Source organism: Ochotona curzoniae, unplaced genomic scaffold, assembly GCF_017591425.1.
Source record: "Ochotona curzoniae isolate NIBS_2020 unplaced genomic scaffold, NIBS_Ocur_1.0 scaffold_1037, whole genome shotgun sequence".
NCBI lineage: Eukaryota > Metazoa > Chordata > Mammalia > Lagomorpha > Ochotonidae > Ochotona > Ochotona curzoniae.
Window position 1 is genome coordinate 24,339,570 of NW_024467083.1, and position 72,089 is coordinate 24,411,658.

Consider the following 72,089-nt stretch of genomic DNA (forward strand, 5'->3'; position numbering starts at 1 on the left):
ATGGGGCAAGGCTGCCAGCAAAGGCAGTGGAGGGAGAGCTGGTGCTTGGTAGGCAGGTGAGGGGGACGTTGATGGCCTCTGTGTATGTGGCAGGTGGCAAAGATGACACTGGGGTCTCAGGAGGAAGCAGACAGTGTTCTGGTGTGAGGCTGGAGGCTGTGGATGAGGTGTGACCAGGCGGGGCAGGTGCACTCCAGAGCCTCCCTCAAAGGTGGGGAGAAGACTCGATCCCTGGTCCAAGTTCTCTGTTAAAATGCCACAGTCCAAGCAGTTCGGTTTGATGTGGACTGCAGACACGGCCGCTCTGACTACAGTGTTGGTGGGATCTGAGCTGTGTCACTGCTTGCCTTGGACATCGGAGAGGAAAGTAGGGATCTGGATGGGGGCTCTGGCGAGTCCGAGAACTCACTCAGCAGCCAGACCTGGGAGAAAGTTTCTGTCTTCTGTTCTTCGCTTCTTGCCATCTGCTCTCTTGTGTCTGTGCCCAGGAACATTCGTCTGGGTAAGAAAAGTGACCAGTGGGGTTGGCGCGATGCCTTAAATTGGTTAATCCTCTGTCCTGTGGTGCTAGCATCCCATATGAGCGCCTCGCCATGTCCTGGCTGCTCTACTTCTGATCCAGTTCCTTGCTTATGACCTGAGGAAGCAGTGGAGATGGCCCAAAGCCTTGGGATCCTGTACCCATGTGGGAGACCCGGAAGAGGCTTCTGGCTCCTGGCTTTGGATTGGCTCAGCTCTGGCCTTCTGACCATTTGGAAATTGAACTAGCTATTGGAAGATTTCTCTCTCTGTTTTTCCTCAATACAAATCTGCCTTTCAAATAAAAATAAATATATCTTAAAAAAAAAAAGAAAAAGAAACATGAACTACAAGCTATGAAATATGGCCCATGGAACTCTTAAAAAATGGAAAGTGCTTAATGACCACGAAGCCAGGGACAAGCCCACATTGAGTCACCCCCCCGTGTACCCTGAAACCTACAGCTCAAAGGCAGCAACTGCACTCCTGTCAGGGTTTGGAGTGCTTACAAAGTGGGAGGCCCCCTTGGAAGTAAGAGAAACCCACTGAAAGGTGGCACGATGCACCCTGGAGACGCTAGGCTGGCGACAGCAGCTAAGGCGGCAGCGCGAGAGGCATGGCCCATCGCATGATGGCAAGACCCAGGTGGACACCCTCGTGGCGACACACACTGTTCACCGAGAAGGTTCTCTGCATAGGTCACCCCTAAATACGCCACTTTGGAATCCAAACTGTTCTGAGCCAAAGGCCGTGAGAAAAACTCTTCAAAACAAAGCCCTGCATTTCTTTGAGTAAGGAAAGTCTGGGTCTGTCAGGGAAAGGGTGTCCCAGGAACAGGTGCAAGGGCTACTAGCAGCTCTTTGAGCTGTAGAACAAACCTCACTGGACAAACCCTGCCCTGCCACGCTTGGTCATCCCATAACCGGCCTCCCCTGCCTACAAGCCCGCTTTGTTTCTGCTTAGTTCAAGACGCGATCTAAGCTCAAATCCTAACCACCCCTTGGGGTTGCTCACCAGAGAGTGGTGTGTGTGTGTGTGTGTGTGTGCACGCGCGTGTGAGCAAGGGCGGGTATGAAAAGCAATTTGCTAATCTCCTTTGTTGGCCTCAGCTATGGGGCCTCCCACACCAACCTAACACAGGTCCAGGAGAAAGACCCTCCCCCCACACCCACTCCGCTCTCCAACAATTGTGACTTTTTCTTATTTCACAGCTTGTCTGTGTCATGATTTAGCTAGCCAATTTCCTTCTCTTAGACATTTAAATTGTTTCTACTTTTGATTTAATACAGCAGTGTATCCAATTAGAACCAAGACTTAGTGCAGACTCTTCATTCATTTCCCCAAGAAAAACTCATCTTTGTGGGCCGAGTAGATCAAAATAAAAATATTTTGATGCTTCCAATTCACACTGGCAAATTGCCCACCAGAAAATCCTACTTAGCTTCATTTCTGTGGGCCATGAATAATGGCACCCTATTTCTACCACCGCCAATCCTGTATGCTTTCATTTTAAAAATGAAACAGGAAAAATGTATCTGTATTGGAATGAACATTTCTTGATGGGATAGTTGGGCCTGTGTCCACAGGTGGCCCTCAGAGGTGTTTCTTCTCTGTGAATTGTGCCTTTTAGGATCCTGGACCATGTTGATGTTAAAGTGCCTTCCTTTTCTGCTTATAAGAAACAATTTCATTTTAAGGACATTGCTCTTTGTCATACATCATGAGAATAATTCATCTCTTTGAGTATTTGCTTTTTTTATATTTTTAAGGTTCAAAATTTTTTAAAAGATTTATTTTATTTTTCTTGCAAAAGGCAAATATACAGAGAGGAGGAGAGACAGTGAGGAAGGTCTGTCCGCTGATTCACTCCCCAAGTGACTGCTACAGCTGGTGCTGCGCTGATCTGAAGCCAGGAGCCAGGAACTCCAGGTCTCCCACGCAGGTGCAGGGTCCCAAGGCTTTGGGCCATCTTCTACTGCTTTCCCAGGCCACAGGCAGTGAGCTGGATGGGAAGCGGGGACACTGGGATTAGAACTGCTGGTCATACGGGATCCTGGCTCATTCAAGGCAAGGACTTGAGCTTCTAGGCCACCGCACCAGACCCCAGGTTCAAACTTTTAAAGTTCACAGTGTTAGATTATGGATCCTGTGCTTGTTCATGCTTGCTGCCGTGGAATCATGGTTCTACAGGTATGAAGAGCAGAGTTAATGCGTCCAAAAAGAAACCCATGAACTGCTCTATGAGCTCAGAGACAGAAAACAAGACAGTGAGCATGTAGGTTCGACCAAGGCCGATGCAGGTTCAAATCTGGCCTTGGTCATGGCTGCAGGTAGCCTGCAGGGGAGCCACTTAGAACAAAGAAGCTACGTGCTAACTACTTCTCTGGGACAATATGTTCTTATCCAAAAAGACATGTGTCTCGTAAGCATCCGTTATCCCTTTAAAACAATTCTGTTTCAAAAAGCTGAATTTACCAATGTTTCATTCTTTACGAAGTTGTTAAAATAGAATGTGAACGAACCCTTCCTCACTCTGACAAGTACTATAAAAAGTTCAGTATGAATCCTCCCTTTTTCCATGCACGTATTAGTAATGATGTAACAGCATGATACAGTACGACAGCTCTGCAACACAGAATAATGCATGCCTCTATAAGAAAAGTTACAGCATGCCCAGATGTATTGTGTTGCAAATTACTCTTTTAAAAAAATGTCAGAGGGAGAGGGAAGATGAGAGAGAGAGAGAGCAAGAGAGGGATCTTGCTGGTTCACTCTCCAAGGGCTGTAACAGCCCCGGCCGGGCCAGGCTGAAACAAGGAGCCTGACACTCTGGCGGGGTCCCCTGAGTGACAGGTCCCTCAGCCCTTGGTCCCTTTGCTGCTGCCTTCTCAGGTGCATTAGCAGGAAGCTGGATCAGAAGTGGGGCAGCAGAAATTCAAACCAGCTTATATGGGATGCAGGTGTCACGGGCAGTGGGTTTAATCACGGGCCCTTTTCGATATGATTTGTCAAAAGTAACTTTTCATGTCCTATGGTTAGACTGACATTATTGTATTTTAATCATTATACAATATTTCTTAATATGAATGTCTTATAATTGTTTTCTGGCTGGACTATATCTTTATCTACATATCTATATGACTTATAAATTTGGTATTTCTTCCATAAAATGTTTCTTCAATAAACTGAAAAATTTATGTCATTTATAAATTCTAAAGATTTATTTATTTTATTATTATTTTTATTTTTTTTTTTATTGGAAAGGCGGATATACAGAGAGGAAAGACAGAGAGGAAGATCTTCCATCCGATGATTCACTCCCCAAGTGAGCGCAACGGCCGATGCTATGCCAATCCGAAGCCAGGAGCCTCTTCCGGGTCTCCCATGCAGGTGCAGGGTCCCAAAGCTTTGGGCCGTCCTCGACTGCTTTCCCAGGCCACAGGCAGGGAGCTGGAAGGGAAGCGGGGCTGCCGGGATTAGAACCGGCGCCCATATGGGATCCCGGGCGTGCAAGGCGAGGACCTTAACCACTGCGCCACTGCGCTGGGCCCCATCATTTATAAATTCTAAAAACATTTTAAAATTGAAGTTAGTTATATGTCCTGGGTATTAATAATTTGCATATATTATAGATATGTAATGTCTATATTTAAGTGTTTACTTAGTGTTACTCATTATCTCTTTGCCTATAAAGTTTACATTTTTACTTAGTTGTGTCCAAATTCTCCATACTATTTTAAGTGTTTACAGATTATTCATGCTATCTTGAACTATGTATAAATTTTACATGTTTTTACTTAGTCGTGTCCACATTTTCTGTATTACGTATTCTGGGTTGTGGTATATGTAACCAGATGTTTCATATAGAAAGATATGTATCTTCTATGTAGTCTCCTTCACATTGTTACAGTTTTTAAAATATTTATTTATTTTTATTGGAAAAGCAAATATATAGAGAGAAGGAGAAATAGAAAGATCTTCAGTGTGGTAATTCACTCCCCAAGTGGCCACAATGGCCAGAACTCAGCCAATCCAAAGCTAGGAGCCAGGAGCTTCTTTTGGGTCTCCCAGCGGGTACAGGACCATCCTCTACTGCTTTCCCAGGCCATGAGCAGGGAGCTGGGTGGGAAGTGGAGCAGCTGGGACATGAACTGACGCCTTTATGGGGTCCTAGCTCGTGCAAGGTGAGGATTTTAGCCACTGAGCCATCATGCTGAACCCTCACATTATTACAGTTCTTAACATTCAAAGTTTTAATCCAAATTTTGATGTTTTCTGTGGAAGATGTGAATTAGGGACTTAGTACACAACTGTGAAGTAAGTATTGTGCGTAGGCTTCCTTCTATCTAGTGATCATTATCCGTTGGTTTGATTTAACTGCATTTCCTGGGCAGCTTTCTGAGAGATCTAGCCGTATTTGTATCTAAAATTGAAAAAAAAAAAGCAATATACAGAACATTTATGATTTTTTCTTTCTATGTCCTAAGGAATCACAAAATTGAAAGTTCACTCCGGAAGCTATCACTGGTATTTCTGTTTCTCCTGTCGGGGTATTGCCGAGCTGCTGTTTTTGGGGTGTCCCCATCTCTGCATGCTTCTTCTTGATAAATCACCAGTTTTTTTTCTTTTCTTCTCTCAGTTCTTTTCTGTCTTATCACTTTTTTTTCCTGAACTGTCTATAATGTTCAACATCTTCAATGTTCCTGAATATTTTCCAATTGTTGCATAGTATTTCATTGTCTCTGTGCACCTCTGTTTTTAAATAGGTTTTTTAAACCGATGATTTCCCATAGAGTTATGAAATGTAAGTTAATCATAAGTTTGGAAGATTTCAGTATCTGCAGCTGAGATGTGATGTGTATGTCTTTCTCTTGCACAAGCAGTTTAGAGCATTAAAAACATCTTTTGGACAAAATCCATTTCCCGATATTTCCTGCGTGTGCATTTTCTGATATTTGTAATACAATAACCGACAGACATTTGTATTCTGTTACTCTCTTTGAACAACTATCCATCCTTAAAGGCAACGTAGTTGAGTACATGAAAGTTGGGCTGTGTGCTTGAACCGACCTCTCATTTGCAGACGGATGGGCCTCAGTGATTAGTTAGCCTCTCTTTGCTGGAAACAAAATCAATTTCTATATTCTCTTTTTTGGTTAAGATTAAATTGTAATTAGAAAACTCACAGTTATAAAAGCACCTGCATTGGCAAGGGAGAGCCTCAGAAGTGTTGGTTTGTTGAGTGTGCGTGCCTGTTTCGTGCTACGGTATAGGAGGAGACAAAGGGGCACGTGGTTAAGCTGGCAGGGTGGAGTCCGTCAGCCTGACTTCAGTCCCTTCTGCGAGAAGAGCTGAGCATCACAAGGTAACTGACTTCCAAGATGAGACTCCCATGTGAAACACTTGCTGGCTTTCTTCTGATGTTCAGCTTTGCTACTGAAGGTAAGCTGGTATGTGGGGTTTCGCTGCCAAGCTGGCTTCTCTGGAAACCCTGAAGTGATGTGGGGAGTGAAGTGTCACAGCCCAGCTTTGCATGGCAGGGGATCTCAAGGTCTCAGACACGGTCTTGCTTTTTTGTAGGTACCATCCCTAAGGATACCATCTGGGGTACCCTGGGTCACGACATCTACTTGAACATTTCGGAGTTCACAGGAAATAAGGCTATTGAGGAAATACAGTGGGCCACAAAAGAAGGCAGCATTATTGCACGACTCCGGGATAATAAGCGGGAGTACTTCCAGTTGAATGGAACTTATGAGATCTTTGAAAATGGAACTCTGAAAATCAAACGACTAATGAGAAATTTCAGCAATACCTACAAGGTGACTGTCTACAATACAGCTGGAGCACTTGAGTTGGAAAAATATTTTTATTTGGAGGTTCTAGGTAAGTCTTCATCCCTTAAATTTCTTCATTTCAGTCTGAATGCTATAGAGCATGTTGGAAAAGAATATCTATGAGATGTCCCCATCTGTGACAGCCAGCCTAAGGAGCCTTCAGGGACATCAATGCATCTGCCTCTGTCTTCCACAAGCAGACAGGTGTGTGTGTGTGTGTGTGTGTGTGTGTGTGTGTGTGTGTGTGGGTGTGTGTGGGTGTGTGCGTGTGTGTGCGTGTATGTATAGATTAGCAGATAGGGGTGAAATGCATGCATGTAGAAATGAACAACTGGTAGACCCACAAGTGCATCTGCCTACAGTTTTCTCTTTGGCTGACTATGGTGATCTGGAACTGGGTGACCAACCTGAACATGGAAGTACTACTCAGGTTGGGGAACAGGTGGGCAGAGAAGAAAGGTGACTGTGTCAGGTGGGAGTGGGGTGTGCGTGACTGGAGCCAGGGTGTCCGAGGGAGGCATGGCTGGAAAGACTTGGGCATCCTGAAACTCAGGATGAACAACCTTTGTGTCACATCTTCTCTACCTCGGAGGGTTCAGGTGGAAAAATACATGAGGCAGGGTTTGATGGCTCCCCATGGTCTGGAGGAGAGGAGTGGATGTTGAAGATGGAGTCAGGGAGAGTAATCAGAGGCTGCTGCTCTCCTCCAATGACAGGCAAGGGGCTTCTGGGAAACGCTTAGTTCTGAGGTGGGACAGTTGCATGCTGGAACCAACAGGGATAACTCGCATTTTAGATTCATTCAGGTTAGAATTTAGGACACGGGGCCTGGACCTTGGTAGGGTTTGATGCTCCTCTGGTGATTCAAGGGAGCAGGCCAAGTTGGCATCCAAGAGCCTAGACTGATGGGTGCCCATGAATAAGTGTGAACTGCCCATAGGGAAAGCATAGATAGGGTGGGTTTGGGCAGAGAAATAGGGAATAGGCAGTGGACCTGAAATGACAATGAAGTTGAAAGGTCAGGGGACACTGGGCAGAAGTCAGAGGCAGAAACGGCACCTGGCTTACACACAGAAAGGCAGGAAGCCCTGCCTGAGCCTAGGCAGCAACTTCATGTACACGCAAATATTTCCGTACTTCACACAGGATATGTCACTGGGGTAGAGCCCCTCCCCCCTCTTAGGGCCTATTTCAAACCCATTCTCAGCCCCCAGATCCAGCAGGAGCTCCACACTCCCACATGTTGCCAACTCCCCTGTTGGCGACCCCTTTCCCCACCCCAGGACTGTGACATTAGGTGCAGAACACCTTCCAGAAGTAAGATGGGGCCAGGAATGGTTCCTGAAGGGGGCTGCTCATCATGGACTCGGGAAACAGTGGAAGCCACGAGTCCAGCCAGCGAGGTTTATGTAGTTTCTCAGAACCTGGTACCCATGCTGAATTTCCCGGGTCCTGTGACATTTGGTCCCATGGTGGTGATAACGGCTGCTGGCTACGTGTTAGGTACTTGTACAGTGATCTCATCTAAAGCTTTCAGCAGTCTTGAGAGTAAGTTGTTGCTATTTTCCAATTGTGTGTTAGGCAACAGAGACCCAGCCAGAAGGTTTCATTATTTGTCAGGAGCAAAGTTCAAACCCAGGGAGCCCTGGGCAGGGGTAGTGACCTCCCCAGTTTCTTGGAGAAACAATTCATATGCCATATAGTTTGCTCTCTCAAAGTGTACAGTTCTGGATGAGTATTTGTCACGGTGGTTATGACACTGCTTTGGGTGCCAGCATTCCATGCCACAGCACCTGGGTTTGAGTTTAAGCTCCGCTTCAGATTCCAACATCTTGCTAATGCAGACTCCAGGAGGTAACAGATGATGGCTCTCATACTTGGGTCCTTGCCACCTGAATTGAAGACTTGAATCCCAGCTTCCTAGCTTGGACCTAGAAGAAATAAACAAGATGAAATTCAAATCTTCCCGCTCCCTTTAAAGTATGTTCAGAGTTGTAAGACCATTATCACCACCAGTTTAAGGTTGCGAAATCCACCATTATGAAACACTATTGTAATCAACATCTTAATTTCCTCCAAAAGTAACTCTACACCTCTTAGCCAAAGACAGTAGCCTCCCTGTTGTGAGAATATGTCATTGTCACACAGCATCTTCACTCACTATCACCACATGACGCTGGGACAATGCCTTGCCCGTTCTGAGTATGATACACTTCCTAATAACCTCAAGGGTTATCCAGTGAGACAACATATGCACAGGAGCCTGGCAGTACCTGGGATACAATACCTGCTCGCTCAGCATGCATGCCCTTTCTGTGTCGTTTCCCACACATCTGTGTTGCAGCTTGGGTCCCGGGACTCCCATGAGAGAGCCACTGAGGCGCAGGTGTTAGGGAAGGGACTAATTCCAGGCCCCCAGAGCCCAGGGCATCTCTCCTCCATGAGGTGACCATAACAATGTGACCCTGTTGATCAGGACCTCTTGCTTTTAGGAAGGCATCTTCCTGGGAAAAAGGTACAGACACTACTCCATGAAGTTGTTTGTGGCTATTTATTTATGTGAGTCTGGAATGGATTTAAAAGTCTTCTGCAGTTAGAAACGTACTAGCGTTTAGGATACATCTTTCAAAAGATGGCAGAGAGAGGCATTTACTGATGTCCATCATCAGAGAATTCCATAATTTTACAGTGAGGGGGAATAGGCAGGCTACAAAATCGTATCATCTAGCTTGCATTTTTAAAATATCATATGTTGATAGGTATATTCATGCACTGAAAAAGCCTGGCTAAAGACACACATCAAAATGCAGATGAGTGACTCTAAGTAATGGAAGTCCAGGGCATTGTTTTCTATTTTAAACTACTTTTAACATTCCATCAATTTTCTCATAATTGGATATTACTGCTGTAAAGAGATAAAAGAACATTTCCATGCTGTGGAGATAGGTGGCCACTACGAACCAACTGTTGGACTAAAGACAGCCACTGCTGCGGGTTGTTAATGGTTCTGCGTGTTCTTAATTGTGGGTCACTCAGAATCTCAGGACGGGAGGAAAATGGAATCCCTTCTGAATGGTGAGACAGGCATGAAGGTGGCTAAGAGAGAGAGAGGAGCAGTCCGGGAAAGATGAACTTCCCATCTCATGGACATCGAAGTAAAGGGTGGGTGGCCAGCAGCAAGGATGAGAAACAAAAGAAAAGGGAGACAGGCACACAGGGTCGGGGTGAGAGTAGGAGTCTCCCCACCAAGGCCAGGCTGTTTTCTTCCATGAAGGGGCTTTGAAATGTCATCATGTCAGACAAGGACAGGCAGAAGTGCACTACCATGAACAGAACAAGCAATGCCAGACCTGCTGTTTTCCTGGGGTATTGTCAGGTGTTATTCCTTTAGTGTCAGGGGGGGACATTTTCTTTATCTCCTCACTGCAGATGAGGGTCAGGGAGGCACAGTGAGTCGCCAAACAGCTCTGGGCCAGGGAAGGACAAAACCAGGCCTGTGGTTTCCAGGTTGCTGTCCTGGTTCTCCAGAATCTTAAACTCCTGAAGAGCCACCCACCAAATGCACCTGCTGGCCCTCAGCTCCCAGGACCCCAGCAGGACTGGGGGTGGCCAAGGTCTCAGCCCCAACGATTCCTCCAGGGAAGGTTTGCTCTCTGCCCCTGAAGTGCTGCCCCTCTCAAGTTTCTGAGGCAAGTGGACATCAGGACATGGTAACCCTCTTACTTTTCCCACCCATCTCTTGAACCTGGACCCAGAAGAGTGAGCTCCCGTTCTAATCTGTCATTTTATAATGGGTGTTGTAAGACCACACACCAAACCTCCCAGAGCCTTAGCATTTCATCTTAAACGCCAAGAAAAACAACTTGTTTGTGAGGATCAAATGATAGGTTGTCTGCTATGAGAGTAGAAACTAGGAAGAAGTTGTTCTTTTCAGACTCAGATAAAATTCAAGCCAGGAAATAACGAAGAGGGAGGGTCCGGGTTTACTTGAGATAAATAGTTTCAAGCACCTGTTAACGGCCCTAAGAGTCTTGCCGGTTGTGTGCATACACTACATGTTTTTGCACACCTGCACTAGGCACAGGTTTCTGTATCAAAGTTTGTCTTTAACATTTCTCAGATTCATTTATCTGAAAGACCATGTTACAGATAGGGACCTCTCTCATCTGTTGATTCATTCCCCCAAACAGCTGCAACTCTCCCGGCTCTGCCAGGCTGAAGTCAGGAACCTGGAGCTCTGTTTCAGTCTCCCATGTGGGTGGCCCGAGTCCAAGCACTTGGGCGTCCTTTGCTGCCTTCCTGGGTGCATCAGCTTGGAACTAGATCAAAACTGGAGTGGCTGGGATTCACACCTGCTGCCTTAAAAAAAAAAAACTTTTTAGTAAGATGACAACAACCTATGTAAGATGCTCCTGGAAGATGAACATTTGTTCAGCAGAGACACCTGCCCCACGAACTGAGACCAGTTTCTGCCTACTGTCTGCAGACCCACGAACTTTGTATTCCAGTGGCTCATGTAAATTTCTCCCTTTTTGCCTTTCAAACTTCCCTCCACCTTCTTGCAGCTGCTTGATGCTTACTACAGCACACATTTTCCCATTGCAGTGCTCTGCTTTTCCAAAGTACAAGTCCTTGTTCCTGGAGACTCTCTGATTGCTATTTAAGCTGACAACATGAAAACATTTTCAGATGCAAAATGTAACATTGGGTAGGACATGCTTTCGACTGGTATAACTCTGAAAATAACAGAAACACATTTGTTCTGTACAACCAAAGTAAAATAAAAGTCATCTTCAAAATTGGCTGCCTAGGGTCTTTGAAATTGTTCCTATGTCCTAGGCTACCTCTATTTTGCCTTCTGTGTCTATTAAAGCCGGAAAGCTGCCCCATGTGAATCGGATTTTTGTGTTCTTTTTAGAGGTGGTCTCCAAACCAAATCTCTTCTGGGACTGTAGCAATACAACATTGACCTGCGAGGTGGTGAGAGGAACTGACCCTCAGTTAATGTTGTATCTAAATGGAAAATATGTCACGAAACATGAGAAAATCATCACACACAAGTGGACCACTGATTCGAGTATTATGACGTTCAAGTGCAAGGCAACGAACCACGTCAGCGAGAAATACATTGAGGCTGTTGTCAACTGTGCAGGTACATGGCAGGATGCCTGTAGTTTACTCCTTAAGCACAACCTGCCAGACTTGCGGGAATGATGGCAGGTGGCACACCTGCTCCTGGCACAGGTGCCTGGGCTGGGAGGAGGCCGTGGCTCAGTGTGAGAGGTGGTGGTGACCCCTTTCTCCTGGAAACCTTCAGTGGACGAGGTAGTGCTCGTGGCTCCCCACACTGTCCCTAGTACGAATTGAAATGTCCGAGAAGGCAAGATGTACAGATGGTCTCATCCGGGTTACTAGTCCCCAGAGAAGGAGGCAGACTTTGCCCAAGGAGCCTCAGCTAGGGAGTGTCCCTGATTCCAGTTCTATCCTGAAAGATCCCTCTTTTGGAGGGGAGCTGGTCAGGGGCCAGTATCTTCTTTGAGGATGAGGGGTGGGAAGGTTGAAGGAACTTTATGAGGCAGGGGCTTAGGAAATGGAAAGACTTCGAGACCTGAAAGGCCCATGGACACAGCAAGGCAACACGCCCTGCTCCACAGCCCAGCAGCCGTACATCTCCTTTACCCTCCATGGCCTAGCTGGACATGAGCCCCAGAAGTAGTCATCGAGGGGAACCCCTTTCCTGCCTGGGGTCTGTCCTGGAAGCTGGAGGCCTGGACCTGAAGTTTGGGTGTGTCCACACAATGACCTGGACTGAGGGGCTTTCCCTTCTTTGGGCTTCATCTGCCTGGTTCATTGAAAAAGTAAACTGCAGGAGCTCAGAGGAGGAGGAGGAGGCCCTGGCATCCACTGCCAGCCTCCCTCATGTGGGCTTTTGGGCTGACTCACGGTGTAGCAATGAGCTTTCTAGAGAGGCACAGAACATATGTGTCTGAGCCGGAAGTGGTGGTCTTTTTATAGCTCAATCTTAAATGCCATGGCCTATGGCTTCTACTGTTCTTCTGTTTGTTGAAGCAAGTCAGAAAGCCCAGCCCCGTCTCAGAGCGAATGACACCCAGGCAGGAGCTCCAGGAGGTGAGGATAAGTGGGGGCCGCCTCTGGGTCTGCCAACCACAACCTTCCACCAGCTTTACCGCACCTGCTAGGCTTGCCTGCCACCCTCCCATGGCCTCTGGCTGCTAAGGCATCATGAGGGAGGCTGCCCCTCCCCCTCAGCCTCTGCCTTCCCTCTTTCCTTTTGAGGGGTTCCTTAACTAGAGTGTCCAGCCTTAGCACACACAAATACAGTCTGAGGTCATGGCAAAGACTGTATGCTAATGCTCGAGTGAGCATTGCTTAATTCAAATTCTTGTAGCTTCTCTGGCAACCCTACCTTGCTTAGGTCCATCCCACTAGATTACAGATGTGCTTGTGTTTGGGAGGGAAGGAGGACCGCAGGAAAAGGCCAAGTCTCTGGAGGCTGACATGGGACATGTCCCTCGGTCTGTGAGTTGGTCCAGCCACCAGCCACGGAGGAGGTGGGAAGGATGCCTGGGAGGAGGTTGGGAAGGATGAAATGTTCTTAAAGGCCCTCAAGGGCTTTGGAGGGTTCATTCTAAAAGGTCAAGACAGGGAGGGGCAATGGTCAGATTCTGACCCCTTGGTGCAGATATAAGGAGTGCACGTTGACCATGTGTCTCAGAGCAGGTGTGGGAAGAAGTGTGGCTGGATGGAGGCACACTGGGGACACATTTGTAAAAGATGTGGAACATCCCCCACCATGTGTACCATCAGGAGCTGCACTAGACAAACACCTCTATGCCCACATTCCTAAGTGTGCCCAATGGCAAGGATGTAGCTGCCCAGTCCCAAGATTTAGGCAATAGACAAGCCACAGGAGGCCCACCCCGGGCACCTGCTCTCCATCCTTGGCAGACCTGCCCTGCGCTGCCCTGCCTGGACTCAAATCTGGCAAGTCCACAGCTCAGCAGGAAATGGACCTGAGAAGCCCTGACCTGCTTCAAGCCAGTTGCAGCAGATTGTGGTTAAGCCAGCTTCCCTAAGCATCCCAGCCCTTCCTCTGCCTACCATGGAGGACTCGTGTAACCTACAGGCAGGCAGGCAGAGGGTGGGTCAGTGAGACGCTGCAGGAGCAGACCCTCATGGGTGGGCAGTCTGTTCAGGTAGGCTGTTGAGCCTCTGCAATTCTTGGCTGGGCTTTGAGCACTGCAGTCTTTTTCTAGGATGGCTGGCTTGGCTGCAGACATGTTTTTGTGATGCTGGGCAGAGCTCCAGCTTTGTTCCCCGGATGTACCCGTCCCCTGACCCTCGGCCAGCCACAGCTGCTGCCTCTCTAACTGCTATTGACTCACAAAGAGCAGATGGCCCAGGAGTCCTCGTGGGAAGCTGCTTCCAACAGCACGGGTGCCAAGTGGACCAGCAAGAACGAGATCTCGTGTGTGTGTGTGTGTAGCTTCACAGTTCACAAAGCACTGCTCACCATCCATTATCTGATTGTCTTCCAACAGCCGCCTTGTGATGTAGGTTCCGTTATCTCCATTGCACGAGGAAGGAAATAGGCTCAGAGAGGTGGAGTAACTTGCCAAAGGTTACACAGCGGTTGTTTGGCGGAGCCTGGACCCAAACCCACATTCCATTGACACTGAACTTATTGTTTTCCTTGTTGCATTGGCAGCAGCTGAAGTTCTGGGTACAGATAGCCCTGGCCATCGCTCTTGCTAATTCACTGTATGTCTGGGCTTCCCTCGTGGGTCCCTAGAAAATCTGGAAGGGGGCTGCTGTAGGCTGTGGCGTGCCTGGCCTCAGGTAGCTCATCTTGCACTCGAACTTTTCTCTAGATTGTCTCCAAACTCCTTCTCAGATCCCGAATCCCAAGCTGTTTCCCCGCTAGGGGTAGTAGTCAGGCTTCAGTGAATGCACAGACAAGCATTTCCTTCTAAGAAGGTATTTTCCCAGGTAGCCTTAAGAGGGGACTTTCCCTGGATCCTAGACTTTTCTGGAGATGGATGCCACTCCTTCACTGCCCCCTATAGGCATGAACTTGAGATTGCAAAGTCTCATCAAGCTCTTCCAGCTGCTTGCTGGGGAGGCAGGGGTCCTTGGCCTCTGTCCAGACTCCTGCCTCCAGCCCGTCTTCTCTTCTTGCAGGAAAGGGGCTGGGCATCTTCCTCATCGTGGGCATCTGCGTAGGAGGCCTCGTCTTGATAGTCTTTGTGGTGCTGCTCATTTGCTACATCAGCAAGAGGAAAAAACGGAACAGCAGGAGAAGTGGTGAGCCTCTCCCACACCTTTGGTCCCCCGTGGGCCCTGTGGAATCCCCGTGGAAACATCTCCTAAAGACGGTGCCTTGTGTGTGTAGGGACGGTGATGGAGATGGGTAGTTTCGGGAAGCCGGCACTGGGACCAGTGGTTGCAGCTTGTTCCATTTTGTGGTTAGCTTGATCTGTGAAAAAAACACATTGGTGACAATGTGGGTGTTTTGAGAAGTGTGATCCCAGTCTGGCTACTTGAGAAGCCACCACTTGAGTCTGGTGGTGAAAGGCAAGTATGGAGGCTTTTAAAAAAATGATTAGTTATTTATTTTTTGAGAGGCAGAGTTACAGAGAAAGAGAGATCTTCCATCTGCTGGTTCTCTCTTCAACTGGCTGCAATAGATGGTCTGAAGCTGGGAGCCAGGAACTCCTTCTGGGTCTCCCACGTGAGTGTAGGAGCCCAAAGCCTTCTACCATCACTCTGTTGCTTTTCCTGGCCATTAGCAGGTAACTGGATGGGAAGTGTTGCAGCTAGGATTTGAACCAATGTTCTTAAGGGATGCTGGCACCTCAGGCAGAAGCTTAGCTAGTTATGACACAGTACTGGCCCCAGGTGTGGAGACTTTAATGATGGTCTATGCGCATGGTGGCTATGGACAAGTGTCCTGTCTTTAGGTGACCCTGGGTGTGTTCAGTATCAAGCTCCTGGCAACACAGGTACAACCATGTCAGGAGTTCCCAGGAAATGGTTGTTCTAAAGCATCATGACTGTGCCCCTTTCCTACCCCCATTGTGTGGGAGGGATGTGAAAGGGCGAGGCATGGGCTTTCCACCAGTTGGGCCTGCCCAGCAACCCACCAAAACCAAAAGGAAAAGGTTAGGCTCCAAAATGGGGGGTGTTGGCTCAGGGAGCATCTGCGACACCTGAGGCAAAATACATCCAAGAAGGACACATCAGGTGTGGGCGTGGGTGCTGGGAAGTGTCTGCTGGGAGTGTGCCAGCAGGTGCCTGGGCTTTCGTGCATTCTCACATGTAACAGCAAGGCTGAGCTCGCTTGCTCCAGGCCTCTCCAGAGAGTAGGCTCTGGACACACTCACCAGCTACCATTGGCACTGCCCAACAGCCTGGTCTGATCTAGCCTCAGCATAGTGGCCTTGGGCTCTGTGTCCATTCAATTTAGTTTCCTTATTTCATGCTTCTTGCCTCAATTGCCTTCTTAGTCTCTACACCTCATCCCCCTGCCTCTAACCCCCACCATCCCCAACCCAAGCCGTAGGACACCTTTCTAAGCTTAGCACCAATCTTTTGCACCATCATTGCCTCCATATCCTCCACCCTAAAGGGGCAGCCTTGCTGGCTGAGTCCCAGGGTCTCCCAGCTCCCTCATGGCTATGCTAAGCTCAAGCTGTTCTCCAGCCTCATCCTTCAGCAAGACTCCTCCTGCTCATCACCTAACGCTCTAAGACCCATCATGTGTTTTTCCAAGGTAAATCTCCCATGTCGCCCTAAAAAAAGACAACACCTGCCATAATCACACTGACACAGTGCTTAGCTTGTGCCTCATTGCTTGTGCCTCACTTGAATTGCCTTTATGCTTTAGTATCCCATTCATGGTCTCATCTCACTTTCAGAGGCATTTTTGCAGGATGACATTAATACAGGTGAAGCAACTTGAACCCAGTGAGGCTAAATTATTTGCCCAAAATACAACTGGAAAGGCAGAGTCAGAGCCAGGAGGAGTCAAGGAGACAAGCAAGCAGAATTTAAGGAAGCCTTTACCTTCAACCCCACCCTGCCCTTGCATGATCCTGAGAACTCTTCTGAGTCTTACGCCTCAAGCCTCCCTTACCTCAGCCTGGTCCTGACCCCTAGTTATCGTTCCCCCTAGCAACAGCTCCGGCCTGGAAGATGAGGCACAAATTCTTGAAGAGCAAAATGGATAGACATGGTGGGTGGGGATCAGGATGAAGAAAGACTGGCACTGCCTCACAGCTAGGACCTGGGACCCAGCCCTGTATGATCATCTCTCAGGCTTCCCGGGCTCCACCCCAGCCACCCCAGGGCACTGGGATGGCACCCAGAATGTGCTCTGTTTTTCCTATGCCTTTCCGTTTGTGCGAAGAGCAGAGTACACTTGGCTGTCAGAGCCACAGGGCCTGATTTGAGTCATCACAGTCATGGCGCCTGAGATGTGCACCTGCAGAAGGAGCAGTAGGGTGGATGCCAGCAGCCTACAGTTACAGGGGCTACACTGTCCAAGACGCACAGTACCTGAAAGGTGTCAATGATTTCCCCCATGGGTGCCTTCTCTTCCTGCTTCCCCCTGCAGCCTTTGCAGGGATAGCCTTGGGCATGGGGACAGGAAAATCTAACTTGGGACTCAAAGGAGGTGAGATCAGCCAGTGAGAGGGTGGGGTGGGGAGAGCATGTGTCTGGCCACTGAGCACCCTAAGAGTTCCTTTGAGATTTTGAAACAGCACTGTGATAACTGTGTTTCTACTCATTTGTGGGTCTGTCTTCAAGGGCTGAGGTCATGCAGAGCAGAGCACACTGGTGGGTGAGGAGGAGGCATTCTTTCTCTCCCAAGCCTAGGAGGATGGGTAGTGACTTTCTGAGGAATGGGATAGTTTTTCAAGGGCTAAAGAGCCTGGCATTGTACCCCAACCTCTTACGAAGATGGGGTTCAACCTGGCAGCAGGCTTGGGTGGAAGGTAGAGCTGACAGAAAATGGAAGTCATGTGCCCTGAGACCAGCTGGAGCCATTGTCCCTGCATGCCCTGACTGTGAGGGCATAACCTGGGGTGGCACCTAGGACAAGGCCCCGGATCTGCTCCTGGAGCCCCAGGCACAAAGCCTCCTGGTGTGCCTGTGAGTGTGTGTGTGTGTGTGTGTGTGTGTGTGTGTGTGTGTGTGTGTGTCTGGTGGCTGGGTGCACAGATACACATGCACTTGCACATGTGTGTCCCCTGAGCTCTGCAAAGCCCTGGGCTCTCATTCTATCTTGTGGAAGGCATTTGCATCTCTCCTCCAAGACCTGGTGGGCTCGGATGGGAGGGCCAGCTTCTGCTTCCTTGCAGATCCCCCAGCGCAGCTGCCAGGACACCTTGCCAGGAGGCAGCCGCTGCTTATTCTGGTGTTTGCTTGTTGCAGGTGAGGAGTTGGAAATTAGAGCTCCGAGACCAGCAACCGAGGAGAGGGCCCGGAAACTCCCTCCACTTCCCACCTCCGCTCCTGCCAGTGCAGCGGCTTCACCACCTCCTCCACCTCCTGCTCACGGCTCGCAGGCACCTGGCCATCGCCCCCTACCTCCTGTCCACCGGGTCCAGCAGCAGAAGCAGAAGAGGCCGCCTCCATCAGGCACACAAGTTTACCAGCAGAGAGGCCCTCCCCTCCCCAGACCTCGAGTTCAACCGAAGCCTCCTCCTCATGGGGCTGTCGAAAACTCTAATTAGAAGAGCTGGACTCATCCTTGGCAGAAAAAGGCTCCGCGGATTTCTCCAACCCAGTGTGTGTGTCCATACCAGCACCGAGTACTTTCCACACATAGATGCTCTTGCCTTCTGAGGCTTGCAGGCCACGAGCCTCAGTGTTGGCCCTTCCTAGCACTGCTGTGCGTTCTGACATCTGGGGTTGTCGGTCTCCTGGGCAGACCCAGCTACACAAGGAAGGGACAGATTGTGAGGGAGAGAACTGAGGAGTTGGGGGCACTCCTGGGTTCCCTGCAGCCTGAGTGCAAGGCATGACAGGACAAGGGGCTGCTGGGCCTCCTGGGTGCCCTGACAGGGAACCTATGAGCTTGAGATCTTCTCTTGTGTGCCCTGGTGGACATTTGCCCACTTTTCCACGAGCAGAAGTGAAATAAATGCATTCATCTCATCCCATTGTCTGCTCACTGTAGAAAGGAGCCCAGTGCCCTGGAGAGAAAGCTGCTGACTGTGGAGGTGGTCCCTTGGTGATAGCAGTGGCAGATCTGGTCAGCCTGGCTCACTTGAGCCCCCTGAATCCCCATCAGAATGATTACAGTATGTGCCTCCCCCGCCCTGGCGCTCAGCTGCAAAACAGGGCTCAAAAACCTGTTTACAGGTTTGTGCAATGAATTGAAAGTGCTGCGTAGAAACCTCAAGAGGCCCCAGACAACGTCATCATCCTTTGGGCCTCACTTCCTTGACTGTTTATAATGATCCGTAGAGTTGTCCCTGGAAAGGGGAGAAAGGGGAGGTGAATATTGGAGGCGCCATAAGCCTGACAGATGACACGTGGCAAGGACTGCTAAGAGACAACTGTGTTGACGCAGACCCTTGCAAGTTATAAACGAGCAGGGCTGAAAACAGGTCAGATCCCATCTCTTGGGGGAAGTGGAGAAAACAGTTTTTCATTGAAGTTCTGAAACTACGGCACAGTGTGCAGGCATGTGCTTTGAAATGCTGGCATCATGCTTGTGGCCCCATCCACCTGCCTTCTCCAGGGCTTCTCAGACTCACTAAGCCTTGCTCAGCTCTGGCAGGAAGCTCTGGGGGCGAAACCACAAAGGACTCAGTATATTCAGGACTTCCTGTGAAAGCCTGCTAAGGGCTGCACTGGTTTTTTCCTTTGAATCTGAGAGTTTGTTGTGTTAGTATCCAGAGTCAGTCTGTAAGGATGGTGATGAAGGATATTCAGTCTCATGTCAGCTGGTTGGAGTCACCCCTTGGGGACAAGGAGGGCTCCTAAACACTGCCCCCTGTCTCACTCTTCACTGCATTCCTGAGTGACTTCACTGGCCACTAGGCCAGAACAGCCCCCATCCCATTCCCTTTGGGAAGCCTTTCCAAGCCTTCTCAGGCCCCACTCCGTTCTCTTACTCTGAAGTCCCACAGGACAGGATGCCTACCATTTGTAACCATTCAGTCTTTCATCATTCATTCAACAGGTGTTGCACTTCTGCTCCACAGAAGCCAGGTACCAGAGACATCGCTCCTTACTGGGCACTCATAACCTAGTTGGGCAGGGGCAGTCCAATTACAAAGGAAGAGAACCAATGCCATCAATCAGGTCCCACTGGTTCCCACTTCTAAAGAGTATGCCAATTGCAACAGTCGATGTTTAGGCATAACCCCATTTCTCAGGTGTTCAAATGTAAAAGCAAATGTATGCGGCAGACTTGATGAAATGCACAGTTCATCAGCTTATTGAGGACGATGACATTTTCTCAATGTTACCCATGGCGCTTCACTGCAGATATCGGCAGCCAATCGAGCATCTGTGAGTGCAGTCCGGGGAAAAGGAAGGGCAGGAAACACACAGAGCCCGTTTGTGCATAAGACACAGTGCCAACCTTGCTGACAGGACATGTCCTCCCATGGTGCGGCAGGAGACGGGCTGCTGTCATCCTCCATCAGGCACTGGGTGACCTCCCGCTGACCCTGTCTGAGTGGACAGGCCAGCTGCAAGACAAGAACTTGTAGAGCCTATTTAAAAAACAAGCAAATGCGTGGATGACTCAGTGGTTTGGGTCGGGGCCTGAGCAGCTGTGTTTTCAGTGATTAGGCTAGGTGATTCCAATGGGCGTCTGAATTGTAGAGCTGTGGGTCTATGGGTTCAAAAATTATTAATCATCCATGATTTGCCAGAATGGGAGACTTTGTAGATCCTGCAACATTATAAGAAAATAAAACAGTCATTAGCCAATTAACTATTCCTTAGCAGGAAACTCTCCAATGCAAGGAACCCAGGCAGGCTGGGATAAGTGGTTGAAGTGACTTGAATGTCCCAGGAGGTCCTATGGAGAAAGGACATTCAGTTTTTTTGATAGCCTAGCTGCTCTCCCTGTGGGTCATCTCAGCTCCATGGGGGCTGCAGTGTGAACTGGGCAAAGATCCCAGCCCTCTTCTTCCTCTCTTGATATCTCATATCAGGCTCCTTGGTTCTTGGTCCTGTGCTCCCTCGGCCATGCAGTCCCTCTGGCTTGCCAATATGCCCCCCCCCCGCCCCCTCCCAGGCCACTCACCCGCTGTGCCTGCTCCCCCCACTCCTCCCTGCCACATGCTTCTTTCATCTTTTGGGAGATTTCCTGGCTTTCAGATTCTAACATGAAGCTCCCAGGACTGGGACCTTCTTTGTGCTCAATTCTGGGATCCTCCAAGTCCACCAAAGCAGAAAGCTCAGAGTTTGTCCCTCCCAAGGACTTTGTAACTTTGAGTCATTTCTTCAGCCTCGATGGATGTTAGGTTCTTCTATCTGTAAAGTGGGAATAGCAGCTCCCAGGATCAGAGTGAGGATTAAATGGAAATAAGGTGTGTAGGTACGACTGGTATCCTTGCACAGACAACAGAGCGTTCTTGCATGGGAGACAAGAGGGAATATTGTGGAGAGCAGATACCATGCTGCACTGACGGGGAAGAGGCACAGCCCACCACAAACTCATAAATAAGCCCTCTCCATGGGGACTGAGTGTGTGTCAGCTTGATTCAGCAGCACCAGTCTCCTAACAGCTGGGACTCATGGGACAAATGGATAAAATCTTCTAGCAGGTGCATTAAACATTAGAGGACAGACCCATGAGAGTGCCTCACAGAGCCTGGGTTGAGCCAGCAGCTTATTTCCTGGCCCATTGGCAGGGCTGATTGGATAACATCTCTGGACATTGTTACATGAGACATCCCAGTGGCTTATTCACAGCACTGAGCGAAGGGTATTGGCATAATTTTGATCTTTGAAAATCTACTTCCTTCTACACCAAATAGCAGCTCTAGATTTATCAGCTGGTCAGAATTCACACAGGGGAAACACTCACAGCAAACATTGGGGAGTGGGTAGTGGCTTTGATGAGTTCAAGCAAACAGTTCACTTTGAGCTCTAAAGTGAACCAGCACAGCCGCAGCTACCAGACTGGGAAAGCCATGTGTTTATTGCAGGAGCTGTTTTTCGGGTAGGGTGGTGCTGGGGGAACAGTAGGCAAGGGGAATTTCCAGCTAATTTTTTAGAAGCTTGACTCATGCATTTGCTTTGTTTCTGCGAAAGTTACATTGAACTTAGTGAAGTAAAAGGCATAAGTGGTAGTAAGCACAAATGCAAAGGAGAAGTAACAATTGGGGAGTTTGACAGAGTAGTTAAAAAAATGACTAAGGAGTTTAAAGGAAATTCAGTGAATCCATGTTACCAGGAAATTTCCGTAGGTTCTTCCCTGAGCTTGGTATAGGAATAGAAACCCAGGAGTCAATTACAGATGAAGAAGTTTTACCTGCAAAGTGACCAGGTGAACATGAAAAGAAGAGGGAAGGGTGAGAGCTGGGAAGTGGGGTGCCTCTTTTTTTTTTTAAGTTTTTTTATTTGGAAAGTCAGATTTACAGAGAGAAGAAGAGACACAAAGAAAGATCTTCCATCTGTTGGCTAACTCCCCAAGTGGCCCAATGGCCAGAGCTGAGCTGATCCCTGAAGCCAGGAGCCAGGAGCTTCCTCCAGGTCCCCTACTCAGGTATAGGGTCTCAAGACTTTGGCCCATTCTCCATTGCTTTCCCAGGTAACAAGCAGGATGGGAAGTGGAGCAGCCAGGATATGAACTAGCACTCATATGGGATCTTCACAGATGCAAGGATTTAGCCACCAGGCTATCACGCAAGGCCAATGGGATGGTCTTGGGATTCTAGGCATTTTCTGACCCCGCCCCCCCGCCCCCTTGTCTGGGCAGGGACCTGCAGAGAAGATGTTCACCACTGCTGGTCTCTCAACCAGTTAGGAAATGGCTAGGCAATTCTTGTGCCATCCACTTGAAGGTGTGGCTAAGATTCAGTAGTCTGGGATGGTCTCAATCCTATGGTATCAATGAGGAAAACTGTGATCTGAAATGAGGCACTTCATTAAATCCTTAAAAACATTCAGGAATTGGTAGCACTAGATGCCCAGAGATGTAGGAAGGCTAATGTAGCTTGCGTGGAAAGATTGGTGAAAGCTCTGTGCAAGAAACAATTAGGTGGAAGATTCTATCCTCTTGCACATCAGTTACCGCCCAGCACAAGGCTACAGGTTACTCTCTGCAGAGAGCAAACCAAAAGCTGTCTGAGTCTACTTTAAAAGCAGAGGGATGGGGCCTGGCACAATAGCATAGGGGCTAAAGTCCTTGCCTTGCACGTGGGCCGGGATCCCACATGGGCACTGGTTCTAATCCCAGCAGCCCCGCTTCCCATCCAGCTCCCTGCTTATGGCCTGGGACTGCAGTTGAGGACAGCCCAAAGCCTTGGGATCCTGCTCCCACATGGGAGACCCAGGGGAGGCTCTGGGCTCCTGGCGTCAGATCAGCACAGCTTCGGCTCTGGCCATTGTGGTCACTTGGGGAGTGAACCAATGCACAGAGGAGCTTCCTCTCTGTCTCTCCTCCTTTCTGTATATCTAACTTTCTACTAAAAATAAGATAAATCTTAAAATTGAAAAAAAAAAAAAACCCAGCAGAGGGATGAGGGCCTGGTGCAATAACCTAGTAGCTAAAGTCCTCACACTGCATGCATCAGTGGGGATCCCATTTGGGCACTGGTTTGTGTCCTGGCTGCTCCACTTCCCTTCCAGCTCTTTGCTTGTGACTTGGGAAAGCAGTAGAGGATGGTCCAAAGTCTTGGGATCCTGCACCCACATGGGAGACCCGGAGGAAGCTTCTGGCTTCAGATTGGCTCAGCTCTGGCCATTGTGGCTGTTTGGGGAGTGGAGCAGCAGATGAAAGATCTTTCTTTGTAAGATCTTCCTTCTCTCTGTAAATTTGACTTTCCAATAAAAATAAACCAGTCTTAAAAAAAAAAAAAGAAAAAGAATTGCCCAATATTCAGTGAACCATCCCTTCCCCAGCCGGCTTGCACAAAAAGGCAGATTAATCATGATATGCTTCATGCAGGATAGTGAAAAAGACTTAATAGATTGAAAATGCTTATCAGCTCAAGAGGAAAGACCCAATGACCCTCACATCACTGGCTACCCAGTAAGATAACTCAGCTGAATTGCTCAAGGCCTGCTCTTCAGTTACTAGCCTCCCTTCTCACCCACAGAGATTCCAGTCGCTACTGCTCTGCTAGTAAACCTGAGTACAGTCAGAGTCCTCATCAGTGAGGGAGGCCTCTAAGGTGAGAGACAGGGATGCAAGCAACAGAAACATCAGAAACAAGGAAGGAAACATTCAGTCAGGACTCAACATTTAATGTTTCCAAAAGTAAGAGGAAAGATCGCACCGTTGAAAAAAGCACAGAGGGCCCGGCGTGGTGGCGCAAGTGGTTAAGTCCTCGCCTTGCAACCCCGGGATCCCATATGGGCGCCGGTTCTAATCCCGGCAGCCCCGCTTCCCTTCCAGCTCCCTGCTTGTGGCCTGGGAAAGCAGTGGAGGACGGCCCAAGGCTTTGGGAACCTGCACGCGTGCGGGAGACCCGGAAGAGGCTCCTGGCTTCGGATCGGCATAGTATCGGCCCGTCGCGCTCACTTGGGGAGTGAATCATCGGACGGAAGATCTTCCTCTCTCTCTCTCCTCTCTCTGTATATCTGCCTTTCCAATGAAAAAATAATAAAAAATAAATCTTTAAAAAAAAAAGAAAAAAGCACAGAAAAAAATATATATAAATATTCATGGGTTGGAATTTTGGCACAGTGGACTAAGCTGCTGCCTGCAATGCCAGCATTCCATATGGGCACTGGCTTGAGTACCAGCTTCTCTACTTCTGATCCAGTTCTCTGTTAGTGCACTCGGGAAAGCACTAGAAGTTGGCCAAAATATTTGGGTTCCTGCGCTCACGTGGGAGACGCCGATGGAGCTCCGAGTTCCTGGCTGCAGCCTGACCTCAGTCCAGCCGTTGCAACCATTTGAGTCAACCAGTGAATGGAAGGTTCTCTCTCCTCTCTCTCTCCCTGTAATTTTACCTTTCAAATACACATTTTAAAAAATTGAAAAAAAATGTTTAGAGAACCGAGTTTGTTATTGGAAATTGCAAATATAATAAAAACAGATCCAGTAGGTTCAAAATGTAAATAATAGGCATCCCAGAAGGAAAACAGTAGAAGCAGGAGTGAGTTTTGTTTGTTCAATAATTCTGGAAGTGTTCTGGAGAGGGAGGACACACATGTCCGGATTGAAGGTGCTTCCTAAGGACTTGTGGTCTGTGTTGTGGAAGTCACCCCCACTGTGTTACAGCAGGAGCAAAGCAGAAGAAACTGAAGTGTCCACAAGTCCTGTAAGGGCCACCGGAGAGACAGACCACTGGATCCTGAACTGGACGGGGCAGGAGTGCTGAACACAGATCTCCGTGGGAACTAGGACCAGTCCAGGGAAGAATTCCTGGAGGCTCAGCATGGACAAGGCTGAAAAACAAAGACTCCAGGGAGGGAGGCCTCGCCACCTGCCCCTGATGGTTTTGTGATTTTTTTTTTACTTCAGGAGCTTGAGCAGGTTCTCACGCTGAGGAGGAAGACGTTCACCCTCATGCTTGAGTTAAGTGGGGAAGACAGAAGCTGACCTCTGTGTGAGTATGGGGCCTTGGGAGATAGGATAGGAGCTGTTTACCTGGAAATGCGTGCAAAGCAGCCCAGCATTTTACACCACAAACTCCTCCCATACTGTCTCCCCTCTAAGCTCCATAACTTTGGAAGGTCCCATCTTCTCCCCCAAGAAAAGCACCCCATGAGCATTCTCTTCACCCAGGGGCAGCATATTATTCAGTCTGATAATACTGAATAAGAAAAGCTTGGGAGGAACTCACCTGTTTCATATCTAGGAAGTCCTTTGTCCAGAAGAAGAGGGAGGGATGGGAAAGAGAAAGGGATGGAATAAGTGGACCCCTTGCCCTTAGTAGCCTTAATCTGAACGTAGACTTGGTGCTCTCAGATCCTGTGCAGACAGGTGCCTATCCTGTCCTGACGGTGCTTTACATTGTAAAACTTGGCTACTTCTGCCTCAAACCAGAGATCTTTCTTAGGGAAGATGAAGAGCCTCAAGTCCAGCCCTGTTCACTTACGCTGCTGTAGGGAAGGAGCAAGTTGACAAAGGACTCAGAATACTCTGTGTTTTACAAACTCTTCCCTCGGGAGAAGCTACAGGCCCAGAGTCTGACCTGCTGTCGTTTGGATCAGATGCTAGCTGTGCTGAGGGAAGAGAAACACTCAACTCCAGCGTCCCCTGGCCAGCCAGCCCCACCAAAAGAAAACACGGAGAAGCACAAGCGGAGACCACAGAGCAGAGGCACAGGCTGACTAAAGGGCCAGCATCTTCTCGAGTGCTTGTGTGCTTCCCCACGCCCCAGCATCCCGACTGAAGGCAGGTTTACAGCAAGCAGCTCCTTCTCCCCACCATGTGTTGTCCTGCTACCAAGAAAAAAATTGTGTAGTATTCCAAAATGCAATTAATCAATAATTGTAATAAACACAGGGTGAAGAAACAGAGCAAACATTAGAGTCAGACTCAGATCCAAAAGGGATGCTGGAATGATCAGATTGGAAATTCAAAACAACTATGATTCAGAAAAGAAAAGTTCCAAAAGATAAAGTCATTGCTGTGTAGAGGCTGGGCACTCAGCGCCGCAGCTACGGCCCAACTTGAAGGCCCTGGACTTGAATCCCAGCTCCACTACCTTCCTCCTAAGGCACACTCGGGGAGGCTGCAGGTGATGGTTTCAGTGCTGGGTGCTTGCCACTATGGCAGGAGGACCCAACCTGAATTCCCACTTCTGCTCTGCCCAGCTTTGGATGTTGCAAGCAGTTGGGAGAGGGAATCAGCAAATGAAAAAAAAAAAAAAACTCTCCTCTACTTTTCAAATGAATAAATAAAATACTGGGACAACTATGGCTGTGATATACACTTCGACGGAACATCAGAAAGAGAGGAAAAAGGAAATATTTAAAACAGTAATGACTGTTTCCTCAATTTCATGTCAGACACCACACTGAGGCATTTGGAAACTATAGACAGCTAAAAGAAAGGCGAAAAATATCCTGAAAGATGCCAGCTCTACTCATACAGCTGCTTCTGTAGGCGCTTTCCCCCTATGGAGCACATCCCAAAGGATTGAAGGTAGCTTTGGAATTCCTTGGGAAAAAGTGGAAGAGAAACACAGGCAAACACAGATGTGTCATGAAGAAAATGTTAAATGATGCTCTTTAGAAGAAAAATAATGAAGGTCAGAAACCTGCATCTGTGTACAGAATGTGAATAAGGAAAGTAAAATGAAAACTTCTGCTTTTTTGTTCTTAGTTACCACCTTTACCCAAAATAGTGATAGCAACATTGTATGGAATTGTGTAAGTTATATACTTGTGACATGAACTATACTCCCACATGCTTGAGTGGGCTTCAAAAAGCTTGTGGGGGCCTGGTGTGATGGTTTGATGGCTAGATCCTTGCTTTGCATGTGCTCAGATTCCACATTGGTGCCAGTTGGTGTCCCTGCTGCTCCATTTCCTATCCAGCTCTCTGCTTGTGGCCTGGGGAAGTAGTAAAGGATGGTTCAAAGGCTTGGGACCCTGAACCCACATGAGAGAATCAGAAGAAACTCGTGACTCCTGGCTTAAGATTGGATTGGTTCAGCTCTGGCCTTTGTGGTCACTTGGAGAGTGAGCCAATGGGCAGAGGATCTTTCTCTGTGTCTCTCTTTCTCTCTGTAAATCTTCCTTTCCAATAAAAAAAATCTTAAAATATTTTTATGGCAATACATTTTCTTTTAATTTCATTTTTTTATAAGCAGTTAAGTTTTTCTTCAAATGTGCTTATGTATAAGCAACATGAATAATGATACAAGGTGCAGGCTGGAGGAATCCTGATTACTTTGTGGAATAAGTGGTACATTGCTATTTGAATGTGGGCTGGGATTAGTTGTAACTGTACATCGCAAGTTTTAAGACAAAAATTAAAGGAAGTTAAAAAGAATTATTGAATTAATACACTGAGAAATGAGAGAAAGTGGAATCATATAAAATGTTCAACTGAAATCACAAAGGGAAGAAAAGAAGGAGACAAAAAGAGAAACTAAAGTAAAATATATGTACGACAGTAACCAGTACTGCAGAAATGAATTCAACTTTACCAATCACTACATTGGTCTACATGAACAAAGGGAAGCAGGAATTGTCAAAATTATCAAGAATTCTCAAATACACACTGTCCATAAGAAGTCTGTTATAAAACACATACAAATTAAGAATAAATGGATGGAGACTGGCTCTTTGGCTCTTTAGTAGGCTAAGCCTCTGTCTGTGTTGCCTGCATTCCATGTGGGTATCAGTTCAAGTCCAGGCTGCTCCACTTCTGATCCAGCTCTCTGCTGATGGCCTGGGAAAGTAGCAAAGGATGGCTCAAGTTCTTGGGTCCCTGCAAACACATGGACGCCTCAGAGCAAGTTCCTGGCTTCTGGCTTATAACTCATCCAAATTGACTGTAATTTGTCACTTGGATTGGTTAAGCTTTGGCTGTTGTGACCACTGAAGAGTGAACCAGCCGAAGGAATATTTCTCTCTGTCTCTCCTTCTCTCTATAACTCTGCCTTTCAAATGAAAAAAAAATTAAAAATGAATAAATGGAGAAATACATACTATGCTGAAAATATATACATTGATCAAAAGAAAGAAGAAATATTTATATTAATTTCAAGCACTTAAGACCAAAGACAATCATTATGGATAAAGACATGATTTTATTAGGACTGTGTGGTCCAGTGAGTTAAGCCATCACTTGCAGTGGTGACTTCCTACACAGGCACTGGTTCCACCACTCAGGTAATTTGGTCTCTGTACCATATTGGAGACTTGGATGAAGCTCCTGGTCACCAGTTTTAGCCTGGCCCAACCCAGGCTATTGTGTTCAATTGAAGTGTGACCAGTGAATGAAGTTTGCTCTCTCTCGCTCTCTTAATCTCTCTTTTTCTTTCTCTCTGCCTCTTCCTGTAACCCTGCCTTTTAAATAATGAAATACATCTTTTAAAAGGTATCATTTCATGCTAATAAAAGCATCAATTCTCTGAGGAGACAACAATTCTTTTTTTTTTTTAAGATTTTATTTATTTTATTGGAAAGTCAGATATACAGAGAGGAGGAGAGACGGAGAGGAAGATCTTCTGTCCGATGATTCACTCCCCAGGTGACAGCATCGGCCAATGCTATGCCGATCCAAAATCAGGAGCCAGGAACTTCTTCCGGGTCTCCCACATGGGTGCAGGGTCCCAAAGCTTTGGGCCGTCCTCAACTGCTTTCCCAGGCCACAGGCAGGGAGCTGGATGGGAAGTGGAGCTGCCGGGACTAGAACCGGCGCCCATATGGGATCCCGGCACATTCAAGGCGAAGATTTTAGCTGCTAGGCCACGCCACCGGACTCCAACAATTTTTAATATGCATGCAGCTAACAACAATATCAAAATACATGAGACAAAAACTGATAGAAGTACAAGGAAAAACAGAAGAATCCACTATAGTAGCTAAGTATTTCGACATCCCTCCATCAGAAACGGATAGATTCAGCAGAGAGAAAACCAGTGATAACTTCATGGAACTTAGAATTGCTAATGAACTGAATAACAGTCCTCTGCAGACCACTTCGTCAAACAATAGCAGAATACACATTTTTCCCAAGCTCACATGGTACAACAAATGAGACAGACCAGATTCTTGGCTGTAAAACATATATTAACACATTTAAAAGGACACAAATAATGAAGTATTTATTTTCAGTCCATAATGGACTAAAAAATCAAAACCAGAAAGATAGCTAGATGGCCCAGTGCTGTAGCCTAACAGTCAAAGTCCTTACCTTGAATGCCCCGGGATCCCATATGGGCACTGGTCTTAATCCCAGCAGCCCTGCTTCCCATCCAGCTCCCTGCTTGTGGCCTGGGAAAGCAGTCGAGGACGGACCAAAAGTTTTGAGACCCTGCACCTATGTGGGAGACCCAGAAAGAGGCTCTGGTCTCCTGGCTTTGGATCGGTGCAGCTCTGGCTAGGCATTGCAGCCACGTGGGGAGTGAATCAACAGATGGAAGATCTTCCTCTCTGTCTCTGCTTCTCTCTGTATATCTGACTTTTCAATAAAAATTTTTAAAAAATATTTTATAAAAAGGTGCCTAGGACCAGCATTGCGGCACAGTAAGGTAAGCCACTGCATGAGGTGCCTGCATCCCATATCGGAATGCTGGCTTCGGTTGCAGCTACTCTGTTTCTAATCCAAGTTTCTTCTAACACACCATTAAAAAGTAATGAATCATGGCCCGGATACTTGTGCGCGCACCACACATATGATTGCTGGATCCTTGGTTTTGTAGCCCCTATTGTTACAGGCATCTGGAGAGTACACTGGGAAACAAAACAAAACAAAAACCTCTTTTTGTCTCTCTTTTTCTGTCATTCTGCCTTTCAGATAAATAAATCGTAAAGAAAGAAACATAAAGCAGAAATTACAAAATACCTAGAAATTAACACACTTCTAGCATGTGTCCAAGAACTCCAAAAGGTAATTGAAAAAATACTTTGAGTAAAGTGAAAATGAAGTGGTGGACTGCAGAGAAAACAATTCTGAGAGGAAAACTTACAGCACTGAGTGAACGTTAGGATAGAGGGAAGATCTAAAACTAACCACCTAAGCTACTTTAGAAGTCCAGACAAGGAAGAGCAAACCAAATGCATGTAAACAGGAGAAAAGAGATAAAGCAAAAGTTCCATTAAACTGAATTTTTCAATAGGGAAAATCAACAAAAAGAAAAGCCTGGCTAACTAAGTTTGAAAGAAAGGTACCAAATAAAAAGCATAACAAATCAAAAAGGAGAAATAACTACAGATACTAAGGACATAAAAAGCTAATCAAAAAATACTAAGAATACTGGACGCACAAATTTGATAACCTAGAGAAAATAGACAAACACCTTAAAAGGCACAAACTGACAAAACAAAACTCAAAAGGGAAAACAAGACACTCTTAGGCCTATCTCTATGAAAGAAGCTGAAGCAATAACCAATAACCTTCCAAATCATAAAGCATCAGACTCAGATTGGTTCATTGTGAATTGCACTAAATATTAACAAATTATATCAATTCTCTAAATCTCTTTCAGAAATCACGAGTAGAGTACTCCTTAAATCATTCTAAACAGGTGTTACCCTAATGTCAAAACCAAAAACATTATTGCAAAAAAAAAAAAAGGCCAATATCTCCCAGAATACAACTACATTTTTTTTTTTTTCACAAAATGCTAGCACATCAAATTCAACAACTACCAATTCAGGGTCTAACCCAGATATGCAAGACTGGTTCAACCTTTTTATTTCAGTTAATGCATCAGATTGATGTGCTAAAGAAAAACCACATGCTCATATAATTAGAAGTAAAAAACAAATCTGACAAACTCTAAAACCCATTTTTAATAATTTAAAAAAATGCCAGTATTTAGGAATAGAGAAGAACATTCTCAACCTTGATAAGACGATGTACAACCCACCCCTCCCCCATACATCATACTTACTAAGACACTCAAAGCTTTCCTGTTAAGAGACAGTGAGGTAAGAATGAGTGCTTGTATCACTACTTTCAATATTACCCTGGAAATACTGGCTTAAACAGTCAGGCAAGAAAAGAAAAGAAGAGATTTGCATATTTAGGAAGGAAAAAAACGTAACAGACTTTGTTCACAAATGGCAGGATCTGAAAATCTGAAACAATCTAAGAAAAAATTCTTGGAACTAATGAGTAATTATAGAAAGTGCAGGACTCAAGGTTGATATAGAAAAGATTATTATTCTTCTTTACACCAACAATGAAAAAACTCAATTTGACATAAAAAAATAACACTATCTAAATTGACACTCAAAAAATCAAATCCTTATTATAAATCATACAAAATATGCCATGGATCTACATGAAGAAAGCTACTAAACTCATGAAATAAATCAAAGAACAAAATAAATGGAGAGTTTTTAATGATCATGGATAAGCAAACTTAATATTGTGAAGATACAAGTTCTTCCCAAACTGATCTGCAGATTCAATCCAATCTCAAATCTACTTAAGTTATGTTGTGGCTATCCGGATATTTTTTCTAAAGTTTATGTAGAGAGGCAGAAAGGACCCGAATAGCCAACACAATATTGAATGGTAACAAAATTGTAGGATTAGCATTATCCAACTGCAAGACATATTATCAAGCTACTGTAATCAAGACAGCATGGTATTGGAGAAAGTATAGACAAACAGATCAATGGAGCAGAAAGGAGAATTCAGAAATGAATAAAGAAATGAAGGCAATGCAATGACAAAAGAATAGTTAGCTGACAAATGATGTAGGGACAACTAGGTGTCCTCATGCCAAAGCTGGGGTGGGGAAGAATATAAATCATTCAAATGACAAAACTACACAGCAGCAAAAAGATCAGTATTGTCAGGGTTGGGCATGAGTCGCAGCAACTCAGGGGATTTTTAGGGCATTGATCATGCTAAGTATGATAGTAGACAAACCACAGAGTTCACACACCAGCGGTGAGCCCTGATGGAAGCAGTGGGCTCCAGGTCATGATGATGCATCAGTGTTGATTCATTCATTGAAACGAAGGAACCACTCAGATGAGGGACATAATAGGGCAGGATATGCAGGTGTTGAGACTAGAGGGATGTGAGAAATCACTAAACCAGGCCTTGAATTTTGCTGTTAATCTGAAACTATTCTGAACTCTGTTTGAAGCATGTGTGTGCCTGTGTGTGTGTGTGTGTGTGTGGTACAGTTTTACACAAGAGAAAATGAATCTACACCAAGATCTTTAATTGTAAAACTTCAGAGCTCTAGGACAAAGACAAATGAGAGAAAAGAGGTGGGAGGCAGAGTAGGGGCAGAAGAGAAAGCAAGAGAGAAAGAAAAATAAGGATAGATACAGTTAGATTGGCTCTGGACTTCTCCACAGCTACTTAAGCCAGATGCATAAAGTCAACAATGTTGGGAATTTCCAGCTATTGTAGCCTGGAGAAACCAACCACTAAGTGTGGGGGTCAAACCAAAGTTCTTTGAGACATGCACAGCTCTAGAAAGACATCCTCAATGTACGCCCTTAAAGAGGAAGCCACGAGAGGAAGATGCTTGGCCAAAATGAGGAATTGCACCAAAAGAGGGACTAGGCACTGCAGGATGAGCTCGTAGGTCATCTAGTGTTGACTGGAGCACCGCAGAGGAGGGGACTGCAGGAAAAGTTCTCGAAATCACAAACAGAACACTGGTATGTTTAAGCACACTGAGAAAAAATTTTGCATGTCTGAGGGGGAGTTTGGGAACAAACTCATGACAAACATAGGACATATTTTCAACAAACCAAATAATTAACCACAAGGGAGAAGAAAGGAAGATAACTTGCTTGGGAAAGCACACCGTTGTATACTGTATCAATTTGCAGTGCATCTCATTTATGTGGTTGCTACTAACACAGACACTGAATATTTTTTAAAAGATTTGTTTGTTTTTATTGGAAAGTCAGATATACACAGAGGAAGATCTTCTGTCCGATAATTCACTCTCTAAGCAGCCGCAACGGAGCCAATCCGAAGCCAGGAGCCAGGAGCTCTTCCGTGTCTCCCACGTGGGTGCAGGGTCCCAAAGCTTTGGACCATCCTCGACTGCTATCCCAGGCCACAAGCAGGGAGCTGGATGGGATTAGAACCGGCGCCCATATGGGATCCCGGGCGGGCAAGGTGAGGACTTAAACTACTACGCTATCTTGTTGGGCCCTAAACATTGAATATTAAGTTATTACAAACTACCAGATTTATTTTTGGGGAAAATTAACGATAAAAAATTCAATGCACAATGCCAAAAATTAAACAAACTAAGAAGCAAGTATATAATCGTATTGTAGAGAGAAAAGGATGTGAGTACTGAAAGAATGAGATTAAAAAGTTGGAAGCTGGGCCCAGTATGATGGCTCAGTGGCCAAATCCTTGTCTTCCCTGTGCCAGGATCCCAAATGGGCACCAGTACATGTCCTGGCTGCCCCACTTCCCATCCAACTCCCTGCTTGTGGCTTGGGATAGCCGCAGAAGATGGCCCAAGGCCTTGGGACTCCGTACCTGCGTGGGAGACCCAAAGGTAGCTCCTGGCTTCTGGCTTCAGATCCACTCAGCTCCGGCCACTGTGGCCACTCAGGGAGTGAACCAGCAAACTGAAGATCTTTCTTTCTATATTTCCTTCTCTTTGTAAATCTGACTTTCTAATAAAAATAAATAAATCTTTTAAAAGGTTGAAATTGTTTTTCTTTATGAATGGGAATCTGTGAGTAGGCTACTACTGGTTATTGTGAAGGTACTTCGAAAGGTTTGTGGGGAATGCAATAAAAATGTAAGTTTCTTGGGGGAGACATTTGATGCAGCAGTAAGATGCTGTTGGGACAGTTGCATCCTTACCGGAGTGAATTTGGTACCTGACTCTGGCTGCAGCTTCCTGCTAACGCACAGTCGGAATGGCAGCAGATGATAGATCTTGACTTGAGTCCCTGACTTCCACATGGAAGATCTAAATTTAATTTTGAGCTGCTGACTTCATCCTGACACATACCTGACCATTGTAGGCATTGGGTGGGTGAACCGGTGGATGGGAGATATCTCTGTTTCTCTCTTAGCCTTTTGAATAAAAAAAATAAATATTTTGAAGAATGAAAAGATCATTCTGTTGTAAATAATTTTGAAATGCACATGCAGTTTTTTCATAATACACATTTCCATTATCTTTTTGAAGACATTTCCTATGATTTTATTTCGTAAACAAACCTTGCCAAAACACTCAACTCTCATTATTATTATTGTTCACACACACACACACACACACACACACACACACTGTTTTGTAGCTATAGAGGTTTTCCTCCCGCCTTTCTCTATCCCTGTATCCTCATTCAAACTTTTTCCCTTGAATTTTCAGGGTAATATAATCTCTTAGTAACAGTTACAAGTTTAACTTTCTGCTGTTTAAATGTGCTGTCCTACCCCTCGACTATATCCAAGTGAGTTGTGGTGTGCTTATGAGAAAGCCACCTGCAACTCTATACTTATAGCAGCAAAATTCTCAGTGAAGATATTGAAATAATTCAGATGCCTGTCAACAGATGAATGGATGAAGAAACTGGTACATCTCCTTTCTGGAATACTACTCACTCATAAAAAAATAAATCCCATCATTTGCAACAAAATGGTCCCAACTGGAGACTGTTGTGCTTAGTGAATTAAGACGGTTCCAAAGGACAGCTATCATATGTTCTTTCTGACATAATACTCTTTTTAAAAACTAATTATGGTTATTTTAAAAAATACCTACTTATTTTTATTGTAAAGGCAGATTTGCAAAGAGAAGGAGAGACAAAGAGAGAGAGAGATTTTTCATCTGCTAGCTCACTCCAAATGATTGCAAAAGCCGGAGATGAGCTGACCTGAAGCCAAGATCCAGGAGTTTCTTCCCGGTCTCTCAAGTGGATAACGGGGCCCACGGTTTTGAGCCATCTGCTGCTTTCCCAGGCCACAAGCAGAGAGTTGGATGGAAAGTGCAGCAACCAGGACACAAATCGGCACCTATATGGAATGTCAGGTGAAGAATTAGCCAATTAAACCATAGAGCCAGCCCAGTCACTCAGTTCTTTATACAAAAAGTAAATCTCGATAAAAAAATAAAAATGAAATCTACCAATGAAAATAAGAAAAATGTATTAATTTAAAATTTTTTAAAGTCTGGAAAATAATAGAACATACACACTGGAGTCCTAGAGGTCTTCATGGTGGGGAAATTGAATTTTGCATTAGAACAGACACTGGGTCAAGTGGCATTATTTTTGAGAGTCACCTCCTACTGGTTCACTCAAAGGATGCCCATACTGGCTAGGACTGGGCAAGGGCCCAAGCCAGCAGCCCCTGCATTTGAATAAAGGAGTCCAAGTGTTTGAGCCACCCTCAGCTGCCTCCCAGGTCCCCATTAGCAGGGCGCTAGAGTTGGGAGCTGGAGCCAGGTAGAGGACACCAGCTCCCTCACACTAGGCTATCTGCCTGAGCTCAGAAGGCTTTTTTTTCCTCCTAAAATAAAAGAAATGAATGTGATAAGAAGAATGAAAATAAGCAAAAGGGCCAGCACTCAGATATGAAGAATTCAGCAAAGGAAAACAAAAAAGAAAACCAGGTAAGAAAATGGAGCCTATGGTATGGAAGCAGAGGAATAGAAAACATCTAAATTAGACTGGTTTCTCTAGATGAGAGTTGCTAAAAACTAAGAGAAATTTCAAATATTTTCATGGTAATAGCAGTTCACATGCAAAAGAACAAGCATCAGGCTTCCTTTTTACTTCTCAGGAGGGATGCTGGAGGCAAGAAGACAGAGAAATAGTATTTCTCAAGTTTGGTATATTGAATTTGTAGCCAGCCAAATTGCTACCGAGGTGTGAAGGTACAATGAAAATATCCTGAATGTAACAACCATGTCTCTGGCATACAAAGTCTCAGAACCTGTGAGTACAAAGACTCTCTTTTAAAACACTTCTGGAAGAGCTATTCATATGAGAGGAAAATAAATCCAAAGCAAAGCTGCAGGGAAAAGCAATGTTTGAAAGTTCAAATAACTCAGCAAAATTGTTTTCCTAAAAAGCAAAATTTAAAGGAAAAGCTATGTTCATAAGAACCTAGAATTGGCATTCTGACCAAATTGCGTGTCAGTAGTGTTTCTAAGTGTGTGTGTTTGGGGGGGGGGCGTATTGTTATTGTGCATTAAAGGTGAGAGAAGGAATGTGCTAATTTGCATTGTTGGATGGATGCACAAATACGTGCCTTAAGTGCAACCACCTCTCTGCTTCCCGGCATGTGCCTTCTCTGCACATGCTCTGTCACCTTCTTCAGACACCAGACCAATGGGGCTACCTGATCTAGGACTGTGAATCTCCAAATTCAGGCGTCAGAACTATCTCCCTTCTTTCTTTCCTTTCTTCCTCCCCCCCCCCAATGTCCTTCTTCCTTCCTTTTCTTTTTTTGTTTTTCGTTCCTTCCTTCCTCAGCAACTCTTTCCAAGTGCATGACCCTAAAGATAAAGAAATCCCAATCAACTCTGCAGCTGGCTATGACCAAGTCATACAGTTCTGGCAGAAGGGCTGAGTGGTGACTTCATGGAACCTAACCTCCGTCTTCATTTCTTCTTTGGTCATCATACCTTGGACGCAGTAATTATGGCTAGGGAACATCTGGGTCACAGGATGACAGATCTGCATCCTGGAGGAAGTTGAGCAGCATTTGGAAGCAGCTTGTGTAATCCAGACTTTATGAAGCAGAACTGTAGGAGTGGGAAATTGACTTGTATGTTTGGATTTCTGCTCATGCCACTGCAACTAATCCTAATCAACAAAGGGCTTTAAAAAATTTTTAAGTACAATTTGAATTAACTTAATATTGTGTCTTCAAGATACACAGTGCAATATTTCAGCATTTATACACGGCACGCATTGATCATACTGGGCAATAAGCTTTTCCGTTAACTCATTTTTGTTGTGTTGGGAGCTTACCAGCTCTTCTTCCCAGTCTTTTACATAGGATATTTATTATACATTATTAGGAGTTAAGATCATCCTACTGTGCTACAAAACACCAAAATCTATGTGTCTGCACTACTTTGATTTGGTTCCCAGAAGTCTACCATTCGATTTTACTTATTGTGGTTGGCATATAGCTCTTTGCAGTCACTTGTGTCACCCCCTCCAGTAATTTCCTGGACTGGGTTCTTATGTTAGACTTCCACCATGGTCTCAGTAGCCCCAGCTCATGGCTCACCAGTCTCCACCTCCCAAGATCCCATGCTGAGGCTGCACTGTTGTCTGTGCAACCTTTCTCCCGCTTTCAATTAGAGCAGGTCCCAGGATTAGGGAGACATCAGGAGTCCTGTATAACTAGATTGTTGATGGTGCTGATCTTGACGGAACCTGTTCGCCATTAGGTCTGAGGGCTACATTCACCTATTTTGACCCATATGATGCCAAAGTTAGTATTATTTTCTTGTAGGACCAGTGCAATGCACTAGCTCAGTGAGTTCACTCCCAGTTCATCACATGCGTAGGTCACTGTTGTCCATGCAGTTTTAAAGTTTTTCCACACTGTACAAATGCTGCCTGATGTGCGGCTATTAGAGTTCTTGATCTGCTGGCCATCAGGTCTGAAGGCTACTTGGACTTACGTTGGGTAGAACCTGTAGGATGCCATGTTGTTGCAGCTCACTGAGCCAGAGATGAGATCCCAGATCAGTGCATGCGTGGCCCCAGCCTATAGACTTTGCCTCCTTATTAAAAATGGCTTCCAATTCAGCTCTAGGGGGCAGATTGGGCTATGAAATCTACCCTGTTCCCACACTGCTCATTTGGAAACTTCTGCTCTGTCTCTGCTGCTGGTCAAATCAAACAGACCGGTAGGACAAGCAATTCTTTGGGTTTGCCTCCTGAGCTCCCAGTGAGTGTCCCTTCATACCTTGTTGCTGATGGGGTTCTTGCTGCCAGTGGAGTTCAGACCGCTGCTTGCTGAATGCCACTGGGGTACTGGTCACTGCAACACCACATTGTTGTTTCCGTTGCTTTCCAGTTTCTGTCAGTTTCCAGGTGCCTTTCTGCTGTTGTTCTGTCCTCTCCTGTTTCTTGGAATGTGCCCTCTCTGCTTCACAATGGCTAATGTTTCTCTGTTTAAACGTGTCCTTACCTATTCCGCCATCTTGATTCTCTCCTCATTCCTGCTTTTTTAATCTTCATGATATTTCATAATAGGTGTTTAATCATATTTAGAGATGTCTAATTGTATCTTTGAAAGGAATAAGAAGACAGGTTAGATACCTCTACAAAAGGTGCTTAACATGCTAACAAATCCATGAGATTCTTGAAAAATAAGTATTTTGATAAGCTAGAGTAAATAATTAATGTTGAACTTTACTCCTAATCTACTTTGATATTGTAGCTGTTAGTATCTCTTATCAAATTAGTTTAGTTAAATTGTACAACTATTAAAGTGTAAATTTAATACTTAACATGTTTCATGTTTATACTTTAACATTAAAGTAAATATTAATTCCCTGTTAAGTGTAGTCCTAGTTATCATTAGTGTGATTCTATGTATGTGTTGTTCATTTCATAACAAACTTCAGTTTCAGATTATATGTTTCTATTCACAAAATTGCATACATACCTTCAAAATCTAATTTTGGTTAATGCATTTTTGATGGCAATACATAATATACGCATTAGAAGTAATTCTGAATTGCTACTAGGAGAAAAATGAATTTATATCTTGCATCTTGATTTTAGTATTGCTTTGTATTTAAAACAAGCCAACAATTCAATGTCATGAAGTATACAGAAAACTAATATGTAAACTTTTATTTTATGAGTTCTTTCTATTCATATATTCTTAATTTGAAATACTCTAAACCACATAAGGTATTGATGAGAGAAAAAATTAAGCTTTAGTAATACACTTAGTGCAATACATATATATATGTATAAAACCTATACACATACACGTGTAGTATTAGAGCAGCACAAAAATGAAGCATATTCTTTGAAATCAGCAAAAGAAAAATACCCGAACATGTGTGATGACTCAATGACTAAATCCTCACCTTGCAAGCCCTGGGATCCCATATGGGTGCCGTCCTGGCTGCTCCACTTCCCATCTGGTTCCCTGCTGGTGACCCAGGAAAGCAATTGAACATGGCCCAAAGCCTTGGGAGCCTGTGCCTATGTGGAAGACCCAGAAGAGGCTCCTGGCTCCTGGCTTTGGATCAGCTCAGCTCTGACCTTCATGGCCATTTGGAGAATGAACCAGCAGACAGAAAATCTTTCTCCTTGTATCTCCTTCTCTCTGAGGATCTGTGTTTTCCAACAAAGATAAATAAAATTTAAAAAGGAAAAATATCAATTCAGTGAAAAGTATAAAGATCATGAAGATATATCAGTAATGAAGAATATTAAAAGAGATAGAAAAAAACTCCTAATATAGTGATTATAAAATGTGAATGAATTAAAGCAGCAACCAAAAGACAGAGAATCTCCAATCGAACATTTTAAAGATTCACTATACATAATTTGCAGATGATACCTTTATAATAAAAAATTTACAGAAAATAAAAGAATCTCAAACAAATTTGATCCAAAAGGAAGCTAAAGGCAAAACTCTTTTTTTAAAAAAATTTATTTTATTGCAAAGCAATACAGAGAGGAGCAGAGACAGAGAGGAAGATCTTCTGTCCAATGAATCACTCCCCAAGCAGCCACAGCAGCTGGAGCTGAGCCAATCTGAAGCCAGGAGCCCAAAGCCTCCTTCTGGGTCTCCCATGCAGGTGCAGGATCCCAAGACTTTGGGCTGTCCTCGACTGCCCTCCCAGGCCACAAGCAGGGAGCTGGATGGGAAGTAGGGCTGCTGGGATTAAAACTGGTGGTTGTATAGGATACCGGCAAGTTCAAGGAGAAAACTTTAGCCACTAGGCTACAGGGCCGGGCCCTAAAGGCAAAAGTCTCAACATGTGATAAAAGATCCTCAGCTCTGGAGAGCACCTGCTCTTCCTTTACCTTGTAGGTTGTGGCTGTTCGCAAACACCTGCCTCAGTTCCATGGTTCCTTCCTCCAGCTTCCCCTAACTTTAAGTAACACCTTGGACTGCAGTGCCACAGCAGCTTGGCCTACTTCAGCTTTGCTGGATGCAGTCCATCATGCGCACTCACCCAGGATTCACACTCCGTTTTCCAGTGGGCCTTGGCTTTGTGAGTGTCCTGGCTTCTCGCTCCAACACAGCCCAAGTCCACTGTATTACAACCCCAGCCTACTTGTGTTGGTGGCTATGGCAGTGGCAGACATGTGCTTGGGCTGTGTGGCTCCTTGAACTAGCCCGCCTTCATTCTGGTGTGTACCTGAGACTATAGCCTTGCTGTGACCAGAGACTTCACTCCAGCTTTGGCGTGCACAGGTGGCCATACATGCACACCCTGAACTTGAGCCTGGTGCTGCTATACGCTGAGTTCTCCTCGTCCTTATTGGAACTGAAATAAGACCCTTTGTGCTAGCTGCTATTGCCATCGTAAACACTGAAAGAGGAAATGGAAAATTACATTTCAGCATCCAACTGTAACTAAAGACAACATAGCCTTCTACACTGACACGAATGACATATCTTCAGCAAAAAGGCTACAATTCATGACAACAACTCTGAAAATGTTATAGAGGTCCAGCAGATGCACAAACATTAATGGAGGGACACAGAAGTTAAAAAAAAAAAAGCAACGTGATGTCCAAAGGAAACCCAATAATGCTTTGTTATTAAATTCCACAAGAAAGATTATGGATGGGATGGTTGACAAAGAATTCAAAAGACAAATGATAAGGATACCCAAAGAAATACAAGCGAATACAGATCGATAATTCCCTGAAATTAAGTAATCAGCGCATGATCAGAATGAGAAATTCGGTAGAGATAGAGCTCTTGAAAAAGAAACAAACTATAATTTTAGAAATGAAGAATTACATAAACAAAAGATACAGTTAAGAGCCTCAACAACAGAATAGATCAAGGAAAGGAAAAAACATTCAAACTTGAAAAAAGGTCTTTTGAAATATCTGTCATACAAAAACAGAAAAGTAAAAAAATTGACCCTGAGATTTTGGGGACATGAGTGAATAAACTAATATTTGAATTATGAGAATTTTTGAGGTAGAAGAGAAAAAAAAAGGCATAGAAAACCTAGTCAATGGTGTAATAGTTTAAACATTCACTGAACTGGAGAGAGGTTTGGACATCCAATATAGGAGACCCCTTGGAACCGGAAGGACAGTCAGAAGGGATTCTCATCAGGACATGTTAAGCCAAAACAGAAAAAATACAGCTCAAAAACTGAAGTCACTTTTAAGGAAATCCCCCACCAGAATAACAGATTTTCAACAGAAATTTTATAGGCCAGGAAGCAATAGAATGATATATTGTATGTTCTGGAAGAAAATAACAGCAAACTAAGAATGCTTTATTCAGTGAAGCTATCTTTACTAAATGAAGGTGAAATAAAGGCAAGTAAAAATGGAAAGAATTCATCACCCCAGATCAGCTTCACAGAAGCGGCCTAAGAGACTCCCACACACAGAAACAAAGAAAAATAACTTTAATCATGAAAACATGTAAAGACACAATATCCACTAGAAAAAGAAGATGGGATATTAAAAAGAAATAGAAAGAATATTTCAAATGATAGGACTGAGTCATTATCCATCAATAATAACCTTAAATGAAAGTGGTATCAATTCTTCATTTAAAAAATACAGATTGGTTGAAAGACTTAAAAAAAAAACTAGACCCAATGATAAACTATCAAAAATGCACTTCACCAGAAAAGACATAAACAGACTAAACTAAAAGAATAGGAAAAGATATTGCATGAAAATGGAAACCCAAAGTGAGAAGGAGTAGCTATACTTACCACAAACTGGATGTAAGATACGAGCTGTAAGAAGAGAAAAAGAAAATCACATTCATTATTTAAAACCGTTTGAGCAAAATAACTCTAAGTATCAATTTAACAAGAAGACAACATGATTTTAAATGTATTTTGTACCTAACACTGGAGCACTGGATTTTGCAAAAGGGACGTGTAAGTTCTGATACAATAATACAATAATGGAGAGATTTCAACAGCCTGCTTTCATCAAAGGACAGATCTTCAGGACAAAAAATCCACAAACTCCAGGGTTGAACTCACTATGAACCAGATTTTACATGTATGAGACATTCAAGTCAACAGTGGCAAAATGAATATTTTTTCATTGTATGTGTGGCATCACAACTCTCAAAAAAAAAATCTAAAAAAATCTAAATCATATGATGCATTTCCTCAGATTACGTAGTAAAACTAGAAATAAAGAACCTAAAACTTATACAAATATATGGAAATGAACAACATGCACTTGAATGAACAGCAGGATCACAGAAGAAAAGGAAATTAAAGTTCCTTCAAAGAAACAAAAATGGAAACATTATGTACCGAAACTTACTATAGGGAACAAAAGGAAAGGGTCTACACAAGAAAAAGTTAAGAAAATAAAGAAATGAAAGAGGAAATTAAACTATGCATATCAAGGACTTAGAAAAAGGAAAGTAAAACAACTTGAAAGCTAATAGAAGGAAAGAAACAATAAAGACCATCAGAAATAAAAGAAATAGAAACCTAAAGATATGCACATTTCAACAAAACGAAGAGCCGATTCTTTACAAGATTAACAAAATAATTCTAAGAAATGAGAAGATGATTTTTAAAAGGTAAAGATGAAAAAGATATTATAATTGATACTACAAAAATATAACAGATCACTGGGTACTATTTTAAACCGCTATACAGCAACGTATTGGGAAACCTAGAGGAAATGAATAAATTCCCCCAAGATTGAATCACAAAGACACAGAAAATCTGAACAGACTAAGGTCTTGGCTTGGATGGGTCACTCCCCAGGTGTCTGCCATAATCAGGGCTAGGCTAGACTGAAAGCAGGACATCTCTCATGCAGGTGACAGGACAGAGACCAGGAGGACAGATAAGTCAAGTGTGGTATTTACTCAAAATCGTAAGCGGGAAATAGAAACAACAATTAAGTAAATGTACATAGTAAGTGGGCATCTTAAATAGCAGTTTTCATTGACAAGTAGTGAGAAAGAGGTGGCATGCGGGGGGCTCCTTTATAAAAGTGAGGAGTTCCGTCTTTTGACTGTGGTGGTTAACAGAAACTATGAATGGGCTCAGCTTGCATAGCACATGCACATGCTGGGTTCACATGAAAACCAAACTGCAATGTGTCGCTTCACTAACAGTTTCGTGTCAGTATCTGTGTCCTGGTTTTGGTACTGTGATGCTGTTATGTAAAATGCCACCATGGGGGAAAGTGGGATTAAGTTTCTTTGGTCTCTAGGGCTGCTCTTCCCAACATGCTTGGAGTCGGTAACTGGGTAGACTATTCCAGAACAATGAGGCACTTGGGCAGACAACACAAAGAAACAATCAGAAGTAAGAATAGCAAAACAACATCAACAAAAACTGTTTATGAAAATATTGAAACCAGTCTGGAGACAACTGTAGCACCAGGAAGAAACCTGTCAGGGATGTCATTAAAACCGACTGATCCTTGGATCTTTTTTCTTACAGTTTCATTTCATTTCAACAAGAAGGTTATGGCAGATTTGATCATGGCATGAAGCTCTTTGGCTGATAGGCATGGACTGTGCTGAGCTGGGTGCTCAGAAATTTCCGTAATGTCACAACAATGTATGCTTTCTAGCCGCCTTAGTTCAACTGTGATGAAACGCCAGCCTGCTTAAAATCCATTTCATGTTCACTTCCTCTAAGAAAAAAAAATCCAATTCATCACTGCTGTGTTTCAAAGTAATTCCCCACCCAGTCCTACCTGCCTCTTAGGTGGCAATTCTTCCCTCCCGTGCCCATCTCTAAGCTCCAGGCAAAGCCACTTTATTTTGTTCTTAAAAAACAACAAAATGGTTCATTTATTTATAAACTTGAAAGTCAGAGTCACAGACAGAGAGCAGGAGAGACAAAGAAAGAGATCTCACATCCACTGATTTACTCTCCAGATAGCTTTAATGGCCAATTCTGGGTCAAGCTAAAGCCAGTAGCTTCTTCTGGTTCTCCCACATTGGATGCAAAAGCTAAAACCCTTGGACCATCCTCTGCTGCTTTCCTGGGTGCTTTAGCAGGTAGCTGAATCAGAAATGGAGCAGCTGGAACATAAAGTGGTGCCCATATGAGATGCTGGAGTTGCAGGTGTTGGCTCTCCACAACGTCAGGCCCTATTCTGCTAAAGATGCCATTTGCTCACATTCTGGGCCTTTGCACTTGCCATCCCTGCTGCCCTACTTAGCCTACAGCTAGACCTTCGATTTCTAGCTAAAGCATTGCTATTTTCCCCAAGAACCCAAACACCTTTCGGCACTTAGAGTACTAGGTCCTCCTTACTCTGGACTCCTCCCATGCTGCACTGCCCACAGCATCCTCAGCAGCCCCTTCTACAACTTTCTTAAGGCCTAAAGCCATCACTTTTGTGGGGCTCACCTTCTGCACCAGACTATACCCTGGTTCTGCTTTGTTTATCTCAGACTTGCTCTGCTCCCTGGAACATGGTAAGTGGCCAGAACATATTTTTAAACACATGGATTGGTATGCATAACAGTCTATTTGCTTGAGCATGTCTGGTCTGGGAGAGAACAGAGAATCTACCCCAGGAACCACCTCTGGGACTTGGGTGGGATTTGTGTGTAGTCTGGCACAGGATTGTACCTGTAGCTGCATTGACAACTGGGACCAAGGGTAAGAAACCAGAAGGGTGGCAGCCAGGGAATAGCCCAGGGACCAGAGACAGGTTGGCTGTCACCCTGGATGACCTAGACAGAATAGAGAACAGTTCTCAGAAAACAAAGGCATCAGTAAGGGTGTTTTCATCTTTTTTTTTTTCTTGCATTGTTGCAATCAGCAACAAGCCTACAGAGGGCTTTGGGAAGGGAGTTTCCCACCAGGGAACAGTCCCCCAAGAGTCTCACTGCTCCACTGCGCTCTGTCTCAAACTGGGGCATCTGGGCTGAGTTTGTGCAATGCCTTGGGGAGATGCTGGCAACTCTCACTTTGTGAGTACTAACATGGGATGGGCATTGTGGCACAGCAAATGAAGTCACTACCTGTGATGGCTGCATTCCTCCAAGAGAGCTCCAGTTCAATTCCTGGCAGCTCTAATTGCAATCCAGCTCCCTGCTAATACATCTGGGAAGGCAGCAGATAATAATCCAAGTCTTGCCACCCATGCAGGAGACCCAGATGGAATTCCAGGCTCCTGGCTTCAGTGTGGCCTAGCATGGGTCATTGAGGCCATTTGGAGAGTCAACCAACAGATGGAAGATCTCAGTATGTCTATGTGTCACTCTGTTTTTCAGGTACAAATAAATAACTAAACCCTTTTTTAAAATGACTGTTAGCATTGCTGGTGGCCTAATGACATCAGAATTACCCAGAATAAGGCTGTGAGTCACTGAGTGCTTGCATGAATGAAAAGGTCCCGTATCAACATGCCCATCAGGTGAGGCAAGTCCGGAAGGAAGCTACAAGGTGGCCATGATCTCGACTGCTCACTGTGCTAACACCGGAATTTGTCCAGCTGATAAAGATTTGCAGGTGTGATTTGACTATACCATGCAAGAGGAAACAGATGGGCAGACATTTCTCCTACTTAGTAGGGGAATCTTCAGTGCCTGTGGCACACCTGGCTGCTCAGGAGCAGGGACCTCCTGGGAAGCTTTGGTTAGGAAGGAAGTCTTCGCAGAGATCCCAAAGACAGCCCATTGCACAATTTCTGAGTGTGGGGGTGCAAGGATGTTTCTCCCCACACCTCCCAACCCATGTACCTGGAACAGATCCCCAGCTGATAGCAGAACGTCCACTAGTCAAACTTGGGGGTTTCCAGTGGGAAGCAGTATTGAGCAAGCTGGGAGCTGCCCGCAGGGTGAGTGCGCAGGGCTGATGCCGCAGGAGAAGGCCACGCCCACGTTCTCACGGAGTTTCTGACTCCATCCATCAAACTTATCCGAACAGGATGCTCAGCTGCGTTTCCCTTCCGATGGAAAGTTAACAGGACACAAGCAAGGTTGCTCACCTCTGAATTAAGGGTTTGAACCTGATTAGAAGGAGCATCCCTGCAGAATGGCGTGTGTGTGTATGCGCACTTAGTAATAAACCCTGTATTATTTGAGGTTCACAGCAATATTGAAAAAGAGATGCCTCCACAGCCACAGTCTCCCTCACCGTCAATGGCCCTCCCTAGGGAGCTATCGTTGCCACACTGATTAACCTGCACAGCCATCGTATGACCATCCAGAGGGACCTTAGGGCTCACGCTTGGTGTTGTGCACAAATGCCTAGTGACAGGCAACTACCGCTATCACTTCCTGAGGAACAGTTCTACTGTCCAGAATCACCTCTGCACAGTGCTGTCTGTCCTCCCCTGACCCCAGCCTCTACTCACTGGCCATCTACTCACTGCCTGCATCGTTTTGCTACTTCTTTAATGTTACACAGTTTACAGCTTGCTCAGAGTGGCTCCTCTTATTTAGTAATAAATGTGTTTAAAGTTCCTTCATCCCTTTTCATGGCTTGAAAGTTCATTTCATTTATAATAATACATTGTTGCTGCATAATATTCCATTTTCTGGATATGCCATAGCTTATCCATTCTTGTACAGAAGGACATCTTGGTTATTTCCGAGTCTGGGCAATTATGAATAAGGCTGAGTGCAGTCTTTTTCAAAAGGAACTGTCCTTGGGGGGAACACTCTTCAGAGGGCACACTTTTCAGGAGGACACTCTTCAGGAGGAACACCCTTAGGGATTTCCCCTCAGGGGGTACTTTCTTGGGGAATACTTCTCAGAGGATCACTTTTGTAGGGGAAGCTCTTAAGGGGAGCACTTCTTGGGGACGATTTTCCTCTACCCCATGTATCCCCCAGTCCAACTTTTAGAAGGTTCTCAGAGCCAGATGTGTCCCTGGTTTTTAATGTCCCTTTTTCAGAGGCAGGGTAGGCAAGAAACTGGCCTAAGGTGAGTGGCCCATTATGTGACAAACATTACCCATGTCACATTGATCTTGAAAAGAAACAGGAGCTGACCAAAGTGGCCCAGCAGACAGACCCCAACCGCCTTCTTGCCATGGGTAGATAAGCAAAAATCAATGTTTCCCTGCTGACTTACTTTTGCTTCATTATAGCGATCAAAACACAACCCTGAGAGGAGGCTTCACCATGCAAGCTATGCTGGAGCGTGCTCTCCCGACTGTGCCCAAGTGACAAAGACCCACCCTGAACTCGGTAAAGGACCCTCTTATTGGTAAAGGGTGCCACACTGAGCTGGGAAAACCTGGTAAAAGAAATGATCTATGCACACACTGCCCATTCACTTTCAAGATTGCCCACACTCCCCCCTTTCAATGTATGCTCTTGTTCTGGTACTCAGTCTTGTCTTCCTACTCACTTCTATGTGAGTCCCAAATGACATCATCGTTTATTTCCTCCCTGAAAATATACTCACACAGTCACACTGTATAGGAGGAAAGGTGTCTTCTTCCCTACACCGCCTTGGTTTATGAATGAGGCCAGGAGAGACTAATGACAAAATGGTACAAATTTATTTTAAAGGAATCGAAAGCAACACAGGAACTTTTACCAGGAACTGAATATCAAAGAAATAGATAAACTTGAATATTTTTAAAGTAGGGGTGATGGAAAGTGGACAATAGTAGAGAAATATGATAGTAGGATGAAAGAAGTAGGAGCTAATGGCAATAAACCCAAAAGAAACTTCATGAGGTTTGTTTGAATTCCTTTCCTAGTCCATCGTCCTTTGCGATCACCATGTGGCAATGGGGAAGGCCCCACTTGCTTTAGATCTGTGACGTCTTTACCGTCAGGGGAAGTTCAGAAGATCTTCCTGCACATGTGATTTTCTCAGATTCATTTGGTTTAAAGTATTTTGCTTCTGAACTACATCAACACTGATGGTTTTCCTTGCCAGGACAAGAGTAGTTTAAGGGAAAGCTTGGCATCCTCTAGGAATTCCAACAATGTGTAAGCAACATAGCAAAGTCTCTATGAGGATCCCTCTCCTGGACCCAGAAACTGCCCAAGGCTACTGGAGGAAGTGGAGACAGAGTTGGTGTGCTGTCCTGGTGCGTGAGAGCATATGGCTTGGAACCTTTGAAATATTGTTCCTTTAGCCCAGGAATCTGAGCCTGCTGAGCTGACAGGAGCTCTCCAGAGCATCCGCTGTGTGCTGGGCCTGTGCAGGTGCTGTCAGCACTGGTGACACTGTGAAAAACATTCATGGAAATAAGTTGAACAGGAAGGTGCTGAGAAGTCAGAAATACCTTGTTGAATATAAGAACAACAACAAAAAGGCTAAGCACCACATAAGAACTTGTTTTTAGTGGAAATAATTTCTTGTGACTTATCAGGGTTCTCCGTACCAGTCAGGGCGCTGGCAGGAAGCCAGAGTGTTCCATTCAGACAATTGCAATGAAGAACCACTTAGGACGACTTGGCAAGGTCAAGGGAGCCAAAAGGGATGCTGAAATACTAAAGAGACTAGGAATTGCAGGAAGGCATTATGGCTCTAACTGAAAAAGAAAAGGGATCCAGTGAGAGCTGGAGCTGTGGAGGTGCAGCAGTCATGGAAGGCACAACTATAGTCCCCAATACAAAGACATAGTAGGGCAGGAGTTGGGGACTTACCTTCTCTTCGCACTTTAACCAACCAGGGGCTAATCCCACCAACAGCTAAATGATATCGCTCATGGAAGTCAATTTCCTGATAGGCAGAAAGCAGAGTAGGATAAAGTGGAAGATGCACTGCAGGCTAGAGTCCAGCTGAGAATATCCAGCACATTCATCATCACATGGGGTGCGTACGTTTCTTAGAAAAGGCATTGTTATTGATTACATCATGGAGGAGAGCCCCTGCAACTTCGCTGACGTTCTCACACTTTCCTACTTTATTGATGCTTTCTAGGAACCAGACTTATCTTGATGAATCCTGAAGCCTACTTTGGACCTGCCACAAATGAGACTCACTCTCTTTCTGTTCTATAGAAGTTTACCAATGAAATGTATGATGAGGAAAGAACTGCAATGGCATTGGGGAGCATATGTATTTGTGGTAATCTTTTTTCATTATAATACTTGAGAATACCAAGTTTATAATGAAAAGAGGTTTATTTTTGCTTGTGAATCAAGTGGTTTACAATCCAGGATCAGATGGCTGCATTGGTTGGACATTTAGTGATCGCATTCTTTCCACCTTCTCCTCTAATTGATATGGGAAGGGCGGGCAGCTAGCTACATTGCTGAGTTGGGAGTCATAACGCCCTCCTGACCCCATGTAATTCCATCCTACTACTTGTCAATCGAAATGTTCTCTTTCCTGGTATGCATCAGCCCTTACCTCATGAAAGAGACCAACATCGGAGAAGGGCTAGCTCTTCTACAATAGACCACAGCTGGAGGAGTTTGTGGGTGCATACTCACTCTGTCTCACTCTCTCCTCTACCACAGTCCATGGCTGAAGATGTAATGGCCAGAACCATCTTGTTCTTCTCCCACCTCCATCTCTCCTACTTTTGGGTAACCTTCTGGGCGACTGCCCACTCATTGTGAGATTTCTCCATATGGGGCCACCCAGGCTCACATATGTATATACTGACTTTCTTGCCTTTGTAAGTAAGTTGTGTTACTTTATCGTCTCAATGTGCATCAGCATGTACTATGCTTGTCTCTGTGTATGACAAGAGCTTATAGCAAAACAGTTAGTATAGCATTTACCCTAACACAGTCACCTACAGGCCCCACTTTCTAACCCCATCAGGGGTTAAATTTCCATTCTTAGTATCAATAACATAAGACTTTGGGGAATCAAACCTTTAATATGAGGTTCATTGCATTAGAACCAAACTAATACCCCTAGAAGTATCCATAGGGATTGGCCTGCTCCCAACCTCCTTGCTCTGGATGGAGTTTCCTTAGGGAGTACATAGTGTGACAGAGAGATAGCCTATGATTTCATGAATCTGATCAGAATTTGAAATGTGGGGAAAGAAGGCAGCAATGAGACAATTTGGAATTGTTGTTGGCATTTAATGAATCCCCTAAAATTACTTAGAAAGCTCAAGGAAATGCTTGGGCCCCTTCAGAAACTAATTTGCCTCCTGCGATTTCAATTCTTGTTTGTTTTTCTATTGGAAAGACCAGGAAAGTGCTAAGATGTGATACTCATTTACTCATTCACTCAGGCACTGATTTCTTCAATAATGTTTTAAGGTGAATATTTATCACTCCAGGAACTGTATTAAGCACTGCGATTAGATGCATGAAAAATCGTACAGCTGGGCCAGAAAACTCACCCTCCAGTTGAGATGTACACACAACATCAATTTCCCAAGTCTCATGAGCCTTGGGGATAAACAAGAGCACGAGTGACAGGGATGATGGCTTTTGACTCCAGGCACCCACAAGCCATTGTTAAACTCCAAGGCTTTGTCTGAGTTCCAAAGGCAAGCACTCCCTGGGGCCGGCGGTTATTGCAACCATTTCTCCTGCATCATTACCTTCGTGTCCACACAGATCCCACCTCCTGCTGCTGCTGCTGCTGCTGCTGCCTGAGCCAGAGGATGGCGTGTGGAGGTGGGGAGGGAGAAGGCTTGTTCTCCACACTGAGAGCTCTGGGGACACTCATGAAACTGCCACCACATCACCTGGGACTTCCACATTCTCAGATGATGCATTTTTGCTCTAGAATCTTCTTTCATCTGGGCTGTTATACTTTCACAGTCACTCGAAAAAAAAAAAAAGGCAGTCACATTCTTGGAAGTATGATATCATGGGGTGGTATTGTGGTGCAGTGTTTTGTGTCACCACCTGTAATGCCGTCATCCCTTATGACAACCAGTTTCAGACCTAGTTGTTCCTCTTCAAATACAACTCTGTTGATGTACCTGGAAGCAGTGGAACATGGTCCAGATTCGTAGGTTCCAGCTGTACCCATGGTAGACCCAGATTGAATTCTAGGTGCCTATCTTCAGTCTGGCCTAGCCCCAGTTGTTGTAGTCATTTGGAGAATAAATCACTGAGACAAACATTTTTTTTCTCTATCTTTCCTTCTCTCTCTGTAAAATCTGCTTTTCAAATAAATAAGTAAGCAAAAAAAAAAAAAAAAAGAGAGAGAGAGAGAGAGAAATCTTCCACCCATTGGCTCATTCTCCAAATGGCCACTACAGCTGGAGCTGAGCTGATCTGAAGCCAGTAGCCAGGAGTTTCTTTCTGGGTCTCCCACATGGGTGCAAGGGCTCAAGGACTGGGTTATCCTTTGCTGTTTTCCCAGGCCATAAACAGAGAGCTGAATCCAAGGTGGAGCAAGTGGGAAATGAACCAGTGGCTATATGTGAAGTAGGCACCACAGGTGAAGGATCAGTCACACCATTGCACCTGTTCCAAATAAATAAATCTGAAAAAGCTATATCTATGCGTGTATCTGCATGATATTAGACCCCTTCCTGTTTCACAGTCAAGTTGTAGAGTAACAAATTGCCAACTGGAGAAGAAGGAAATTGGAGAGTAGAGTCTTGGGGGATGGGTGGGAGGGTGACTGACCAAAAAGCAACACAGAAAAGACAAGGTCAGATATTCTCATCTCATGCCCTGACCCAGGGGAGCCTTGCTGGGATGCAGCAGATGAATAAGGACTGTGCACTTTGCACATCCCATTGAGTGACACAGGGTGCCTTAGTTTGGGTCTCAAACTGCTTCGGGATGATTTACATCATGCCTGACTCGCCTGGTCTTTGAAAAAGCTCCAGTCATTCTGAGGCATAAGGATCCCTTGAAGCACCAGGTCAGGAAATTTCCTCTGCTAGGTTAGCTCCATAGTCCATCTAGACATCAAACAGATACATACTCATCTAGTCTGGCAAAGGACTAGGAAATGTCTAAGAAAAAGCTCATTCCTGCACTCAGCTTCTGTCCAGAAAGGTGACAAGCAAGGTTTTTTTTTTTGTTTTGTTTTTTTTTTTTTTTTTTTTTTTTTTTTGCTGCTGTTTGTTGCTATTGTAGTGCTGGGAAAGCAAACCTCCCAGAACTACGATAGAAGCCAAGGATGGCTTTGCTGCCAATACTTGGGTCTTGGAAAGGGCCAGTTGTTTTCTTCTTGTTTTATAAAAGATTTATTTGTTTTCACTGAAAAGGCAGAGTCAAAGAGAGAGAAGGAATGACAGAGAAATCTCCCATTCATTGGTTCACTTTCTAGATGGCCTCCACAGCTGAAGGTGGACTGGCCTGAAGCTGGGAGCCGCAAGTTTCTTCCAGGACTCCTATGTGGTTGCAGGGGCCCAAGGACTTGGGGTTATCTTCTGCTGCTTTCCCAAGCCATAAACAGGAAGCTGGATCAGAAATGGAACAGCCAAGACTGCAACTGGTGGCCATAGGAGATGCTGGCACTGCAGCCAGACAATTAGCTTACTACACTGCAATGTCGCCAAGCATCAGTGTTTTCACAAAAGATACAGGAAATCTTTCTGAGAATTTTTATATTGATTATATTATGTTGAGAGAGCAGGAAGTGACTGACAAAGTATTGGGCAGCTCAGACACAAGACATGGGGCTTGGCAGCAGGTGACATGGAGGGAAAGAGTCAAAGCTACTGCACGGGAGGGGAGATCGGGACCATCCAGGCAGGGGACCCTGCCTCCCCAACCTGTTCTCTTTGGTGGACTCCTCGGCTCAGTAGCAAGGCCTGTGGCCGGGATTGAAGCAGGAATCCATTTAGAGATAAAGGAAAGTCAACCCTGAAACCATGGATGTGTGCAGAATGAGCCAGAGCGGTCAGCCAGGAATGAAGAGCGGTTTCACATTCTTTGGGATCCCATGAGTGTGTCTGACCCAGCAGAATCCGTTCCCACCCCACCTTCTGCCCTTCTCTCCCCTGCACACCTGGATGACAGAGAGGGGGAAGGGAAGAGGGCCTGTCCCAGGATTGATCGAGCAACAGCTGCAAAGTGGCTCCTGCTTGGTTCAGTCACCTCCTGGAGGAAAGATGGGTGCTCAGGTTGAAGCCAGGCAGGGAAAATATTCAGCAGTCTTCACAAAGCCCACAGGAGGGAGATCTTAATGCCTCCTACTTTGATAAAAGGAAGGTTTGATGAAGAAAGTGACATTAAAAGGGAGCTTTAAAGGACAGCCATCATCTGGGGCTGTGGAGACAGATGGGGAGGAAAATTGTAAGCAGAGGGAGCAGAGGTGAAATGGGAATGGAAATGAGACGTGTAGTCTTTATTTATCAGTGGTGTCGTGGGACATCATGTGGAAAATCAGTGTGATTGTTTATCTCCACGATGCTGACCTCTTCATGTCTTTGAAATAATAACCTTGGCAAGAACTTACATAAAATCCCAACTGGAACCAAATATTCATTTCTTATTCTTAAGTAGATCACAGATAAAAGAAAACTTGAAACACAGACACACACAAACACACATACACACCCATCCATATATCTCTATGTTTGAATCAAACAATAGGATCCTACATACATTAACAGATTATGGAAACAAAATGGCTGTTAAAAGAGTGTATCTTTTTAAAATTCTGACTTATTTTTCTCTTCTAAATAGAACATTAAACTCATTCTGGTAGTCTGCATTGATAAACCTTCTCTTTATTAGCACGCAAAATTCAATGAAGTGGGACTCTTCCTAACGATATTGATTTCTGCACGTAGCTTGCAGAATTAGTCTTCATAATTAAGCCTCGGCGCATTACTATATCCACAGGGAATCTGTCAAGGTCCATAATTGAAAACACAATCACCTACTTAGTCAGTTTAAGCAGAAAGAAAACTTATTATAGGCTGTTAGGTAGCACATACACTCCCTGGGAAAGACAGCAGCTCAGGAGTGACAGCTAGGTGACCGAGTATATTGCTTAGTATAGGACTGTGTCTTCAAAAATCTCAGAGGGCAGCACCAGGAAAAGCATTGGTGATGCGGAGCACTGTGCTTCAGCATTTCAGCCCCTGGCCACAGGAGAGGCACACTTTTGCAGGAAGCCAGGCCCCATGTGTTCCTGTTCCTCCCATGCTCCATTCCAAAGCCAAGTCTGACATTAGTAAGTCTGATGCGCAGGGTCCAGCAACATGCCTTCCCTCTAGCCCTTCACTGGAACCTGGAGCCATGACTTCCGCTTTCCACCTTGAGGGGTGCACATCCACAATGCGAGAAGTTCCTTCAACACAGCAAAGCATTCAACTTGCACAGAGGAACCACAAAGGCCACCACAATTCAGTGTGCATGTTGGTGGGGTTGTGTGCCATGGAGCCATATCCATCAGTTTTATTTCCCATAGTCAAGAAACACACAGAAGGTTTCTGTTTCTAATGATGTATGAAAAAAAAAATAGTCTGAGAAAATGTTCCATTGTGAGATATCCAAAAATATCAGGTAAGATATATCAAATCTTTTCTGAAAGGTTTAACTGAGCTTGACAAAAAAAGGTCATGAAATATCTGCTCAAATAAAGTTGAAGTTGGACAATCGAATGTTGAGTTGGCTCAGGGGGCAGAGCTCCCCTTTAGAGATTTGCTGTCGTCTGGTAGTCAGAACTTGGGGTTTAATGGTAGTGTAAGGATTGGAGTTCAAAACTTGAACCCTGTCCAGAATGAGAGTTAAGGGCCCTGCGCAGTGGCCTAGCACTTAAAGTCCTCTCCTTGAACGTGCCAGGATCCCATATGGGCACTGGCTCTAATCCCAGCAGCCCCACTTCCCATCCAGCTGCCTGCTTGTGACCTGGGAAAGCAGTCGAGGATGGCCCAAAGCCTTGGGACCCTGCACCCGTGTGGGAGACCTGAAGGAAGTTCCTGCTTCCTGGCTTTGGGTGGCTGAGCTCTGGCCATTGCTGTCACCTGGGGAGTGAATGAACAGACTGAAGATCTTCCTTGCTGTCTCTCTTTCACTCTGTATATCTAACTTTCCAATAACAATAACTAAATCTTTTTTTTTTTAAGAATGAGAGTTAAAGCAAAAATCCCCATTTAATGTCGACATCATCAGCATTCAAGAAAACTGAAAAACTGCCCAAAGCAAAGAGAGGCTTAGAGGAGGAAATTTTTTCTTTTTCTCATGTTGAGCTGAAGGCTGGCTAGAAAAAAACAAAATTCTCTTAAAACTCAGAGTTTGGCTATATTCTGCATTATCAGTGTAGCCCAGGAGTGTGTTACCTAGGAAATTCACTGTTAGGCCGCCATGGTGACAGGTGAAAACAAACAGTAATTGCTTGTCAAATGCATCATCTTAATGTAGGTCTCTCAGGAGTCCCACAGATAAAACTCAGACAAACACAAGATTACATCATGAAATCTAAAGCGATGTAGGGGAAGAAGCCACCACGAGCCAGATGAACAAACAGTTGAATCAGATCATCTGATCAAATGTTACCAGTCAGGAATGCTCTAAGTGTTGAAAGGAAAACTAATTGAAAGCATGAGAAAGGGAGAGGGTAGCTTACAAAAACAATGAATTACATGATCACTTAAACACAGCTGGAGAGAGAAAGCATGAACAGACAGAAATTATTGGGGAAGAAAAAAAGAATGAGCCAGAACTATTGGAAATATAAAAATGGAAGTTAAGAGACATAAAAGCCAGAATGAGATCTAACGTAAATGAATTAGAATTCCAGAATAGCAGCGAGGAGAGACTCAGTGGTCTAGGAGGAAGACCAGTAATTGAAACTGCCTTCTCTCTTGTGTTCGGAAGCAACTGAGTATGCTGGTTCATACAGGTGGAGATGAAACTACCAGGTTCATTGGCATGCCCTCATAGTAGCCTCCTCACACTGCATCTTAGCAGGAAGCAATTTCTCCTGTCCTATAACAGACAGCGCCATTCCCTGGCTTCCCCAGCACCTGAACCACAGGTTTAGCTGAGTGCTCAAATACTTTATACTGGCAGGAGCAGTCATCTTCCCTCTCCAGGGAGGACACAGCCAGTTGAGGGAGAGAGAAGCCACTTTCAAGTGTCACTTTCGAAGAATCTCTTCCTGTCATTGGAGAGGCAGTATTTTAAGCGCACATAGGGATTTTCCAGAATCCTTAGAGGAAAGAAGCAAAATAATTCCTGGAAAATATACATACAAATATTCTCCACTGGGGCGTGGCACGATGGCTCATTGGCTAAATCAGGACTGTGGGCTGGCCACATCAGTCTGGGGAGCAGCAACTGCTGGCACATGTGCGATCCATTGCTGGGAGTAACTTGGGGCACTCCCCGGCTAGGCTGCAGCTCATTGGCAAGTATGAGAGTCAGAGATAGAAGGCCAGACCAGGCTGGGCTGCAGAACCCACTGGCATACATATAAGCTGGGTCTGAGGGCAGGCTAGACTGGCCACAAGTCTATGGGGCAGAAAGCATATTCTGGCATGAGTGAGAACTAGAATGGGATGCAGGCCAGACCAAGTTGGATCACAACACCTGCCAGTTCACATGAGGGCTGGGACAAGGAGTGGGTCAGGCTGAGCTAGGCTGCTGCACCCACTGGTGGGAACTGGACTACGAATGTATCCACTGGTGCGTGCAAGACCTGGGGTTGGGAGTGGACCTAGTAGAGGAACCTCTGGGACTTCCCTGTTGGGTTGCTCCTTCCATGAGAGCTGGGACTAGGGGTGGGCCAGTCCACACAGGGCTAATAGCATTCAGCAGCCAGTACTTGGGCTTGGTCTGGGGGTGGGCCCAGATGGGCTATGCTGCTGTACCCACTGGCATGAAAGAGAGCCAGAATGGATGCAAGCTGGTTCAGACTATGCTGCAGCAGAAGCTGGCAAGTGCAATAACTGTGGCTGGGGTAGGCCTGGTCAGGGTTATTGAGGGTCACTCCTATTAGTTGCACCCTATGATATGCATGAGAACCAGGTCTGTGGTGGGCTGTCTGGGCTGAGTCACAGCACCCATCAGTTCTCATAAGGTATTGGACTGTGGCAGAACTGACTAAGCATCTGTCTTCACTGGTATGTGTATTGGCTGGTGCAAGTAACAGACCAAACCTGACTTTGTACTGGCTGGAGCACACAAGAGTCAAGTCTGAGGTCACACGAGGAGAGGTTCTTGGGGACTTCCTGACTAGACTGCTGTACTAAGACCCCAGCCACTGGGAAGTGTGATCTGACCTTGGAGTGCATGTATTGGGACTGGGCCTCCTCAATTGCTGATCCCCGTACAGGGGATGGCATGCCAAAATGCACACAGGGGAAATGATGGCCAGTTCATCTGGGCCAGCAGGAGATGTTGACTGCCTCGCCAGCAAATGAAAACCCAAACAAGTTGGACAGTACTGCTCAGCTTTACAGCATGTTCCTGGGTCTGTGGCTACACTAATGTGGACTTTGTCAATCAACAAACCTTGGAAAGATTTTCTGAACCCTAGAGCAAAACAAAACAAAACAAAACAAAACAAAAATAAAAAACCAAACAAAAAAAAAATCCAACTTCTCAGAACTCTCAAAACCACTCAAGGAGCACCCTCAGAGCACTCTTCCCAACATCGGGGTCTCTAAGGTGCCATCAAATGATTGTCCCCCATCCCTGAGGGTTGATACAGTTTGACAGCAAGCAGCAGCATCCTCATCCTCCCCTGTGGACAGACGAGGGAAAAAAACACCCTGAAACTTTTGTTCTACTCACCTTCCTCCATTCATGACCTTCCCTGCCCTAATCAGAAGCCCACATGGGTGTGCCTCCCTCTCAACTGTATAAACAATATTGAAAAGAAAATACAAAATTTATATGAAAAACAAAAACAGATTGTGAGTGGAATAAGTCAATAACTTGGCACTGTATCATAAAAATAACATAAGAAAAATGGCAAAATAAAGACGTTTGTCAGAGCTCCACCACCCACCACCAGAAAAATCCTGACATAACTGATGGGGTGGATGTTGTGGCACAGCACGTTAAGACACTGCTTGGGAAGCCTGCACCCCATATCACAGTGTCAGTTTAAGTCCTGGCTGCTCTGTTTCTAATCCAAATGTGCCTGAGAAGACAGCAAGAAGGTCCAAGCACCTGGGCATCTCCCCACAGTTCATTGGTCAGAGGATAGTTCAAACAAGGGCAAGTCATACATATTTGCTGCATAGGTCCGTTACCTTCATGGAGAGAAAACTATCCGAAGAAGTCTTTGGGTGAGGCCACAACGATGACTCAGTTGACTAATCCTCTGCATGCCAACACTGACGTCCCATATGGGTTCCGGTTTGTGTCCTAACTGTTCCAATTCCCTGCTTATGGTCTGGGGAAGCAGAGGAGGATGACCCTGCACTCACGTGGGAGACCTGGAAGCGGCTCCAGGCTCCTGGCTTCAGATTGACTCTGCTCTGCCATTTCAGTCATTTGGGGAGTGAACCAGCAAATGGGCAACCTTTCTCTCTGTCTCTCCTCTGCAAATCTGTCTCCTCTATCCCCGCCCCCACCCCAAAAAAGTCTATGGATGGGCCAGTGTTGTAGAATGGTGGGTTAAGTTGCCACTTACTATATCGGCATCCCATGTGCGCCTAGTGTAAGTAACAGTTGCTCCACTTCCTATCCAGGTCCCTGCTAATGTACCTGGGAAAACAACAGAGATGACTGAGCTGAAGTTCTGACTCCTGGCTTTGGCTTGGCCCATAGCTGGCTAAGTCAGTCATTTGCTGAATGAGCCAGTAGATGGAGGCTTTCTCTCTTTCTCTTCTCTTCCTCTCTCTGTCCCTCTCCCTCTGTTATTATGCCTTACAAATAAATAAGTACAATCAAATTAAATTTAAATATAAAAAATAAATTTTGGGCACTCAGACCTTGTGGAAGACCAGGGTCTAATTCTTGATTTCTGACCTTAGCTGAGTCTAACTGAAGCTAGTGTGATTGCCTGGGGAGTGAAATGGCAGATGTAAGATTTTCTTTCTTTCTTTCTCTCACAGACTTTTGAAAAAAAAAAAAAAAATCCCCAAACCAAAAATAAAAAATTCTAGAATCTTCATATTATAGAAACTTCTGTAATGAATTTATTTCCAGAAGAAGCAGAAAACATGCCAGAGGGGAAGTCAAAGATGCAAGCTGGAATGTGGTGTAGCATGCTTCTTCAATGGCCTGTCTCCCCTGACTCAGGCCCCTGGTGTAGGCTCTTGACTTTCCTGTTGCTCGGTCTTGCGGGGAGTTGGTGATTTGTCATCGTGGTCTAGATTCTCCACAGATATCACAGGAGGATGAAGGTGCTGCTACCTTTTCAAAGGATGCAAGTCCGTGGTGACAAGGAAGGAAATGAAGACAAGAAGCAAAATCTAAAACCATACAGAACTGTGCATGACCAAGGGGCCTAGATCTTGACAACAAGCCATGAAGAAAGCAGAGACCACTTAGGAGAGGCTTCTGGAAATGTTTCGGGAAAGATCCAGGCCTCTGTGCACTGTGTGGAAGGGGAAAAGCAAGCAAAGCTGGATCGTTTGACTCTTAGCACCCCCTGCTTCACATTCCTGCTGGGTTTACGCCATGCAGAGCACTCCGCTGTTCTGTGTCTGGCATCTCTGGGTGCTCAGGGCTGCTCAGAAAATACTAGGTGGTGCTTCTGGGTGTATCATTTCATTCAAGTTCTAGCCGCGGAAATGTAGATAGATGCCTCTGTCACTCCCCAGACAGCTCAGAAATCTTGGCAGGGGCCAGCAGTTTGGGGACAACTATGATTCAAACAGGGAGGTGCCTTTGGGAATAAGAAGGCAATCAAGCAAGTCTGGGAAGATCCACACCTTCCCAGGTTAATACACCTGCCAATAGAGATTAAATGTGTGTTTTGACCTTGTTGGAACTGTCCTCCAGTCATTGAGCTAACTATGCCAGATTTTTTTAATATTTTGTTATTATTATTATTATCATTTTATGAGACAGTTCCATATTCCTTTATCCCCTCCCCAATTCCATCCCCCTCCCACTTAGTTCCTCTATATCATTACTAACATATAGTTCTTCATACTCAGTCATATGTCCATCATTGCAGGCATGGACAATGGCAGAGAGTCCAGAATCCTATTGTCAAGATATAGTAAACAATTTCATTGTAAGTCCATCTTTATCTGGAAGCAGAAATGCATACTACACTGCATCCTCACATCTGGATGTTAGTCTCCATTTCACAGCTACTGTACATCCCGTTAAATGAAAAATCATAATACAAAATCAACAATACAAATAAAAATCAAAATTTACAATGCCATGAAGTTAAATGACATGTTGCTAGATATGACAGTCTCCATTACACAGCTATTATACATCCCCTTAAATGAAGAGCCACAAAACAAAACCAACATCAGGGAGAAAAAAGAAATTAACAACACCAAGAAGTTAAATAACATGCTATTAAATGACTAACGTGTAGCAGCAGAAATGAAAATCAAGAACCTTCTTGAAATGATGCCACTGCATGATCTACGAGTCATTGAATAATTAAATCAGAAGAAAGTGTTTTGAAGAGATGAAACCAACAGAAAACAATAAAACCCATGTGATATAGTTTCCGCTGATCTTTGTTGAAGTGTGTCTCCTCCAGACAATAAACAGATGGGTTTAGTTTTTTAGTCCAGTCTACTCATCTGTGATGCTTGATTGAGCTTAAGCCATTTACATTCAGAGTTTAGTATGTATGGGTGGTACTTTGGTCCTGTCGTTTTAGGAATGGGTTGTTCATTGGTTTAGTCTTCTGTTGTCATTGTAGTGGGATGTTCTTCCCCTTTGCCTTTGGTTTTGGTAGGTGCTATTCCTCTTCTCTGTCAAGAGAACATCTGGTTAGCGGAGTCTTCTCCTTGGGGCAGGTTTCTAAGCTGTGTCACCCACAGGTCTATAATGCGATTTTACTTGTTGCGGTTGGTACACAACTTTTCGCTTGCAGCCACTTGTGCCACAACCTCCAGCTAGTTCCAGGTCTGGGTTCTTATGTCAGACTTGCACCGTGGTCTCCACAGCCCCAGCTCTTGGCTCACCACTCTCCACCTCCTGTGATACCGTGCTGAGGCTGCACTGTTTTCTCTGCAACCTTTCTCCCACTTCCGGTTGGAGCAGGTCCCAGGATTAGAGAGACACCAGATGTCCTATATAATTAGGTTGTTGGTGGCTCTGATCTTGTCAGAACCTGGTTGCTGGTGGAGTTCCGGCTGCTGGTGGAGTTCAGATTGGCGTTAGCTGAATGCCGCTGGAGTTTCAGTCACTGCAACACCACATCACTGTGTCTGCTGTGTCTGTCAGTCTCCAGGTACCCCTCTGCTGTTGTTCTGTCCTTTCCTATTTCATGAAATATGTCCTCTCTGCTTCATCCTGATTAAATGTTTCTCCATCTGTTTAAACGTGTCCTTAACCCTATTCCGCCATCTTGATTCTCCTCACTATGCCAGATTTTAAAAAGCTTAATTGACAATGAAATGAAAAACCAACCACTGTACCAATCAGGAATGATTGGCAATGCTGGAGCAAATTTCATGACTTAGCAAATAAAGCATTGGTTCTTCCTTAAATGGAACCCCCATGAGGTCATGAGTGGTGACTCTCAAAAATGCCCCTTCTGAGCTGCCTTCACGATTCAGGCTAATGGAGGCTGCCTCTGACCTTGGGCACTCTTTGGTGAGTATGGCAGAAGAACACAGAAAATCGTGCACCTACTCTTTAGCACTTTGTCTTGCAGCGCTGGTGGTCACATAGTTCAACCTGACTTCAAAGGTGTGGGAAGGGATCATTTGCCTTATGTCTGGAAGGGGTGGAGACCTGCTCGAAAAAACAGGCTCTCTCTACCCTAGGGAAAAAAAAATTTTTTTTAACAGTAGGGCCTATGTCAGGAAGATAGATTTAATCACTCAAAAATCATCCCCCTCACTCTGCTCATTCTTTCTCATGTTCTGTTCTGGGCATATAACTATATTCAGCCTAAGTACACATTTCAGAAAGATTGAAATTTATTTCTGAAAATATCCCAATGAGAAGTCCTATATTTGATTTCTCTTAAACTTTGACAAAATCAAAAAGCTAAAAATTGCTTTAGAACTGAAAATGACCTTCAAATTTCTCTCTCTCACACACACACACACACATACACACACACACACACATACACACACACACTTTTTGGAAGAATGGCAATAAGCGGCACTGTCAGGGTAAAAATATGATTTTAACATGCCTGTCTCTCCCTGCTCTGGCATGGCTAGCAGAATCCTCCTTCTGCCCCCTTTCCATTGTCTTCATCCTAACACAGGCCCTCATCCTTGTTCACTGGCCCCATAAATGCCTCCCCCAGTCACTATCCTAGGGCCACAAGTCTGATCTACATTCAGTCTACGGTGTTAAATATTAGACACTATCTCCACTATTTTGTCATTATCTCCCAAGTGCAGAGCTTCTGGGGCTGAGAAACACTTCATAGACTGCTGCGTATTTCCTCCCGCCCTGGTTTCCTCCCTCCCCCAGCACCTGGTCCTGAACACTGTGTGTTCACAGTGCACTCAATAAATACTCGTTGAATTGAATTCTCTAAACCATACTCATTATTCATTCAGCTCAAGCCCCCATGTCTACGTAGAATGATGGATTTCCAGACACCAGGACTGAGGGTCAATTCAAATCTCTTGAGGGTCTTTGGAGTTACAGTTGCATACCACCTTCCCTTTTCGATGCTGGTAAATAGAGGGCACAGGATGGTGCCGCCCGGGATTTCTAAGCAGCTGCCCTGCATTTTATGCCATCCCTAGCATTAGTCCTAGAATTAGTGGCAGCCATGAAAATAAACCCATTTTTTTTTCTGAGACCATTCAACAAAAAGGCCAATGAATGTGAAATTAATGACTCATTGAGGATCCACTGCATCCTGTTTCTGACTTCTTGGAGGAAATAGACCCCAAGATTTCCGAGAACACTCTTCGCCATTTCTCCACTAAGCACCGTGTTTGGATGTTTGCAGGCGTGACAATGTCCCCATTGTAAGCCAGAGACTGTCGAGAACATTCTGGAGTGTGATATTTAAATATTGTCACAGTTCACTCCTGGTCCTCCGTGCAGAGAGTGAGTGGACAGAGTCTTGCCACAGGGCTTGCCTTTTTGCTTGTGCTTGTGTAATCTGGAATACACGTGCAAACAAGAGCAATCTCTTACTCGATAGGAAAAGATGCTTCTTGCAGTTGAGATCAATTTTAACACCCCATCACTTAAATTGGCAAAACAGCAATGCCAGATGTATTAACAGCACAAAAAGTCATAGGAAAAGCTAGACAAGTCGTAGTGTGCACAAATGCGGCCACTGAAATGTGTTCAATGAGTCACTGTGAGCTGCAGGGATAAAAGGAACTCCTAAGAAGATGCCAGATTCTCCCCACTGTTGAGTAATTTCACACAAATTGCTTGACCTGATTAGGATGTTTTCTTTCAACTGTGGGCTTTTCAGAACTGATTCAAATTCCATGGATTGTTTGTGAGTTCCTAATCATAGTTTTCAAAAGTTGAGTTTGAGAACAGGACATTTCTATGAATAATTCAAGGGAGATGAGGAATTACTATGGAGGAAGCTGATAAAGGGAATCCCGTTAGTCAGATGTTTCTGCACAAGCTTGTGTATCTTATTGGTGTTCACTGTCTGTCAGCGATGGACTTGGTGTACAGAGCCGATAATCGTACATGTGGACTACCAACTGATGGTCAATAGCCAATGCTTATTAACATCAGACTTTTTCAAGACTGAGGGTCATGTAGGCAAAAGGGAGGAGAGTGTGAGGCATTTACAACTCAACAGTGAGTGGGAGCTGGCTTGAGACTATGGGAGTTCCTGTAAGCCTGTCTATTCAATCCATCAATTGGTTCCACACCCTTGCCTGGAAGTATCTGTATGTCCAATCCTTTGTCCTCATATAGCTATCTGATCAATTGTCCTCCTACATATTACTATATAATTTTAAAATTTTTATTTATATTCAATTTATTTGAAATTCAAATAGATATAGATAGTAATATATATATGTATATATATGTATATATATATATAGTATATATATATATGCCAAAAGCCTCTTATAATCAGAGTTGGGTCAGACCAAGGCCAAGAGCCTCGAACTCCACCCAGATCCCTCATGTGAGTGACAGGGACCCGAGTCCTTGGGTCATCATCTGCTGCCTCCGAGGGTATGCATTAGTAGGAATCTGAGCCACACTGGAGGTGTGGGACTTGAACCAGACATTACCACATGGGTCCAGAAGTCCTATGCAACGACTTCAACATTGTGCCTAACAACTCCCCCGTTTTTATTGGTATTTTCAATAAATTCAATGAAATCATTGTGGAAATGTCAGATATAATATTATTGGACTAGTACCTGTCAGAGGTGAGACTGAAGAGAAAATGTAACCTCAAGATGAAAGCCAAAACTAAATTTGCTCTTTTGAAACTGAAGGCTCCTCTAATTAGAGAAAAAACCAAGTTCTATACGATTTTGTAAAGTTGTAGATTAAAATGTCCTCACACTAAATATCTTCTTCCAAATGGTAAAGATTTATGTTATCTGAGAAACCCACATACTCATGCAGTCCACATGCGATACCAAACTAAGAAGGATAGCAGTTATTGGATCAAAAGCAGGATTTCGTCCTACTTGGAAGCAGGGCATTCTGCTAAACTGCAAGAGGATTTCATGAAAGAGCATAGTTAAAGTCCCACATTGGAATAATGATCCAGGTCCCAGCTAGCCATGCTTCCCATCCAGACTGCTGCTAATGCATCTGGGAAGCCTCAGATATCGCCTGGGGCCTTGTGCCATTGTCACTGGTATGAGCAACCAAGACAGAGTGGGCATTCTGGAGGGAGTGACCCAGGAGCTGGAAAATTCCTCCTGAAGTGGAAACCAGCCTGCTGTAGACAAAAAACAAAAACCAAGCTCCCACACAGGACACAGTGGTCACGTAGCACCAAACAAGTTTTCTCAGAAATAGCAAAGTCAGGTAGAAGCAGGAATGCAGAAGTTAAGGGAGCAGATAAAGAAATGTTAGTGCTAACAATTCAGGAAGTTCCAAGGACTGTGTTAGCGCAAAAACTAACCGTATGTATTTACTTCTATATTCTAGCTTGCTTGCTCGCCATCCCAACCCTCAAGCAAAAAAAAAAAAAAAAGGTCATGTAACTTGTCTATAAAATGGAGGCAAAATTGGGGCCCAGCCACTATGGAGTGATCCAGGCTGGTGCCCTCCAGTGTACATAAATGCCTACTTCCTTTCCACAAGTGGCCATTGATTCTCCGGTGGTCAATTTCCATAAACATTTCCTTGCTCTCTCTTCTTCCAACACTTTGCCTTTCCTTTTAATAATTTGTTTATTTTTGATGATATTTACACAGTTAAAAAGGATGCATGTCTGTGGACCACTGTTTAGAGTAGGGAGGGTGGAGGAATAGGGGAAAGTGGATGAGATAGTTGTTTCCAATTTTCTTTTTTCTTCCTGTATTAGGGGAAAGTGGAGAAAGAAGGCGTGGGGCCGCCCCCAGCAGCCCAACTGCATCAGTACCTGGAGATGGGGGAAAGCCACCCCATCTCATCTCTGGGTTCCCAGTGTGGCACATGCTCCAAGGGTACTGCTTAAGTGGCTTTGATAGTTTTGATATGCTATTGATTTTGTTGCTCCAAGGTTGAGAAGATCCTTCCATGGTCCATTGGCTGACACAGTCCACCTTAGAGTCTCCACTCACCCAGGATCTCACTATCAAAACTACGCCAGGATATCTGTTCAATTTATTCTTTTTTCTATGGTACTATACGTTCTCTGCAGGCCTCAATGAACTGGTTGTTGTATCCCCCATGTGTGTCTGGGAATGCTCTCCACTGTACAGGCTTCAGCAGCCAAAGAGGCCCAGTTCTGACACGTGTACTCCACGGTCACAGCACAGATCCTGTGATTTTCCCCATGGTTGGACTTCTGAGTCTGGTGGTCCAGTTGGGGGTTCCCCAAAGATCGCAGACCCTGATTCCTGTGTGTGCCAGTCAGTGTGGAGTCTGACTTAGTCCATCACCCACAACAGTTTATACATACACTGGTGGTTGCTGCTGCCCCATCAGTTCTGTTCCCAGCCCCATCTGCACACACCCAGCCTTTACATAAACCAGCAGCCTAGTTGGAGTGACCCCAGATAACCTCCACCAAGCCCACCCCCAGCCCCAGTTCCTGTGAATGCTGGTATGTGTGACAGACTGGTCCTGATGGTCCTGCCAGTCCTGATCCCATTTGGCTTTTGTACACATCATCGGGTGCTGCAGCCTAGCTCAGCCCAACCAAATCCACTATCCAGCCCACAGTCTTGCCAGTGGCTGCTATTCCATTACCTGTCTGGCCAGGCCCATCCCTAGCCCTGATTCCCATGCTCACTGTGGGAACTGCAGTCCATCAGAGGAGAGCCAACAATTTCCCTACAAGATCCACTCCCAGCCCCAGGTGGTTCTGCAACCTAGCCTGACAGGACTTACCCCCAGTCTCAGCATCTGCTAGCTGATGCTATAGCAAAACCCTACCAGCCCACACTTACTCTGGCTTATGTATGCAGCAGTAGTTATGGTAGCTTAGCCCAGCCTGGTCCTCCTTCTAACCCAGCTCATATGCAGGCCAACAGATTTTGTAGCCCTGTCTAGCCTGGTCTACCCCAAGTCCTACCTCTCACAATTACCAGCAGGAGCAGTGGCCCAACAGGGGAGCCTTTGCAGGCTGCCTGCTAGGCTTGCCCCTACCGCCAAGTCTTACATGTGCTGGCAGATGCTGCAGCTCAATCTGTCATGACTCACCTTACATTGGTATTCACTGATGAGTATTGTAGCCTGGTCTGTCCTGGTCTGCTCCCAGTCCCAGCTCATGCTGGTGGGTGTTGAGACCTAGCCTAGGTTGGACTGTCCCCAGGCCCAGCCTATGTGAACTAGCTGGTGCTGCGGCCTGACCTAGCCTGTCCTGCACCCTGTCTTGGTTCTCAGATTTGCCAGTGGGACTGACCCAGCCTGGCCTGCCCTCAGATCTGACCTACACATATGCCAACAGGTACTGTAACCTGGCCTGGTCTGGGCTGCTCCCAGCCTTAATTCTTGTGTTCACCTGCAAGGACTGTGTCCTAATAGAGGCATTCCCCAAGCTCCCATATCAGGTCACCTCCCAGCGGCAGATTTGGAGCACACTGGTGGGTTCTTGACTAGCCTGACTTGGTCTACCTCCTGTCCTGGCTGGTACAGCAACCTTGCCTGACCAGTCCACAACCTTTCTGGCCCTTACCATTGGGTGCTACAGCCCAGCCCTGCCTGGTCCACCCCAAGACCCAACTCTCACATGGTTCAGTGGGTGCCGAGGCCTACCTAGCCAATCTTACAACCATTCTGACTCTCGTGAACAGTAGTGAGTGTTGGAGACTAACTCAGTCTGGCACACCCCAGACCCAGTCACACCCACACTGAGGGATGCTGCAACCATGCCCAGCCTAGTTTGCCACTCCCATTCTAGCTCCTATGCTCACTAGTGAGAAATGCAGCCCAGCTGGGGCATCCTCTTAGCTTCCTGATCAGGCGTGCTCCCAGCCACAGAGCTTGTATATGCTAATGGTCACACCAACCTAGCCCAGCGTAACCCATCACCCAGCTTGGCCTTTTTTTTTGGGGGGGGGGGTGTTGCAGCCTGGTTTGGCTTGACCCACCCCCAATCTCAACTCTTATTGGTGGGTGCTGCAGCCTAGCCCTGCCCAGCCTACTCTCATCCCTGGCTTTCATACAAACCAGTGGGTATGATAGCCTAGCCTAGCCCAGTATGGCCTGAACTCCATCTTGTCTCCTGCATGTACCAGTGAGCTATGATCTGGCCTAGCCCCACCTAGTCAGCTCCCTGCCCAGCCACCCTCTACTCAAACTCAACCCACACACCTGCTAACAAGTGAAGCAGCCTTGCCTTGCCTGACCAACACCCAGACAACTCACATGTTTACCAGTGAGAAATCTAGGCCACCAAGTGAGTTTCCCAAGTTCCCCCATCAGGCCCACTCCCAAACCCAGATATCACATGTGCTATCAGGGGCTAGGCCCTTACCTACTATAGTTTGCCCCTTAGTCTTTTTTTTTTTTTAAGATTTATTTTATTTTCATTGGAAAGGCGGATATACAGAGAGGAGAGACAGAGAGGAAGATCTTCCTTCCAATGATTCACTCCCCAAGTGAGCGCAACGGCCGATGCTATGCCGGTCCGAAGCCAGAGGCCTCTTCTGGGTCTCCCACACAGGTGCAGGGTCCCAAAGCTTTGGGCCGTCCTCGACTGCCTTCCCGGGCCACAGGCAGGGAGCTGGATGGGAAGTGGGGCTGCCGGGCTAGAACCAGCACCCATATGGGATCCCGGGCGTGCAAGACGAGGACCTTAACCACTGTGCCATCGCGCCGGGCCCAGCCCCTTAGTCTTGACGTTTGTGTGTGCTGGTTGATATTGCAGCTCAGCTTGCTCCATACCCAATCTTTGGGTATGCCTGGGTACTACAACCTGGACCAGCCTGACCTGTTCCCAACCCCAGTACCCATAAGTGGTTAGAGATTTTCATGGTCATCCCTAGCTCTGCCCATCACCACTCCCAGCCCTTGAGCAAACCAGCTGCTATGGCAGTCCCACAGGGATGAGCCCACAAATCTCCCACAGAATCTGCTCCTAGACCCAGTTCTCTCATGTATTGGACAGTGTCATGGCCCAGCCTGACATGGACCACTCCCTGCCCTGACACTGGCAGGTGCTGTGGTCCAGTCCTGCCAGGCAGGACCCCCAGCCATAGCTTTTGTGTGTACCAGTAGATGGTGGTTGATATCAACAATCCAAGTTCACATCTCCCACATGGGAAGGTATGTTGGTTTGGCCCTGAAAGGTCCTCCAGTTTCTTCCCACCAAACCACCCAGTCTCAGCCTCCTTATTTACCTATAAGTGCATTAGCCTGGTAGATGCAAGTTCTTCAGAAGTCACGCCTCACTCGTCATGTTCTCCCTCAGTAGTCCTCCCTCCAACACATTCCCAGACCTCCTTTCCTGAGCAATCCATAGGCCTGCGAGTCTCCAGTTGGACATTGGCCTGCCCAGGGCACAAGCACGCTTGGGCACAGGATGCCAACTCTTGTCTGGTGACATGCTGTTGTCAGACCCCATTTGTTTTAAAAAAAGAAATAGGCAGCTATGCTGGCACACTGGTGTAGTTAAAACAAATTTAGCATTAACCACGCCCAGAATGCCCACCAGCTACTGGCTGCTTTTCTCTCTACAGTGCAACACTTGCCTAGGTGCAATGCATCTTAGGAAGTTGTCTGCAGCTAGGGAACACTCCGCCTTTCAAAGAAGTAAATAAACTTTCCAAAAAAAAATTTTGTAAGGCAAGCTATTTCATAAAAACTTAAGCTCTTTTTTCTTTTAATTTTTTAAAAATATTATACAGCTTTTGGCTAACCAAAGATTCAAATGTTACACAGTCCTCTGATTCAAAGTTAATTTTTCCATCAGAACACCCTTCTTTTCACAATAGATTCATAAAAAGTCAATGTCATACATTTGAAGTTAATACCTAAAAGTAAAACTTTGGGCATTTGACAACAATCTCAAATTTGATAAGAGGTAGGGGTTGCATTCTGTGTTGGAAGGCAGCAGGTATGGCTGTCTTCAGCTCCCACATGTAGTTCAGGCTAGTCCTGCATAGAGATGTCCTGACCACCATAATCCAGGCATCATTTGGAAGGCCAGGGACAACATCCATTTAGAACAAAGGAAATGAACTTAGCCCTATACTGCCCCAGAACTTGGAAATGTACAGATTTAATAAAGTACAAGCAGAAGCAATTGTGTCACCATTAGCCACTTTCTCAAATGCCAGCAGGGCTGCTATCCGCAAGGAGAGGTCCCTTGGGCTCAATGGGAAAGAACAGTACAACAGCCAATGGCTCGTTTGGATCCCATCAGGAAAGATGAGAAAAACAAATTTTCAAATCTGAGTGCCAAGAAAAAGAAAATGAAAAATTCGTTAGACCAGGTTCAGCAACAAACTAGTACACAAAACCCCTCAAATCAGAGCAGGTGGCTAAGCTGGGCATCAACCTAGAAAGCAACAGAAAACAGACATGTTGACAGATCAAGTAAGGCAACTTAGAGAAGCAACCACAGAATTTACTAAAAAGTAGGGCCCGGCACAATAGTGTAATGGTTAAGTTCCTCGTCTTGCACACACTGGGATCCCATATGGGCGCTGGTTCTAATCCCGGCAGCCCCACTTCCCATCCAGCTCCCTGCTTGTGGCCTAGGAAAGCAGTCAAGGACAGCCCGAAGCTTTGGGACCCTGCACCTGCGTGGGAGACCCAGAAGAGCTCCAGGCTCCTGACTTCGGATTGGCTCAGCTCCAGCCATAAGCGGCTGCTTGGGGAGTAAATCACTGGACGGAAGATCTTCCTCTCTGTCTCTCTCCTCTCTGTATATCCGCCTTTCCAATGAAAATAAATAAATCTTAAAAAAAAAAAAAGAAGAATTTACTAAAAAGTGTGCTCAAATCAGAGGCATTATTTCAGAGACTGGTGACGAAATTGAATCTGACATTGCTTCCTTAAAACACTGACAGAGTCTACCAGACCAGAGACAATCTTGTAACTTCAGCGTTTGCTTGCCTGGCATTGTCACATGGTATTTATAGAATCTAGAAGTACCGCTTGTGCAACTACTCCTGTTCTAATTGGCTTCTCCCAACAAAAAGCCCGAAGAGATTCCTTGGGTGATACAATGTAGAAAAGAACTGAGTACAAGATTGCTCAAAGTGTATGCAGAGAGTGTTCTAGAATGGGAAAAAGTAGTCTGTCTTTATTTTACACGTGTCTAGTTTATTATGTTGAAAAGCCATTTTATTATGTGACTAGGTCATTCACAACCTGATTTATTTAAAATACAAAGGTATTTTGTCCATTCTTTTGCTAGCCAGGGGAACTGAATCGGTTTTCTCTGTTGGCTTGAGCTTCTGTAAATCAAACAATTTCATCAGGTCTGCTGCAGATCTGAAAACTATTGCCTAGCCAAATATAATTATTAGACTTAACTTTTCTATAATTGCTACAGTTATATTTTCATATGATAGAAAATATTATTATAACAAAGTTGTTTGGAAAGTAATTTGTGATATAGAGATTTTGGGGGGTGAGTAATGAATTGAAGCAATACATTTTAACGTAACACATTATTTTAAAAGTTTGATAGAAAGTTTTTATTGATAAAAAAGCTTAAAAATCAGTGAAATAAAGTTTAATGAAATATCTGGATTCTAGTACTTAACCCTCTCATTATGGGGAACTTCATTTCTTGTGTGTAAACAGCTGTCATTTAATAGTAGATCTACAGAATGCTAAAACCCCAAGAAAAAATGATACTTGAACTTACTTGTATTCTGAATCTCATGCGATCTTCAGGCTTATCCTGTAATAGAGAACTTGATCCCAAGCTGGATAGTGTGTCCCCATCACAAGACTGAGAATTCATGCTGAGTTACTTCAGAGCAGATGGCAGGAAGAAGGGGTGGGAGACCAGGGACAAAGGGACAGTGGGCAAGGGATCAATCAAGAGGCTCCTAGGCTCCTGCACAACATCTGTGCCGGGAGCTGCAACGAAGACAGTGAGGAGAGTGGAATCTGCGCATCGTTGTTGGTCACTCAGCCCCAGAGGGAGTCACTGGGAAGGACAGCTGCACAGAGGTGGACAGAAGTGTGCCCCTGGGGACCACTCAAAGTGGGTTACCCTGATGGAGTTTCTCTCTCAGCAAAGAACCCATCAGTGTCGGGGGAGCTCCAAGGCGTCTTGCTGATAGGCACACATGAAG

At 45.2% G+C, this 72,089-nt stretch overlaps 1 protein-coding gene across 1 annotated transcript; it reads left to right on the forward strand.

Moving 5' to 3' along the window:
- The first annotated feature begins 5,850 nt into the window (after nucleotides 1–5,850).
- On the forward strand, nucleotides 5,851–20,334 carry CD2 (CD2 molecule). Its single transcript, XM_040998314.1, has 5 exons — nucleotides 5,851–5,961; nucleotides 6,100–6,405; nucleotides 11,275–11,508; nucleotides 14,559–14,681; nucleotides 17,814–20,334. Exons 1-5 carry the CDS (start codon nucleotides 5,901–5,903, stop codon nucleotides 18,113–18,115), a joined length of 1,026 nt encoding a protein of 341 aa, XP_040854248.1. The 5' UTR covers nucleotides 5,851–5,900; the 3' UTR covers nucleotides 18,116–20,334.
- The last annotated feature ends 51,755 nt before the right edge of the window (nucleotides 20,335–72,089 follow it).

Excerpts from the sequence above, each read along its gene's own strand:
- CD2 (XM_040998314.1), top strand. The coding sequence starts at position 5,901 with ATGAGACTCCCATGTGAAACACTTGCTGGCTTTCTTCTGATGTTCAGC. Across the intron at positions 5,962-6,099 it reads GTTCAGCTTTGCTACTGAAG|GTACCATCCCTAAGGATACC; the intron begins GTAAGCTGGTAT and ends GCTTTTTTGTAG. Across the intron at positions 6,406-11,274 it reads TTTTTATTTGGAGGTTCTAG|AGGTGGTCTCCAAACCAAAT; the intron begins GTAAGTCTTCAT and ends TGTTCTTTTTAG.